This window comes from Eucyclogobius newberryi, unplaced genomic scaffold (genome assembly GCF_026437365.1).
Source record: "Eucyclogobius newberryi isolate DKJ021-1_F unplaced genomic scaffold, fEucNew1.0.hap1 SCAF_8, whole genome shotgun sequence".
NCBI classification, from domain to species: Eukaryota; Metazoa; Chordata; class Actinopteri; order Gobiiformes; family Gobiidae; genus Eucyclogobius; species Eucyclogobius newberryi.
In genome coordinates this window covers 26,312,609-26,384,697 of record NW_027316500.1, presented here as the reverse complement: position 1 = coordinate 26,384,697, position 72,089 = coordinate 26,312,609, and the positions used below count along the sequence as shown (strand labels likewise).

The 72,089-nt window shown below is 40.3% G+C and overlaps 1 protein-coding gene across 1 annotated transcript; it reads right to left on the bottom strand.

Moving 5' to 3' along the window:
* Positions 1-19,051: 19,051 nt before the first annotated feature.
* On the bottom strand, positions 19,052-48,913 carry fam204a (family with sequence similarity 204 member A). The gene is made up of 7 exons (XM_072436748.1): positions 48,548-48,913; positions 47,838-47,922; positions 47,077-47,113; positions 46,253-46,361; positions 43,653-43,742; positions 19,512-19,621; positions 19,052-19,270 (listed from the first exon to the last, which is right to left on the bottom strand). The coding sequence occupies exons 1-7, from the start codon at positions 48,764-48,766 to the stop codon at positions 19,219-19,221; spliced, it is 702 nt and encodes a 233-aa protein (XP_072292849.1). The 5' UTR covers positions 48,767-48,913; the 3' UTR covers positions 19,052-19,218.
* Positions 48,914-72,089: the final 23,176 nt, after the last annotated feature.

The window sequence follows — 72,089 nt, the reverse complement described above, 5'->3', positions numbered from 1 at the left end:
AAATATTGATTGGGAAAAACGTATCAATACCAAGATTCAACTGTGATACTTTCAAAGAACAAAAATGGATTATAAATTGCGGAGCTTTACAATTATTAACCTGCTGACTACAGAATACTTCTTCAATTCTATATGAAAAGCGAGTCCGGTCAAAACCCCCCGTCGCACCTCGAGCCAAACTCAAACAGAACCGTGCAATCAGAGTTGTTTATGTCTGTGATGCGTGTGAAAGGGCGGAGCTCAGTTACCGTCTGTCATTTAGAACAAAAATCAAACTTCCCTCAACTCAAATCAACCACGTTTCATGCGTCGCTCATCGATTCTGCAATGTTTTTCCCTTTTGTATACACACAATCACCACTTTGGTCGAGTTTTAAGTGATATTTATAAGAACACGTATTGTATCAGCCCTAAATTAGCAAGAAAAACCACAGCCGGATCAGAGAGGCCATCGAGATCCACAAGCGAAGGAGCAATACATCGAGACGAGGGAGCCTACACGTTGTCGCACATGTGGGATGCAGTGCTGGAAAAGTAATATCACAACATCACACGGCTACAGGAAGTAACCGAAACGTGTAAAGCAGGTAAACAAACGCTCTTGTATGACCGAAAGGAGTGTCACTTTATTGGTAACAGCATGTCTTATTAATAAAAGAGAACGTAATCTACTTTTATGTTTGAGTAATCCTGTATTGTCCTGCATTTGAGGCTCGAGTGCCCCCGCCCCCTTTCCCCCCTCGCAGCCCCCGCACTTACTCGTGGTAGACACTGTCCTCAATAAAGCCACATGGTACTTTGAAGTGCTTTCAGAAGGTGACATCTTGCAGATAACTAAAAAAAACCAACGCAGATTGTGTCCGCTCGCCGCGACACAGGTTAAATCTCTGTTTGTGTCACGTTTCTCTTTCATGTGGACTCTCTAGTCGGCTTCAAAGCTTTGGCCCCGGACACTCGCTGCAGGTGACGGAGGAAACAGTGATGCAACTCCTGAAATCCCCCCCCCCACCGCTTAAAAACACACACACACACACACCCGCACCACCCACCGTCGTCTATGTGGTCAAACATGCAGCCGCCATTCAAATTCACAACATTTTAAGTGCTGTTCCTGCGCGGCGATAAGAGCGGTCCCCTGGGTGAAACGCCTCCCCGGATACAGTAGAGGCACAATGCGCCGGCAGAGGATTAGGCGGTTAAACAGCCAGGAGCGGCGCGTCTATCATCAGAGGCCGGCCACCGTGGTCTATTGTGCTCCGTTATGCGTTTAACGGGTGTGCGTAAACTGCCCCGCGATGGATCCCTGCGAAAGGAAGTGGAATACGGCGATTTAAAGTTACAATAGACATGGTTATGATGTAAAATAGGCTAAGAGTAGACAATACTTGGGTCAGCAGTTAGCTAAATGTTTATCAAAAACCTACACCCAAAATGGCTACAGTTGAGCCAGAATTGACCAATCGCAATTGAGAAGCGCTAAAAAACATTATTTTAAATGCATTTAGTGATAAAGAATTAAGTAGAGCTAAGATAGAAGTGCTCATGAGGTCATGATTATTGTCCATACTGTATATACCGTATTTTCCGGACTATAAGTCACACCTTTTTTCATAGTTTTGGCCGGGGTGCGACTTATACTTATATTTATACTTATATACCTATACTCTGGAGCGAGTTATATGTGATATTATTTGTTATTTTCACACTTAAAGTGCAACTTAAATATGTTTTTTTCTTCTCTATTATGCATTTTTTTGGCTGATGCGACTTATACTCCGGAAAATACGGTGATGTCCAATATGGCTGTTTGTCTATTTGTATTCAATATATTATGTGCTGTATATTGGTGTACTGTATATACTTAAACAAATAGTAGTCATTCTAAAGGCTGGTACAGTTTCAATGTATTTTCGATGGGAGCGTTAGCGTTAGCCACCGAACTGCGCTAACGGTGAAAATCCTGGGTTGTTTTGGCAACAGACGAGCACTCGACCACACGAGAGTAACACGAGCCTCAGTAAAAGCGATGATTAAGTGTTTAGTCAGTGTGTATTGACGTAGAGCCAGTAAACAACCACATGATTAAGTATTCTAAAATATCACGTTGCACTGGATAATAACGCAATCAAAATGTAGCGTTCAACAATGACATTTTAGGTTTTATTTCAACAATCACCACAAATCCGACGTTAACAAATGAACAGTTGAAACTGGAGCTGGACGTTAGACTCTTATTATTTAAACATAATGAACGTATTCATTTGGCTGACCACAAAACAGTGAGTACGAGGCCCCACATTCGTCCCCCGGTCCATAATTTAAACACCGCTGGCATGGTCAAGTCAAAGTACTGCACTGTAACTACATGTATCCCTCTCCACGGAGACACCACTGGGCCAAGTTACGCGTAAGATCCGTGTGGAGGCGCGTTAACAGAAAGAGTGCATGTTTTTCTTAGATAACTTCGCCCATAACTACCATGGAATGCGTATGGAAATGAAAGGCGGCGATCCTGAGCTCAGATAGGCGTGCTTTTCGAGGTCAAGCGGCTCCCCAGCGTAATTACAGCGCCGCCAACACAAAGGGCATTGTTATTGAACATGTATAAAGCTGCATATTACCAGCGCAACACAGCTGTTTCTATCAGCCAACAGTGAAGACACAGGGCGGGCATCAATTTAGCCGACTTATCTAAAGTCTCTAATTACTTGGTTTATTTGATAAACAGAAGAAGGACAATCCTTAAACGATTCAGCCAGATCCAAAGGGGATTAATTTCTCACTCCTTGAAAAACAAATCGCTGGTAGAATCCCTTATTTCAGTCTTTAATCATGCATTAATTAGGAGCAATAGGGGCACCAGTTACACTTGGCATTTGCAGAGATTGGAGGAGAAAAAAGGGTTCGCATTAGCCTCTCTGGAGGAGGCAGAGACACAGCAGGCCGACACAAAGACGCCACAATCAGCAACAGCAGCAGGAGGAGACAGAGAGAGAGGGACCGGGGACAAGAGCACAAACACAACTAACAGTGAGCGCCATCAGACAGGCAGCATCGTGCTTTTACACAGGAAATATCGCCATTTTCAAGGTCATTAGCAGATATTTATTAAGGCATTCAAGGCGTCAAACTGCGAAAAGAGGAGATAATGAAGCTGACATTTGCTTTTGAACTATTGTATGTATTTAAAGTATTTATGTGATTGATGCACGTTTGAGTAATTTCCTGCAATTAAAAAGACACAGTTGCTCCAAAAATCCCTGTTTTCACTGACCCCCGATATAAGTCTTCTTTCATAGTTTGGCCGGGGTGTGATTTATACTCCGAAGCGACTTATATGTGATATTATTAACACGTTATTATATATTTTTGTTTGTTATTTTCACACTGGCAACCACAAGAGGGCGCTCTAGGCTCTAAGCGACGCAGAAGAAGAATCTGCACTTCCTCTACCTCTGGAGTTTGTGGAGTTGTTTAGAAGTGACACAGAGGAAGAAGAATTCAATGGATTTAGTGATTTGGGGTCAAACTGATGCTTTGGTAAACTTTGTTAGCATGTTCTTTATGCTATAGTTATCTGAATCTGACACTTTTTCTTCTTTATTATGCATTTTTTGGCTGGTGTGACTTCTACTCCGGAGCTGGTAAATGCACTTATAGCTCTATAGCGTCGGAATACTTTTGAATAGGCCTGGGAATCACAGAACCCCTCACGATTCGATGCGATACACGGCTCACAATACAATGAAAACACGATTTTGTGATACGTGCAATAATCAGTATATTGCTCATGATATTTTCCGATATATCACTAAAAATGTTTCTTTGTTAAACCGCGACCTGCACAAACTTCAATTGAAATACACCTGTTTTAATCACCAAAACAGTGAAAATGTCACATGTTTCCTTTCTTTAAACAAGTAAAGAAACTATAGTGCAATCACAAAACAAATCAGGAAATTATACCAAAAATGACTTGTGGCGATATCAATACAGCAGCCCACGATATCGATACTATAGCACTAAATTTAGTATCACGATATAGCGATATTTCGATATAGCCCTAGTTTTGAGCTTTATTTAGTATTCAGCATCCACCAAGCCCTTTATTTCACCTGATCTGATCCATTCACACGTGTTTTTGGATTCCATCGTGCGCATCATGTTCTTACACCACATCGAGCTCAAGAGACAGAACTGCCCGTGAAACCGAATGTGTTTGGAAACCCGTCTTCTCTCTTTCCAGCCCTGCGTTTCCTCCATCGCCGAGCTCCGAATAAAGAGGTAGCTTCTCAGGCAATCTTGGCCTTGTTTGTTTAAGGTAATTACAGCTTGTCCTCCCATCCAGCCGGCCCAGATGATGCATGAAAATTACCATTCGCCGACTTCAATCAGAGCAAAAAAAAGAAGAAGAAGCGAGGCCTGAGAGGAGCGCGGGGGGGGGGGGGGGGGGGAAGAGGAGGGGTACGTTGGGGGCATGACAAGAAAGGGCACAGTCTCTCGTTAATTAGCTGGAGTTGCTAATCAGTTTAATAAGGCTGAAGTTGATGGTAAGAGGTCCCCTTTGGCCTGAGCAGTGCTAAGCTTAGCTCCGTTCAGGGCCCCAGCTCCGCTCTCTCCACCAAGTAAACACGCAGAGTCTATGGGCTTATTGTTTCTTTGCCTTGTAAGGAGGCGATTTTACAAGCTTGGCCAGTCATCGCCATTCTTTTACTATTAGAATTAGTTCCCCTTAATTCCAGTTGTGTTTTCATTGACTTTCTTGGGTCACCTTAAAAAATATTTACTTTTTCAGGTATTTATTTGCAGACTATAGTTACATTTGAGCCCATTTTCTACAAGTATTCATTATAAGAATGTTGTTCTTTGGAGAAGGGTTTCAAATATGCTAAATAACGCTCACTATACTGCTGGTGAAGTGACTGAATGGTCCTAACAAAAAGAGTCTAAAAGTGACATTGACATTTGTATAACAATCAATAACGATTAATCAATACTTAGTATTTGTCTAATAAGACAAAGAAGCTGTACAAATATACATGTTACTGTGGGTATTGTGGAGTGTGTGATGTCTCTGATCAGCTCAGTTTGACAGATCTGACTAACAGCTACTGCCACCTTGTGGTGGCCTCTAAAAGAAGAGTCCCTGGTGTGGGACAATGGACAAGCTCCCTCGTCTCTGTTCATGGTGCAAGTGTCTGCTTCCTTCTCTTTCATAATATTGCCCTTTGAGGGCTAATGTTTCCTTTTTGCACTACTTTAGGCGTTCCCTTTTCTATACATACATAAATACATACTTAAACATATATACATCGTTTTCTGCTTTGCTCATGATCCCATGTCATTGAGTGTAAAGCAGAGGAGATTGCATATAATATTTACTAATTCCAACATATATGAGCTAATTAAATTTAGTTTTTTCCAGATCCGTTTAGTGTGAGGTGCTCAGAGGCCAAACGCACAAAGAGGCAATAATTCAGAGATTGAATACAGCTTTGATAGTATTCAGCCTTTTACCAGTGGAACTGCAGATGTCTGGGGTCTGTTTCACTCTTTTCTTCTTTAATGGCAAATCTCATTATGTGAGATATCTGGAGGAACAAAGGAGCACAACGCAGCACAGTGGAGGTATTTAGGACCTGTCTGTGCACAGGAGGTCACTAGGAAGTTTAATAGTTTTTTGAGCATTATGTTAATCAAAAGCAATAATTGAGGTAGAATCACATTATATCATGTAACGTATAAGGCAAGGCTTAGTTTAATAATTGATAATGTGAATGGTTCCAATGTGAGGCAGCCAAATCTCTGTATATTCATAAGTTTAGAACTGAACAATATTTTTGGGCCACATTATTTTTCGATGGTATATTTTATGGTGACTTGTTTGTTGAACAATAAGATTTGAGCTGTAGAGGGTCAAATAAGTAACTTTCTTTGTTTGACTTCCTGGTCAGTGAGTGATAAGCCCTGCCTCTTCATCGTGGCATTCCACTGAAACAAGCAGCGGATTGTCATTTACACGCTTTTCATTTGGCTACGTGACATTTTCAAATAATTACCACTGAGTACAGGGATGTGGGCGGGGATAGGGGATAGGGTGAAAACAGGACTTTTCTGAGCACTTGAGCCTCAGTCAAAATACTACTTTGAGTAAACTAATGATGAGGAAAGACCGTTGTAACAAGGTTAAAAGCTCATTAAAGCTCATTTTGCATTGTATCTCTCCTTTAACTGCATAAATGTTCCACAGTGCAGTATTTAGCCTCATATACTGCAGTTCAAACATGTACTTTTACTGTCGTCTATACACAAATCTGCCCTGTAACATGCAATGATCCTCCAGCAGAAATGTTACAGAGTGCTCCTTTAACTGGTGTGTAATGGCCACGATTCACTGGTTGCTTGGTGACCGTTTCCTGAGTTTGTTTGTCCATGGGTTTCACACATGAACTTTACTGCAGATGATCATTTACACACGTTTCAAAGTAAGACAAATGTTCACTGTCATTACATTTTCTGTCTTCATTGTTACTATGCAACCATTACCCTTATTACTGCTGTATATTTCTGACATATTTCGAAATGTATTGCTCATTGGAAGGACTAGTGGGCATTAAACGGGCAGCTAATGACGATCCTGATTAAACAATAAGAGTGATGAGGAATTAGGATCGTTGCCATGACGATTTACAAGTCAAAACTACATATTACATCTTTTGAATGGGGTAAAAGTCCTCAAAATGTTACTTACAACAAGAAGCTTGAACCCATTCACAGCGAGGCAGTTACAAAGTAATAGTAGACGCTAAGAAAACGTTAAACACGACTTTTACCAACACTGCAAAAAGTCCTTCCAACATGTTTACCAATCGTAACTGCGCCGTTCTTGCCCGTAAGTACGACGACTATTCCATTCTGTGAGAGTAAAACAAGTTGGTGCCTTTGGGGCCAGTAGTTTTCCATCTGGAGTTTACTCGGAGGAGAGAGCTGGCGATAAGGCCGCCCCACATCCCCGAACCGCTAATGATCGTCCGCCGTTACAACACAAAGACACAGGGACGCTGATAGAGACGAGCGACATAATTTAAGCCCGGTTAAGTGCCCCATTGTTATTCAAATGATAAATTATGCTTGGCACAGCTTTTAGAGTCACTTTTACAAAGCGTTGCTATTGTTTGTGCGGCGACGAGGGTTTAAGAGCTGCGAAAGTGGGAATTACTTTGGGAGGCTTCGGTGTTCCTGGGGGTCCGGACTCAAATTGGTTCGGTGCTCATCAAGGCCCTGCCCCGGGTCTCCAACACGGCGACATTACGACTTATTACAAAAGGACTAAAGCGCTTCCACAGCAGCGCGAGGAGAAAACAGCAGCTTAAAGGAACTAGTCAACAACGTGCTCGAGAAGTTCAAAGCAACTCCACTTCAACAACACTGAGGCTCAGTTCTGCTTTAGTGGGATTTATGGAAGGTCTGCAAAGTTAGAAGAGCGAGAAGTTTATAATAATGAGGAGAAACTGCTGCACATGTGTAACTTTTCTGGTGGAGTCTGCAACAAAAGGCAGCAGGAGTCTGGCACCAGCAGGAGGCCGGTCCATGTTTAGTCCTGACTCTGGCACCAGCAGGAGGCCGGTCCATGTTTAGTCCTGACTCTGGCACCAGCAGGAGGCCGGTCCATGTTTAGTCCTGACTCTGGCACCAGCAGGAGGCCGGTCCATGTTTAGTCCTGACTCTGGCACCAGCAGGAGGCCGGTCCATGTTTAGTCCTGACTCTGGCACCAGCAGGAGGCCGGTCCATGTTTAGTCCTGACTCTGGCACCAGCAGGAGGCCGGTCCATGTTTAGTCCTGACTCTGGCACCAGCAGGAGGCCGGTCCATGTTTAGTCCTGACTCTGGCACCAGCAGGAGGCCGGTCCATGTTTATTCCTGACTCTGGGCACCAGCAGGAGGCCGGTCCATATTTAGTCCTGACTCTGGCACCAGCAGGAGGCCGGTCCATGTTTAGTCCTGACTCTGGGCACCAGCAGGAGGCCGGTCCATGTTTAGTCCTGACTCTGGCACCAGCAGGAGGCCGGTCCATGTTTAGTCCTGACTCTGGCACCAGCAGGAGGCCGGTCCATGTTTAGTCCTGACTCTGGCACCAGCAGGAGACCGGTCCATGTTTAGTCCTGACTCTGGCACCAGCAGGAGGCCGGTTCATGTTTAGCCCTGACTCTGGGCACCAGCAGGAGGCCGGTCCATGTTTAGTCCTGACTCTGGCACCAGCAGGAGGCCGGTCCATGTTTAGTCCTGACTCTGGGCACCAGCAGGAGGCCGGTCCATGTTTAGTCCTGACTCTGGCACCAGCAGGAGGCCGGTCCATGTTTAGTCCTGACTCTGGCACCAGCAGGAGGCCGGTCCATGTTTAGTCCTGACTCTGGCACCAGCAGGAGGCCGGTCCATGTTTAGTCCTGACTCTGGGCACCAGCAGGAGGCCGGTCCATGTTTAGTCCTGACTCTGGCACCAGCAGGAGGCCGGTCCATGTTTAGTCCTGACTCTGGCACCAGCAGGAGACCGGTCCATGTTTAGTCCTGACTCTGGCACCAGCAGGAGGCCGGTTCATGTTTAGTCCTGACTCTGGGCACCAGCAGGAGGCCGGTCCATGTTTAGTCCTGACTCTGGCACCAGCAGGAGGCCGGTCCATGTTTAGTCCTGACTCTGGGCACCAGCAGGAGGCCGGTCCATGTTTAGTCCTGACTCTGGCACCAGCAGGAGGCCGGTCCATGTTTAGTCCTGACTCTGGCACCAGCAGGAGGCCGGTCCATGTTTAGTCCTGACTCTGGCACCAGCAGGAGGCCGGTCCATGTTTAGTCCTGACTCTGGCACCAGCAGGAGGCCGGTCCATGTTTATTCCTGACTCTGGGCACCAGCAGGAGGCCGGTCCATGTTTAGTCCTGACTCTGGCACCAGCAGGAGGCCGGTCCATGTTTAGTCCTGACTCTGGGCACCAGCAGGAGGCCGGTCCATGTTTAGTCCTGACTCTGGCACCAGCAGGAGGCCGGTCCATGTTTAGTCCTGACTCTGGCACCAGCAGGAGGCCGGTCCATGTTTAGTCCTGACTCTGGCACCAGCAGGAGACCGGTCCATGTTTAGTCCTGACTCTGGCACCAGCAGGAGGCCGGTTCATGTTTAGTCCTGACTCTGGGCACCAGCAGGAGGCCGGTCCATGTTTAGTCCTGACTCTGGCACCAGCAGGAGGCCGGTCCATGTTTAGTCCTGACTCTGGGCACCAGCAGGAGGCCGGTCCATGTTTAGTCCTGACTCTGGCACCAGCAGGAGGCCGGTCCATGTTTAGTCCTGACTCTGGCACCAGCAGGAGGCCAGTCCATGTTTAGTCCTGACTCTGGCACCAGCAGGAGGCCGGTCCATGTTTAGTCCTGACTCTGGGCACCAGCAGGAGGCCGGTCCATGTTTAGTCCTGACTCTGGCACCAGCAGGAGGCCGGTCCATGTTTAGTCCTGACTCTGGCACCAGCAGGAGACCGGTCCATGTTTAGTCCTGACTCTGGCACCAGCAGGAGGCCGGTTCATGTTTAGTCCTGACTCTGGGCACCAGCAGGAGGCCGGTCCATGTTTAGTCCTGACTCTGGCACCAGCAGGAGGCCGGTCCATGTTTAGTCCTGACTCTGGGCACCAGCAGGAGGCCGGTCCATGTTTAGTCCTGACTCTGGCACCAGCAGGAGGCCGGTCCATGTTTAGTCCTGACTCTGGCACCAGCAGGAGGCCGGTCCATGTTTAGTCCTGACTCTGGCACCAGCAGGAGGCCGGTCCATGTTTAGTCCTGACTCTGGCACCTGCAGGAGGCCGGTCCATGTTTAGTCCTGACTCTGGGCACCAGCAGGAGGCCGGTCCATGTTTAGTCCTGACTCTGGCACCAGCAGGAGGCCGGTCCATGTTTAGTCCTGACTCTGGCACCAGCAGGAGGCCGGTCCATGTTTAGTCCTGACTCTGGCACCAGCAGGAGGCCGGTCCATGTTTAGTCCTGACTCTGGCACCAGCAGGAGGCCGGTCCATGTTTAGTCCTGACTCTGGCACCAGCAGGAGGCCGGTCCATGTTTAGTCCTGACTCTGGCACCAGCAGGAGGCCGGTCCATGTTTAGTCCTGACTCTGGCACCAGCAGGAGGCCGGTCCATGTTTAGTCCTGACTCTGGCACCAGCAGGAGGCCGGTCCATGTTTAGTCCTGACTCTGGCACCAGCAGGAGGCCGGTCCATGTTTAGTCCTGACTCTGGCACCAGCAGGAGGCTGGTCCCTGAGGTCCTCAGAGTCCGAGATGGTTCATATGGCACTAACATGTCTGAGATGTACTTTGGTGCTAGGCCATGGAGAGACTTGTACACAAGCAGAGCTGCTTTAAAGTCTCTTCTCTGAGCCACAGGGGGCAGTGCAGAGACCTGAGAACAGGACTAATGTGATGGTACTTCCTGGTTCTAGTCAGGACCCGAGCAGCAGCGTTCTGGATTCTCGTACGTCACCCCAAGTTCAGAAATCTTAGCCGTTTTATAGATTCAATTTGATGTATTGAGGACTGACCTGAAATCATAACATTAGAAAAAAAGATAAAACATACATATTTTTCATAATTTATGAGGGTGAAATGCCACACACACACTTGTATTTACTTTAATTTCTTACTTATAATTTGTGAGTTCCAATCTAGTCTATTTACAGAATCCTTGTGTTTATGCAGCGTGTCTCCAGGAACCTTGACTATGAACTGTTCTTCATTCCAGTCACATGCGGCCCCTTCTTTGAGCTCTGACCACGTCCGAGCCGTATCTGGCCCAGGTGAGGCTCTGCTGAAGATGTCATTACCTCTGCAGGAGTGTTAAATGCTTCCTTAAAGAAACATGAAATATTCATTAAAGTAGTTAATAATTCATTCAGATAAAATGTGGTTTGCAGAGAGCGTATGAATGCATGATGGGTGCAGGCTCAGCACATTCCAGCTCAGAAATGTTTTTTAAAATTAATTTTATGCCCCTATAATCACAAAGATAGCAAAGGGAAAAAATTAATTGAAAGCTAATTTTCATTTTTGTTCTATATGTTATGCTAAATGATAAAATAGACACGTTCTAAGCACTTTTTGACCAAGAAACAATTAAAGAAAGTGCTGTGCTTCTCTTTGCTTTAATTATGATGAGTTTAGAGGTTTTTATCTAAATGTTGTGACCTATTTTACAGTTCAGAGTGTTTTTTGTGCCATAAATAAGAATCCAGGCCGAACAGAAAGTATAATTAATAAGTAGGGAAAGGTGTAAAATACTTATATTATTTTATGTTTGGCTACAGTGGCCCTGAGGAGTGAAGCTGGTCTTCTCTCTTTGGGGGAAAAGGATTAATACACGGGTCTTTACATTCAATGTTATCTTATGCACAAGTCTGACATCTGTTTTTTTTAGATATTAAAAAGATGCCACAGTATTTGCATCTGTAATCATCTTTAAATGATCATGGTCACTGCTCTTGTGACTTATTCTTTAGACTTTTAAACACAATTTAACATATATTTAAGCTTTTTTTTTTTTTTTTTTTTTTTACCAACTAAGAAGTAAATCTTATTCAGTTCAAAGGACATGCAGTACGTTTGTTGTTCCAGTATCCATGGACACCCTGCATGGACTTATGAAATGCTACGGAATTTTTAACATACTTTAAGACCTTCCAGAAGAAAAAAAACTGCATCTCAATCCGAAACAAGGAGAGCGGCACAAGATTGAGCCTTTGGAGAGCACTTTCCTGCGGGATTCTTTTGTCCTGAGGGCTTTTACACCCCTCAAACTGCCCTGACACATGACCTGCCGGCCCGCGCTGACCAGTCCTCCAACTTATTCCATTTATTGTTGTGTTTTGTCTGTTAAATGTGCTTCGTTTGTCACTCAGGGGAAAAAACACATCCATTGATTAACAACATTCTGAGGTTTGAACCAAGTGCAGCATCATTAATCCTGGGCCAGACTAATGTGGCTGCTATTCAGTCCTCACATGTCTCCGCGGCAACCATCCAAATAAAAACAGTACATCTCAGTCAGTCAACAACAAACAACAAACAACAACAAAAAATGTATAATAAAATAAAAATAATAAATACTCATAATAAAATACTACTACCAATAATAAAATAATAATAAAAATAATTATAATGAACAACTAGTTTATTAATAAAGAGTCAGGCTTAACTAACAAAGGAGTTAGAGTGTTAGTAGTTACAAAGCCTGAATCATTCTTAATGAACGATTTCCTTCTAAAGTCTTTGTTTCGTGCTTTAAGGCTTTTAAAAGTATATTTATTACAATGTGTTACAGAGCTGTCATGTCTGAGATGATGCATTACCGCACAAAAGTAATATTTATACACCAACGCCGACGTTACCGCATCTAAATGTCAAATGCAACTTGTCACACTCAAAACGTGAAACCGAGATCGCAATTAACTACGATCAAATTACCCGGCCTTTATTTTTATTACGAGTAAAGTGACGTGATGTTGTTTTGGCTTCGCTCAAAGACCCGTTTTATTCTGGCACGCCGCTGCCCTCTCCCCGACGTTCCGCAGTTTTAATGAGTCTAATCGCTGCTCTTCAAAAAGGCCACCGGGTTATTTAATGGCTCGTGTTTGTCAAGATGCACAAAATTATCAGACAAAAGACATGCCATTTACTCGGCGCGGCAGTCTCTCCCCCCCGATTAGGCCTGTCACAATTGATAATTAGCGGGAGAATTGATGCATCTTTTAGAGACAAAATGGATGTCAGCGCGGCGCCGGGGGAACGAGTTTGACAGTGTTTGGAGAGCGGCGAGAGGTGGGCGGCCGCTTAGCGATACGGGCGCGAATACAGGTAACGCGCCGCCGTCTCGCTCGCTCGAAACTCGCGGGGGGGGGGGTCTGGCCCAATGGCACAAGGAAACGGGACGCGCCAACTTTTCCGCCTGTTTGAGATTGTGTTGTGTCCTTGGGGAAAACACTGCGCACACTTTTAAACACATGAGCACCTTTTTCTATGGAATAATTTTAGGCTGAGTGAACGTATATGTATGAAATAGATCATAATACATTTAAATTTAACATAAAACAATGAAATCTGAAAAGGAAAAGGGCTAATTTGAATGTTTTTGGATGCGCTTCTGCCAGTGTGTTCCAGGGCAGCTGTGGCTCACGACGAAGCTTACCACCACCGACTGTAGAGAGAATAAATAATGACAGCGTGGCACGATGAGAATCGAGTAAAGTTTAAACAAAATACTCAAACCTTCAAGCAGCTGACATTATAGAAGCCATATTTTGCTTTTATTTGCTGTACTTATAAAATCCTTGAGGATCATTATTTCATATTTTGGACTTATAAATCGCAGCATTGATCCAATTGGACTAGAAACCAGTCCGCTGACCTCAGATTGAAAACTGCAGCGCTGACTTTGCGCCTTCACCTTAACGTCACCGTATCCAAACATCTCCCGGACCAGGCTGAGGGCCCTGTCCGTAAAGCGCAGCAGATCACACCACTGAGCAGCGGATTCTTCTCCATTTGTGCCAGAATGTACTTCACGACACCGCCGGATTCCACTCATATCACTATTTACAAATAATACATCGGCGCACGAAGTCCGAACAGACACGCGCCCCTTTAAAACGAGCACACAAATGACATTATACCCACATTATATCGGACTAATGTGACAATATGTTGACTAAACTGAACTAAATCATCCGTTCATCCGCCGAGGAGTTCAGGAAACGCCCGGGGTTAAAGGACGGACTAATTGTCAGCACATATTTCAGAACAATACTTTGTTTACGGTTCCGTTGTGTTACGCGGCGCTTATCTTTCGCTTTGCGCAGCTTCCGTTCTACTTAATCATAACTATAGGGCATGTCGTTGTTTGGAATTCGCTATGGCATCGTGTATTGACGCTTTCTAAGTATTTTATTAACAGCGGTTTACGGCGACGCGCACCTTAAAATGTGCACGCGTACGCCAAGCCCCCGCGATGCATATCTACCATCTGTTTAATACACACAGATGATCCCGTTTAAAGATGAATTTCCTTTATAAACTGTCCATAATGCGGCTCCGCCAACTCCTCCTCTGACCCTCGCGTTGCCTCCCTATAAATTGCGCCATAATCTGTTTTATCGTCGATTTCTCCGTTCGTTAATCCTCCGATCGCGCCGCACGATATCGCCCGTGTCCCTTTTTCGCCGACACGTGTTCGCCGTGCACACCGCTGCGGCGCCCTGTAAACCTTTAATGGGATTGTTGGTTGTTTTGTTCGTTTTTTTTCGCCCTCGATGCCGAACAACAAAAGCTCTCCTGCGACGCGGCGCCCGGAGGAAGTTTGTTCTTCGGGGTCGAGGCTAAGACTGGCCCGGAGTTTAAGAGGCGGCGGCGGGAACGGCTCCTCTTCGCGCGACGAGAGGATTTTCCCGAGCTCAGAAATGGTAATGGCGGCCGCTCGAGGCGCTATCCGGCGTTCAAAGAGATTAATAAAGTGAGATTATATTGATATGAAGCTCGTCGTGTGAGCGGATCTGAGGCTACGAGGCGGAGAGAAGCTCTGATAGGTTTATTGAGGAGGTAATTAGAGAAAAATGTGCATGTATATCAGGTATAAAGTGAAAATTAAAACCATTATTGGAACCGTTTCTTATATAATATGCATCTAATGGTGAGATAAAGTCCTAGTAAGTCTTTCTATAGTGTTGCAGAATTAATTTAAGTTTAATTTTGGCTTCAAACTGTTTTTATATATGTATACTTTTTACATGTACTGTACAATACTTGCGTTTTTATAATCTACATGACTTTTATGCTTCTTCTTCTTGTTATTACTGTTTATATTCAATTAATCTGTTGTTTAATTGGTTTGTATTGTATAACTTTATGTATTTTCAACATATTTGGGTCTTAGAAAAGAGGTCCAAACTAGACTGCACTGGAAACCCTTAAATACAAAAGATAAAATGCGAATGAAAGTGCTTGAATTAAGTATTTATCTGGTTTTGAGGAGGTTTTGAATGTCTTAAAATAAGATTTGCCAATGGAACAAGCATAAAATGTGTTTTTCTTATTTAAAGTAAAGCAAGACAAGCATTTTCCCACTTGAAATGAGAACTCTATAACTTTAAATAAGAGAAAAATACTTCCATTTGCAAATCTTATTTTAAGATAGTAAAAATATAGTGAATAAATACATAAATATGACTTAATTCACACAATATCCTTTAAGGTTGTCATTTTTTCCAGTGTGTGGGAAAGGATTCCATTTTATTGCATCTATAAAGTATTTACGGTCAGAATAACGCCTCAATTACCCAGAAAATAATTATTTATTCCATTACAAGCCTAATAACGTCTCATGTAGGACAGGGATGTTTGGGTCGCCATGGTATCCACAGATAAAACAAGGCGAGCTGGGAGAAAACAAGTTGGGACTCCAAGCGCTGACTGTGATTGGACAAACGAGGGACATTTTTCATGACACGTTTTACATAGAACGAGAGAACGACATTGAAGCGACGCCGTAAAACACGACAAACCTCAGCGCCCGTGAAAAAGTTGCAGAAGACTTCTCCATAACTTCAGAAAAGGCCCTAAAACCCATCGCCTTCGTCTCATTAACGCAGCATCCGTGTCCTCGCTCCTCGTCGAGATATACTTTTCACAAGCACCATCAAAGTGCGGAAATCCCACGCCGTCCGTTTGATGTGCGCGACGCCGTTTCGAGTCTTGCCTCATTATAGAGATAATTAATAGTTTAATTAGCGACGATTCTCAGCAAGTGACAGCCGGCGATGAGTTTGAACGATGAGCGAAAAACAAAAGGCGCCGGTCGTCGTAACTCGGCGTGCGTTTTTTCAAATCTGGCTTCTAACTCCGAACGTAACTGTTTTAAACTTTTAGTGCCGATCCTCGCGCGGGTTTGACCGACGACGGGTACAAATATGTGCAACGCAAACAACTTAGCGGGATTCGTTTTAATTCCCATTACCTCCGAGCTAAGCAATCATTTTTATAGCGCGGGGAAAATAAGTAAGGGTTATGAATAAAAGCAATTAACGCCGTGCGCTTTTTCTGCAACGTTCTTTTTTGTAATTAACGCGGAATCTGAACATTTCAAAGTGGAAATGAGTGGCAGAACGTGGCATTAGATTAAGAGAGATCCAAGCGGAAGAGGAAGCAACAAATGTACGCGCTACAGTGTATACAGTCGGCTCTGGAAGGATGAATGTGTGAAAGATGTTGATATCCAAGTCAGAAGGGCTGGATTTTAATTACCGTAAATGTGTTTCACAACGTAAAGTTTACAATGAAGAATATATTTTCATTCAATGGTCAATGGTTTAAGACTGGCATGTGTCGTTACATTGTAGGAAATAAAACGCTTAGGTCAATATTGTCTAAAATATCACTTTTGAGCATTAAAGCCGTATTTTCCGCACTATAAGGCGCACTTGGATTATAAGGCGCACTGTCACTGAATGGTCCATTTTTTGATCATTTTTCATATATAAGGCGCACCGGACTATAAGGCGCATTAAGCGAAACAAAACGTGTACTACAAAAAAGAAATCGCTTCAAGGTCAGTAAAGCACAATCAGAATTAATCCATGTATAAGGTGCACTGGATTATAAGGCGCACTGTCGTTTTTGAGAAAATGAAAGGCTTTTAAGTGAGCCTTATAATGCGGAAAATACGGTAAGTCATTTTCAAACTGTGGAATGAGAAAGTAGGCATTTAAATCTTTCTAAATGAGTTCAAGCTCAATCATTAGTATTGAGGCAAAAGTGAAGCAGGGTGAGCTCACTAAACAGCCAATCAGCTCTCATCCCAGAGCGTCATCTAGTGGCTCATGCGGCTCTTTCTTACAGCTGCGAAAAGATCAAATGTTTAATGGGACGGCGTGTTTTATCACAGAGTTCTGCTTTGATGAGACACTTTCTGGGGTGGAAAACGGCCTTTACAAACCGTTTTAAAAAGTTGTGTAATTCAGCTTTAAACCATGTTATAATTAGTCGTTATAATCGCTCATTTGTCCAGGAGTGAGCCATAGGTGGCGGTAATGTAACACTTGGATACCGACCGCCATAAAACACCAAAGAAGAAGAAGATTGTGGAAACGGTTTTAAAATACGGACGTTTCATCTGCCATTTGCCGTCGAAACGTCGTGATTCGTCCAGTCTTGGATACGTTTTCCACGACCATGTTATAATGTATAAATCAATATTTAGTCTTTACGCCCTCTTCTGGCATTTTATATCATTAACAATCACAGCCGAGTTAATTACACTCACGTATACATGACTTATTTATCATGAGTATTTGGGAGCACTGAACGGTAGAAAAGCTGCGCGCTCTTTCTGTGGGGTGCATTTTAATTTCCAACAGTAGAAAATTGGGGTGTGAATCGCTGTAGATCAAAGCAGATCAAAGTGGGAGAGAATACACTGGTTTAGAGGAGTTTAGAGGAGCTGAAGGAGCTCTTAGCACAATGGCAAACGAATGTAGGCTTCTAGTAAACAGCCGGTGCGTCTTGTTTGGGCTCGAGACAATGGTGCGTACACGCATGGGCCGGGGCCAGCAGCAAATCCCCCCCCCCATCCCTCCTTTTCAGCGTACGGACGCTCGCAAACACTTTACAGCCAAATTTCATTTTCCTCACAAATCCTATCGCACATTATCCTGTACATTGCATTAGGGACATAATCTTCCCTTTCTCTTCGTCGGCAGAAGAAAGAAGCGCCTTCGTGATTAACCCACTTTACAGCAATAAATAAACGCATCATCCAGTAATGTACACCAGATTTAATTTGAGGGGGGAAAACGCTCGAGTCACTGGAATTTAATGGAAAACAACACAATGCGGACGGCAATGGGCGCCTCAGGAATTAATTTGGATCTGTCAATTTCTCTCCTCCTCCTCCTCCTCCTCCTCCTCCTCCTCCTCCTCCTCCTCCTCCTCCTCCTCCTCCTCCTCCTCCTCCTCCTCCTCCTCCTCCTCCTCCTCCTCCTCCTCCTCCTCCTCCTCCTCCTCCTCCTCCTCCTCCTCCTCCTCCTCTTCTTCTTCTTCTTCTTCTTCTTCTTCTTCTTCTTCTTCTTCTTCTTCTTCTTCTTCTTCTTCTTCTTCTTCTTCTTCTTCTTCTTCTTCTTCTTCTTCTTCTTCTTCTTCTTCTTCTTCTTCTTCTTCTTCTTCTTCTTCTTCTTCTTCTTCTTCTTCTTCTTCTGAAGGCTTCCTGGTTTGGAGGCTTAGGATTTTTTCTTCAAAATGTACATGACGAATACAGTTGGTGGTCAAAAAAGCAACACCATTACTGCAATTGAAGCCCTTAAGAGACAGAAGAGAGCACAGCTAGAGCCCAGACCTGGACTAAAGGTGCACTGTGTAACTTTTCTGACAGGGGAGGTTGCCGCGTGAACCCGCAGTGTGACGCCGATCCTCTCTTTGGCGGCTCTTTTTTGGGGAGAGTTTTGTAGTATTGGAGCGCTCCTGAAGCATAGCCGTCGCCAAGACAACCACCGCATGACCCAGTATGGCATTAAACCACTCTATTTTCATGGAGACAAGAAGGTGACGCTACTAGGCTAAGTTACGCGTCAGATCTGTGGAGCGGCGTGACTGCTCAGAGTACAAATACAAGTCTTTCAGGGCATTTCTGAGCAATAAAAACACGTTTAACACATTTGAATAAATGCTGTAGATATGTTTAAGTCCAAGCAATAACATCTCCATGGAAACAAGCAAGCGGCAGACCTCTCACCAAACGGTCACACCTTTAAGGTCATCGTAGTTCAGTGTTAATTGCTCTGTCAATAAGCTCGTCTATCGGCATAATAATGATATCAATTATCTGGATCCCAATGATCTGAATCTAAGTTAAATAGATAAACTGTGGCTTGAGTTGATCTGTTGACGTAAGGATCTTTTTTCTTACAGTACAGATTGTGCCAGGTCGACGATATAAGTAAGAATTTGTCTTTTCAAGAAAAAGTTATAAAAAATAAGAAAAATGTGTAGATATATTGACCCCTGGTGGCTGGAAACTTGCTGGTTTGTACTCACAGAAAAGTGAAATACGTCTTCATTAACTTGCACTGCACTATTTGTATACTTGTACATTAAAAAAACAATACAACAATTATTTTATCCTCTAAACTGTGTAAAAGAACAGTCTTTAACAGTAGTCACATGAATCCCATGTTGCTCTTGGTTTCCCATCTTTGTTTGGCCTCAAACCTGCAAAAAAACAAAACAAAAAACACCAAAATGAGAATAATTAATGACATTATTTGGCGGTTGATGTCCCTCCCTCAGAATCACTTTTGTTGTAATTATGTCCTATTTTTTATCCAAACCCAACCATCAACAGACATTTCACCTTTACCCATCTCAATCTAACATTTAAATAGGATTAATGACTGTGGTGATGTCATCTGAAACGCCGCGTTATCATCTTTCGGACAGAGACGTCGCTTACCCCCAGGCGATCTCCCTCTTCCTCTTCTGCGAGGCCCTCAAATCATCCTCTTCCTGTTTGCGTTTGGCGTAGTCACGGCAATCAGCGGCTTGAGCGATTTGCACTGCCAGCTTTAGACACAGAGAGGCGAGACCATCAGCGGGGACGGCCACGTTACGGACCTGTCAGGGCGACTCCGCGTCAATCCGCCGCCTCTTTTATTAAGCTTTTTAAACGTTCGACGGAGCATTTGATCACCACCGACAGAAATAGCAAACATTAATTATAATTGTGGTATTAACGCACGTCAGATATGTTAGATGTACTTCAATTTCATCATTTCGGACAGCCTAATCTCACTGGCTGTTTTCTTTCTTTTTTTTTTTTCAAACCAGCAATTTACTCGTATAGTGTAATCGGTTTGTTTTAACTGCAACATTTTTGACGATCAGACAGTAGATTTCCATGACTTCTGGAGAGATTCACTTTATTCTTGGAAATAATGATTGTTAAGACATAAATTCTCCAAGTTTTGTGACAATAAGTGGACGGTTAATACCATGTAGACCTGTTGTTTTCAAGTGGTTCTTTGGTTCTTGAATTTAGAAAACATGTTACGCATTTGGCCTTTGTCCTCATTCAGAAATACAAATCATAAGTTTGTCTTATTTTAGATTTGGTTTGACCTGGTTTAGACCCAGATCTCCAACTCTCTCCAGACATCGGGTTTGTTTCTTCATTTTATATAATTTAAAACAAAATCAAACTTCTCTCACCTCCAAAAAACACAATACTTTCCACATTAATCCTCTGCACTATGTTTCTTTTCCTCGTAAGTCGCCATGTTTGTTTTGTAACTTCCATGAGCTTCTGTGATTGTTTAAAAGGACCGCACCTGTTTTTTTCATGTAATAAAGTAAAATGAGTACAGATGCGCTGTAAAGACAGCTCTAAGCTCGTCAAAATGAGACCTCAGTCCGCTGTCTGCGTCTAATAATAATAGAGCGTTTAAATGTTTGCAAACCAGGAAGTGCGCTGTTAGCATGCTAGTTGCTGTTAGCGTTACCGTGACAGCAAAACTCTGTGAAAGTTGTGAAAAGAACTTATTAACTGATCACTGTGAATAATTTGTATACTTGGGAGGTGGGGAATATGTTTGGAATTAAAATGATCTTTACATTTTAAAGAAAAACAAAACAAAACAAAAGGCACCTTTAACCCACCTGTCAATCACGCCCATCTGAACTCTGGGAGATAAAACTGAGGCCCAGATTACACACGTCTTTGTACATTAAAAGCGTGTAGCCTTGGCTGGCGGGGCAAATATACAGTAACTCGTTAGCCTATGCACATACTGTTATTGAATGTATTATTTATAAGTTAATTTGAGTAGTTTGTAGTTGCAGTTTAAAGTGCGACCGAGGCAAAGCCCAACTGTTCATAGTTCAGAGCTAATTTCCGACCTCTTAACGAAACAAAATACAACAAACAATACACAGGGACATACAGCGCATAACACAGAATATTTACAATAAAACACTCGTTCACATGTTTGGCTCCATTTAAGCCCTCGTTCAATTACATGATTTGCTTCTTAGTTCCTTGTTATGCGCTAGGAAGAATGTAGCGCTTTTTTTATAATGAAGTTTGTTTAAATTAATTTATGCACATTACAGCGTTTTAAAAAGTGCAGATATGTTTGTCTTGGAGGTTTACATTTCACAGCGACATTGTTTTATTCAAATGACCTCTTTGTCTTTTGTTTGAAGTCGTTTTCCACGCTTGCCTGTTAGCGTCACCTGACATTGTTTTTCCTTCACCATTACCTCCATTTCCCCCTTGTTTAAAGTGCAAATGAAACAACCACAATAAACAATAGTCTGCATTTATTACGCGGCTGCATTTTCTGCATTTTTCTTCGGTCGCTGGGGTAAAGCGCTCCGCCCCGGTTAGCGGAGTTCTTCAGGCAGTCCCCTCGAATCAAAAGTGAACCGAATGACCGTGACAGCGAGGAGCAAACATTGAAAATCCCTCTGACGACATGTGCACATTGTGAGGCGGAATAATCCCAATAACCCACATCACATCAGCGCGCGGGAAACAAAGGGAAAAATCCTGCCTCCTCCCCGCTCCCACTCTCGAGATGAGGTTTACTACTGAGGCAAACAAGAACTTCGATAAACAACTTGGAACTATTTCAGCCATCCATTTGGGTAATTCTGCGTAATATTCATGTGGCGCCGACCCAAGGGGGTTAGGGGGGGGCATGAAGGAATGTACCACCAGCAGCAGCAATAACATGAAAACAATTCCCTCTCGACAACACGTACGCCGCACAAGGCAATAGCAAACTGACTGTTGTACCACTTTGCCCCCACTAGATGGAGTCAAGGGCAAGTGAAGTCTGACGAGAAAGAGTATAGGTTTGAAAAGGCCCTTTGTATAGTGAAAAAAATAATAATGTTATTTAATTAGACGCAAAAAGCTAACTATACAAAGTTACATTGTGTTGCTTTGATTGGGCCCAACATCAGAACATTTATCTTTGTTCTTTTTATCACAATTAACAATGACTTGGTGAAGGAAACATTCACCATCGACTGCATTTGGAAAATATCGTGAGTGAATTATATTTGAGTAATCATTAAAGTGGCAGTACCTAATTTACCGTATTTTCCGGACTATAAGTCGCACCAGCCAAAAAATGCATAATAAGAGAAGAAAAAAACGTATAAGTTGCACTGGAGTATGAAATGCTGTCGCAAGTGTGAAAATAACAAATAATATCACATATAAGTTGCTCCGGAGTATATAAGTATAAGTATAAGTCGCACCCCGGCCAAAACTATGAAAAAAGGTGTGACTTATAGTCCGGAAAATACGGCATTTGTTATTTTTTGTGTGTGTAGTTGAGCTTTACCCGCTTTTTGTCGTTCGAGAACAAGGAAGTGTGCTGTTAGCATGCTAGTTGTTAGCGGTTAGTGTTACTTTCACAGCAAAACTCCACTCTGGCTTCTGAAAGTTGTGGAAAAAACGCTTAGAAACTCATTGCAGTGAGTAATTAGGGTTGAGATAGGAAAGTAAGGAATACATTTGACAGTTTAAAATGAACTACTTCTGTTCATCTCTCTTCACCTTTTTAAGATGGTAAAAAGCAGGTACAGCGCCTTTAATCTTTTACCTAGAACAGCCAGATGGGCGGGTTACCTCCCAGACACACGGCTAACTCATATTAGCATTCACTCTCCCGTTGACTCGCCCAAATTCGCGGAGAAATGAATCAATCTAATTTAAATCTCCACAGAGACTCCTTTCAATTCTGTCATCTAAAAAAGCTTGTCAGGGCGACTTTGGGCCTCGGACGGCGCACAAAAGCCCGCGCACGTACAGATGAATGGAAAACAAATTCGGCGCCGAACCATTGGGTAATTCTGTGTAATATTCAAAACGACACAATCGGGAGCGCGGGAGGGGGAGGCGAGGACGTCTTAAGGTAATGAAGAAATGTACCAGCGCCGTGCCACTCGGAAAGAAGAAAAAAAAGAGAAAGACCTGCTTGAAAAAAAAAAATGTTTCAATTATAATTAAGTGGGATAAACTTTATTAGAAAGGCTGAAACTAAAATATCTCCTAATGCATGCTGGGATTAAGCAGGTCAGAGCGAGCAGGCAGGAAAAATTAAACTCTAAAGGCTTTTTATCACCATATTTCAGGAACCAAGGGTGTAAAATGTTCTAATTTGGGATACATTAAAAGCTATAAAGGTCTTTGAAAAAGATTAATGGTACTTTGCTTGGATTTAAGATAAGGGCCGCGGCTGGCTGCTGGTGCCGCTGCTCTGGCCGGGCCCTCAGGCATTCATCTATACAGTCGCTGCAGATTTGTGAAAGCCTAGAGCGTACATACTGTCACAGCCCTCCGCGCCTCCTTCTCTCTCCTCTTCTACTCCTGCTGCTGCTACTTGTGCGTTTTTACGGCTCCTAAATCGCGTTTTGTGCGGCTAAAGAGTCGGACGCCTGATTGCGCTGACATTAGTGGTAGATTTATGGAGCGATGAATGGAAAAGATGGGAAAAATGGGGCGGCGGGGGATTTTTTTTTAGTTCTTCACTTTGCCGGGTGGTTCTGACAAGCTCCGAGGGACAAAGAGATGGGGATTAGAGATGGTTCAGGGTTCCGGTTTAGTCACGGCCAAGTCCGAGTACAGTGCTCTTCTCGACTTGGACGTTTGCATTCCGCTCGTCCGACTCGACCACGTACGAACTGATTTTGGCCGGACGTTTTCCCAACAAATCGGTCGTGTAATTATTGCTGGTTTGGGTTGAGTTTTAGCGCTTGACGTGTGGCATTGTAAAATCACAATATTCAATTCAATTTTAATCGAATCAAGAGCCAGTTGTTTTAAACCGTCAATTACAGTATATATTTTGTATTTATTTTTTAATGGAAAGGTCTACAGCCAATCATCCGTCTGCAAAAGTGCGTGGTTTGGAGCAGAGTTCAGACTAATGAGTATAAATTTGACTATATTTTGTATTAAATTATGGCACGGGTACAAAGTCTCTCTTCTATAATGTATGTTGTTGGAATTAAAAGAACATTTAAAGCAATTTCTAGTAGTTTTTGTACAGGAAAAATTTTACGGAATTTAAATTTATAATGATAAATACAAGGAAAAAATGTAGATCTATTTTTGATGTCCCTACTGTTCAACCCTAAGTAACAACGTATACAAATGTATTCAAAATGCAGCCAAAAATGTGATATTTTGAATGTTTTCATTCCAGTTTGGGCAGGAATGGTTTGTCGTTTTTATACACACTATAAACCTCACAAACCACAAATCACATTAATCACATTTTTTGACAGACTATTACACTGGACCGTTTTTTTAAGTTAAATGGCACTGGTTAAAAGTCTGTCTTGTTTATATTCAGGAAATTAATTGGTTTGATTAATTGAAATATACATATTTTTCTACATCGCCCAGCACTACTTTATACCATGTAGTCATTTTTACTTGATTTTTTACAACATTTTTCAACTACTTATTCGCTATTGCCGTTGCGCCATTTGTTTGAGCCGGGTTACCTAGGAGACCGAGCAGATTCTAGAGACAAAACGCTCCTTCAAAGTCTGATTAATCAAGCCTTGCAAACAGCTTATTTCCTTTAGCCGCATGCAAGTATGAAAATGAGATTGGGGCAGCAGTACATTGTGCAGATTTGTTCTTTCTTATCTGAACAAAGCCAGCGGCAGCTTATTTCATGGATCACTGGCACTGTCGGCTCCGCGGTGCCAAGCAGGTGACGCTCCCCTCTCCGCGCCCGAGAACGAAATTAGCAAAAAAGTCGGCACAAATTAGCCTCTCATATTTTCAGTAATATGACATTATTTTTCATTTACTTTTTTTTGATCCACTTTTCAGGATTTCGCGCAACCCTTCCCCGTGCGTGCCAAATCCTTTCACATCACAGACTGCGGGAAAAAATAGGAATAAGCGGCACGAGAAAGAAAGAAAGAAAGAAAGCCCGAGTAAACGCAGGAGACGGGGGAGACCTCTCTTTGTTTGTGGGTCTTCTCCTAACGGCAAATATTATGATGTAGACTTAGCAGAGGTCGATGAAAGCGCCACAAATACTGTCTAGAAATGCGAGTGTTTATCCTCATTACATTAGGCAACGCGCTAACTATTCACAATGAGTCACTTTTTAAAGCCGTTTGCTTTAGAGTTAATTGAAACACAAAGCATTACGTCAACATTGGCACTGAGTTTGTCTAAATGAATCAATACTACGTCCTGATTGATACTAACCCTAAAACCAGTATGGAAACTATACCGGTTTTAACAAGTATCAATACAATTAATGAGGTTTTAATCGAGATTCGTGCATGTCCAATCGTCAATAGGGATGTCACGAGATCACGTTTTAGAGTTACGATTATTGTGAGAAAAACGTCACGATTTAACGATTTTTAACGATTATTGAGACTTTGATCAGACAACGGAGAAATCTTGAATTTTCTTTTTTTTGTTCACATGGTCTAACATGTTATTATTCCTCAAGTTTGTGTGACCGGTTTTGTGAAATTTAACTTTCTGAAAGACAAAATAAAGTCAAATGTGACAAAAACAGACAGATAAAAAATAAGTTCTTTACCATTAAGTCTATTTTTGGGCTATACATACTGAACAAAAATACTTAAATTTGCCTCTAAAATTGTCATGATTATCATTTTTAGGTTCGTACGCTTATATTGTGACCTGAATAATCATGATTATTGATTAACCTAATAATCTTGACCCAACTGTCAATAAATATATTTGATGCTGCTGCTCCATCTGTTGCTGTTACTGCAGTACACGAGAACAGACCTGATGATCAAGTATTTTCCCTTAAGCCCGTTACACAATATGAAGTATTAAATATGTTGCTCTCTATAGATGCAAAAAAGTCCACTGGAGGTTACTTTTGTTATCAGCCCCAGTAATAGTGAATTGTTTAACTCATGTTAAAGGCGGTATGGACGATTTTTCGGCGATTTGAGAACGCAGGTGGAAGTGCGCATGAGCACTCCCCCGTGCGGACTGATACAACACACACGTGCGTTTGTTTATTAGCGCAACGGAGCGCATCGCTCGTCTCCCGTAGATTTCTGTCCACTTCTGCGTCAGCTCGAACTGTCTTTCTCCGTCTTCATTTTGCCCCGTACACTGAGGGAACTATATTATGATAGATCCATGCGCTTAGGCTCGCGGAAATGTGGGGACGAGCCTGACGCGGCTGCAGGTGAGCGATAGGTGCGTTTTATGATCGATACGTGGCAGGACTAATGATTTATCCACGCCACGAGGAAATATGATAAAAAATTTGCTGAAAAAAATTGTCCATACCACTTTTAATGTTAATCTCACAATTCACACTGAAAGTATAACATCACTATGGAAACCTGCTTTTGATCTTCCTTTGCACAAAGGAGGCCAGAAAAAAATATTCAAATAATATCTGTCCAATCTCTAAACTATCCTGCCTAGCAAAACTCTTGGAGAAGCTAAAAAGTAACCCGGTGCGTGCTTTCTTAACTAAATATTAAATTTTACATATCTACCAGTCTGGATTTAGACCAGGGCATAGTACTATCACAGCTGCTTCCAAAGTTACAAATTATATTGCTATTTCATTGGATAATCATGAAGAATGTGCTGCTGTTGTTGATTAGTCGAAGGCCTTTGATTCTGTAGATCACTGGATTCTCTTGGATTGTCTGGATGTGATTCGGTTCGATACAAATTTGAAAAAATGGTTTGCAGATTACCTCACGAATAGAGCTGCTGATGGCTTTCAATCTGAATTTTCTTGCCTCAATAAAAGGTGTTCCTCGAGGATCTGTCCTTGGACCACTGTTATTTATAATGTATATAAACTCATTTGGGCATACTCTTTAACACAGTAGCATCCAGTTGTGTGCAGATGATGCAATTCAGCTCAAGTGATTCAAAATATTCAAGAGGATTTTCACTCCATCAAACAAATATGTGTTAAATTAAAATGATTAATTAATGCAACAAAATGTATATTGCATTTTGTCTGATTTATTTATCAAGTTTATTGCACATTAGTTCAAGTATTCACCGCTTGAGGTCTCAGGACATTTTTATCTTACAATCCCATCATGTCAATACAGAGAAATAATGTTATGCCTTTTAATGATTTAAAAAAACTGGTCAAGGACTAGCCTTAGTGCCGATGCACGTGTTTTATATAATTGTATCTCATATTGTATGTATAAATGTATTTTTATGTATTGGTTAATTGCATTGTTTTATTTGTGTTTTAGTATCCTGTGTTTGTTTGTTTGTTGTTTATTGTGTTGTGTTTTAACAGGGTACACACCCATGAAAAGAGAACTTTTCTCATTGGGTTTTCCCTGTATAAATACATAAAATGAATGAAATAATAAGTAGTTTCCAGTGTCAGTAACGGCATGTGGTTTGGGGCAGATTTCAGAGTATGTATTGTTTGTATTCATGAAGTAAAGACTGAAAGGCATTTATATTGTGTTTTTAAAGAGAAAAATAAAGATCAATCAATACAAGACAAAAAAAGTTTTCAATCTATCAGAACTAATATAAGACACCATGTAAACACAGTGTATTCTAAAAAAAAGAGTTAATATTATCATAGAGGTATTGATATTGTGAGTATAGTGATAACACACACTGCAAACTGTTAATTGCATTGCTGTCAGTCTCAAAACTAGGCACTAACATTAAATGTTAAACGGTTGCTTGTCAGTGGCCAAAAACATATTGATAATAAAGATTTCACTAATGGAATAAGGTGAGTGTTGCTACATTAAAATCTCTGAATGATTCGGGGGAAAAACATCTAATTGTGCTTTTACTTAAACATGAATACACAAAAACTAATGAAAGCTAATGAATCAAGAGCATTTCAGAAAAGGTTTGCAGAGACATAATGATCCAAATAATTGCAGCCTTTGTGACATTCTATTGTGATTTCAGAAAAATACAGAAAATACGGTACTCTTGTCGTCTTAACCCTGAGTGCAGAAAAGTCAGACGTGACGTAAAATCCCATTGTGTCCAAAGTTACGCCGGTCCATCCTGCAGTTCATATGAGAGCACAATTAGCCAGCGTCTCCATACCTCATGTGTGGCCCGCAGACGGGGAGCGGTTAACACACGGTTTATTCACTGGGATTAATGCTCTGACCTTTGGAAGATCTGAAATATTCACAAGACACAAAGGAGAGAGGAGCAGCAGGAGGAGGAGGAGGAGGAGGAGGAGGAGGAGGAGGAGGCAGAAGAGGAGGAGACAGAGGTGCGAGGGCGCGGTGAGGGTTAAGTCAACACCAGAGTCTCCGTGCATTCAAGTCGTCCTGGAGACTCGCAAACCCCCAAAGCACGAGGCTATGAAAATTAAATAAGACCCCCGGCTGATCAGATTAGCGCTTTTTGGTGTAGTAGTTTGGTTGTAGTAATCAAAACCGCAGAGCAACAAGGAACGTACGGTTGACCACAAAAAAGGTGACGTTTCGGTTTCTCCTGCTCGTCTTCTTGCATGTTTCTTTCCGTTTCGGTGTTGATATTGTTAAAAAAAACACATTCTCCACAGATCCGACCTGTAACTTGGCCAAGAGAATTTAATTACATTTCTGTGGAACATTCTAGGCAACGCAATGACCTCATAAGGGTCAAACAGGCGGCGGACCCTCCTCCAGAAAACGTACGCGGTGCACTTTTAACTGAAAGATATTGTGAATGTGGAAGAGTGCCCTGTTGACACAATCTTGGTTTTATTTTCATGGGAACTAGGAAACATTAATATCTCGAAATGCACTGTAATTGCAGGAATAATCATAAGAAATAAATACAAGACACCTCAAAGATTAAATTATGTCTCAAATGTTATAATGTCAATATTTAAAGGCACTGCAGCTGATTTTGACCGTCTTAAAGCAGAAACTAACTAAGTAACATTTTACCTCATTGAGCGTCTTTTTAAGTCCCTGTGACGGTTAAATATGTATTTTCTGGGCGTTTGAAGTGTTCGTTGTCGCCACCTGCTGTCTCCGAGCAGAAAACCAGCCTTACAACATTTACTGACATTGACCTAAAGACAACTCTCCTGAGAAACCCTGACTCTTTTTTTTTATATTTGGCAAAGTAAAATGTTTTTGTATGTGATTATACTGTCTTATTATGATAAAGACACAAGCAGAGTTACTTAGTTCCGCTTGAAAAAACCTGGAAAAATCAATTAATTTTAAACTATTTGCAGCGCCCCAACAGTATATTGTATTCTGAGCATCCCAATTATTCACCCACAGTGAGTTTGTAAGTGCTTTTCACAATATTTTCCATCACATTCAAGCTAACGACAAAATGGCGTTTGGAAAACAGAGTGATCGTTAATTCTTTACGACAAATATGAGCAAAGAGGTGAATGAAACTACGGGAGCTCGACTGGGACAAAAAAAATATTTATAATATGATGCAGATAGCACACAGCGGTTTCATTTTGACCCTAAGAGATGCTTTTACAATATATGTGGTACTGGAGCTGCCCTCTACATGGAAACCAACTGGGTACAGCCTCTTTTGATGTCAGATAAAGCCAGGTTTCTTACACGAGTGAATTATGCCATTTAATATGTGAAAACTCCAACAGAAAAAAATAGTTTTGCTTTGAGAATACTTTGCTTCCGTCCGCTAATGACAGAAATCACTTCCAAACGCTCAATGCCACTGTAATTGCAGCGAGCGGTTAGCATAGCGCTACCTGTACAGTAGTGTTTAACCTTAAAACCACAGTGGCAATTAAACAGCAGGTGCATCAGAACAATGGTGGACTAAATGAGCAGGAAATGACTTGTCTGTGTGGATAAAGTGTTAAAGCTCCTATTAACAATATGAAATAAATGATGGCTTTAAGGAAGAAATGGTCTTAAAGCCATTCATGAAATCCCTATCCAGGACGCCTCTTCCAATTAAAACGTGTGAGAGGTGGATTAGCTGGGGCTATATGGCTTTGGCTCGCTAAATCACCTCCCCGAGCTGCTCCACTGCCTCCGACGTGTAAACGATTAATGAGTGGTCTAATTCCCTTATCACAGGACCTTAATGCCTAAATAATGTGCCCTTAGTCAACTCTGGGAAGCAGGGCCTTATAAAAAAGGAATGAATATCAGATTAGGGCAGCTCAAATGGTTTTTCAGCACATTTTTCTGAGGACTAGGGGCAGAAGAGAAAAGAGCAAAAAGAAAAACTTTGGATAGTTCGGGCGCGAATCTTTGCGAAGAAGGGCAAAGGTCACGGGGGTCGCGCGGATGCCACCCACGAAGCGCTGGACAGGAATGGACAGCAGGGAAGTTTTTAAGATCGTCCTTAATGGGAGTAATAGAGTCGAGACAAAGCGAAGGGTAATTTAAAAGGTCTTCCGCAGACAATGGAAGTGACACAGAAACAACAACAGATGTCTTTGTGCGTCCACGGCGGGATTAAGTCATGTGTGTTCAGGAGTGTCATCGGGGAACTTAGTCACAACCACAGAGACAGTGATGAGTAAACAGTGCGTTAGAGACCACCATCAAAGTTTGGACACGTCGACCGATTCACAACAAGTACAACATGAAGGTCTGCGATATCTGATCAAAGAGACAACAAAATAAGGTGTAACTGAACCTTTCTGAACCTTTTCTACAGTGTAATGTCGTTAAAAATAAAGCTGGACAGTTTGTTAAATATACTAAGAGAAAGAGAATATACAAAAAGGTTTATACAAATAATAAAATGCATAGAGAAAAGCTGTAAGACTACAAGACTATTATGTACAATAAGTCGTTATGAATATGTTTTCGTACAGTACTGCATATGGACAACTTGATGAAAATGTGATGTTGATATATTTTTACATGACAATCGATACTTGCAGTTCCAACACACCGTATTTTCCAAACTATAAGTCGCACTTTTTTTTTTTATAGTTTTGGCCAGGGTGCGATTTATACTCCAGAGCGATTTATATGTGATATTATTCGTTATTTTTGCACTGGCGACCACAAGAGGGCGCTCTAGGCTCTAAGCGAAACAGAAGAAGAATCTGCACTTCCTCTTCCTCTGGAGTTTGTGGAGTTGTTTAGAAGTGACACAGAGGAAGAAGAATTCAATGGATTTAGTGATTTGGGGTCAAACTGATGCTTTGGTAAACTTGTTAGCATGTTCTTTATGCTATAGTTATCTGAATAACTGTTCATATGTTACGTTAACATACCAGACACTTACCACAGTTCTGTCTGTGCCTCATGTAGCTGAAGGTGTTAGCGTTAGCATACGTACACATAATTATTCACCATGTTCTCTCATCTCTTATCATTTTAAACTGCCTTGAGATGAAATGTCTGTTCTTAGTCTTGGATTTTAGCAAATAAATTTCCCCCAAAAATGTGACTTATATATGTGTTTTTCTTCTCTATTATGCATTTTTTGGCTGGTGCGACTTAAAGTCCGGAAAAATACGGTACTCAAAGATCAGAATCTGAGTCAGAAAATGTTTATTACCATAAAAAAAATCCACAAACATTCGCAGTATTCATCGGTTTCTGCTTCTTGTCAATTGGCGATAGCTCAAGGACTTTTGCCCCATTCGAAAGACATCTCGAACCGACAATCGCTCGACTTTCCTCGCCCCGAAACCCGGCGACACCGTAACGACGCATCTACGATCTGTCCAGCTGTCACACGCGGGCGCGGTCGTCAATAAGCACGTTATCGGTTCTTCGCGGGGCAGCCTCACAATAGCTCCCCGTAATCCGTCGCCGCCCCGACAACACGGTATCACACGTGGAGCACAAAGCGGCGCCACTTCAGGGACGTCGTGCGTGTGCGGGACGAGGCCATTTTAATCTGATGCGAGATACGACGGAGCATGTCATCTTCAGGGAGTCAACCAAAAAGTTCTCCCGCGCTTTATTCAAGTCTCCATTATCTGGGCTCTTGTGAGGAGCTTATTAGCGAGCTTTGAACTTACAATCAACAGTTTTATAAGCTAATTAGAAAAATAACTGTTTAATTAATGAGTGAGTGGCACTAAAATGGCAGACATGAAAAAGGAAACCACGGGTGCTAAGCTTTCACTACCACCAATTAAGGACTAATTACAAACAAATTATATATGTGTTTTGCTGTGGGCTTCAATGTGGGGAGAGAAAGAAAAAAAGGCTTTAATTAAAAGAGAAAACATGCTAATTAATTAAACAGCACACAAATCTACATTGAAAAGTGCGCTTTGTCTATCAAGTAATTAATGGAATACAATAATCTAAATGAGATTCCCAGGCATTTGATAAAAGCTTATTTCAAAATCCATTTCAAAAATTAATGGAGTGAAATTTTAATGCGAGTCATGCGAGATACAATAAAAGTTCATTCGGTGATATGAATTGCTTGTGATGAAGGAGGGAGGAACAAAAGGGAGGGGAGTTTTGTTAAAAGTGCAGAGTGGAGGGCCCGCGGGGAGAGGAAGGGGGGGAGGTGGGAAGCGGCTAAAGTCCAAATCTGATCAAAACGTTCCTCGGAAAACAGAGTGATTGTTAATTCTTTACGACAAATATGAGCGAAGAGGTGAATGAAACTACGGGAGCTCGACTGGGACATATTACGGCAAGAAAACCAGGGGAAATTGGTCAGACATTTGATTCAAGAAGGCGTTTGTCTGTAGTTACTGTATAATCACCCGCAAATTATTATTTTATATATTTATTAATTCCCAATACTGATCTGAAACAGTAGGTGCTGCAGTGATTAATGAGCTAGTCAACTTTAGAAAAGAAGTATAAGCATATATATATATATTTTTTTTTAATAATAGTAATTGTCATCTGGAGACAATACAGACTAAAACAAAATTATAAAAGTTAAAATATCACAAAGACAGTGAGTGGCATTGTAAAAAAAAATATAATAATAAATCAGATATTAGTTTATTATTAATTTTATTAATAATGCATTTGATTTGTAAATAATATTCTACATCTAAAAGCCTTCAGTCACATTAGCTCAATCTTAATTTGGTTGATAATGTATTTATTTAGTCTCATGTGCAATAGAAATAACAGTTTGACTAGTAAACCAATCTAAAAAATGGGACTACTGATGAGACGACAACTAAAACAATCATGAGTTGCAGCACTTGCAGCACTGATTTCTGATTTTAGCAGTGGCAAAAACACACGAGTCATGAGTGAGTAATTACATTTTCTCCTGTAAGAGCACAAAACACAACAAAAATGTGAAAGAGTTGCTAGAGTCTGTCTAATACCGTATTTTCCGAACTATAAGTCGCACCTTTTTTCATAGTTTTGTCCAGGGTGCCACTTATACTTATATACTTATATTCCAGATCGACTTATATGTGATATTATTTGTTATTTTCACACTTTTTTTTTCTCTATTATGCATTTTTTGGGTGGTGCGACTTATACTCCCATGCGACTTATAGTCCGGAAAATACAGTAAGCCTAATACGTCTCCTTACACAGTGCAGACTTGAGACTAGAGGAGATGGTTCCGCCCCCTGCTTGTCTCCATGGAGATACTTCTATGAAAGTTCCATAGTATCCCATTAAGCTTATCAATCCAGCATTTCAATTAACTACAGGTGTTTTTAGTGTTTAAAGGCAGCTCAAAAAACATGCATTCTTATCGTCAGCTGTCACCACCACTCCACAGATCTGACCTGTAACTTGGCCTCATGGTCTGCGAATGGATAATCAAGTACCGGTAAAGCAAAAACACAGAGACTTCACCAAAATGTTTCATAGTTTCACTTTTAACTTATTTGTCGTCAATAAAGGAAGTATAATCTTTGAAATAAATAACTACTGTGAGTTAAACGTAGATTTGTGTAAATGTTTTGTTGGGAAATAAAAAAAATTGTGTTCACATTTGTCATTTGAAAGTTGTTAAGTCAAATAAATTCAACCCTCAAAGACACAGAATATCATTTTTCTCCATGAACAATATAAATACCGTATTTTCCGGACTACAAGTCGCACCTTTTTTCATAGTTTTGGCCGGGGTGCAACTTACACTTATATTTATACTTATATACTTATACTCCGGAGCGACTTATATGTGATATTATTTGTTATTTTCACACTTGCAACCGCATTTCATACTCCAGTGCGCCTAATATATGTTTTTTTCTTCTGTATTATGCATTTTTTGGCTGGTGCGCCTTATACTCCAGTGCGACTTATACTCCAGAAAATACAGTACTATGAACTGTTGCACTGTTGGGAAAAGCAGAAGAAAAAGTGTTGCGACTGTAAAAATGTAAAGAAAACCGTAACGTGCCGGTACAATAATGCCCTGACACGAATGAACAAATGCAAATGGTTATAATATAAAAGGTTGTTAGGTTTTATAACAAAAGCTGTTCACGCCGTGTTAGCGCCCACAGTGGCCCTCAGCTCTCATCACACCTATTAAGAGTGCATTACCACTTCAAAACACAACCTGCTCCGTCCGCCTCACCACGGGGTCCCTGTGCGCCCGAGACCTCCAGCAGCACACCACATGAAAGAGAAAAGTTATTCTGCTTCAGACCCGTTTAAATCAAAGTTTATTTTAAAAAAAAGACACTATGGAACATGCAGCACAAAAGCAGCCAGTCAGAGCTACTATTTTTCAGTGTCGTACGATGAATTAGTTCGGTCCACGTCCCTTCTATACGCCAAGAGGGCGAAATGAAGCGACTTTGAACTGATACATCTGGAATATACTGTATTTTCTGGACTATATGTTGCACCTTTTTTCATAGTTTTGTCCGGGGTGCGACTTATGCTTATATTTATACTATATACTTATACTTCGGTGCGACTTATATGTGATATTGTTTGTTATTTTCACACATATGTCTTTTTCTTCTCTATTATGCAGTTTTTGGCTGGTGCGACTTATACTCCGGTGCGACTTATAGTCCGGAAAATACGGTAGACAACTGGTTAAATTGTGAAGCGTCAAATGGAAATCGTCCTGGTTTGAGGTTTGTTTGTGGTGAAGAATAAAGCGTATTTATAAGATTTCTTTGAAGCAACATAAACGCAATCGTAGGAGGTTTACAGATTTTGGGAGAACTCGCTCTGCACAAATATGACGGTCTTTTTAAATAAGTTATGCCAAAACTAACAGCTGAATGGTCAATATTTAAATAGCTGAATATATTGTGGGGCTTGTATTATGGACAAAGCTTGTAGAAACCATGTGTCGATATGTCACTCATCCAAAAGGAACTGAAGAAGCTACTTGGCAAAACATATTCACTCTTTAAACAGATTTAATCCAGTTGACAGAAATCTTCTTTTGCTACAATTTAAAACAAAATATCCTTACAAATATGGAAAAGATAAGGACATATTGGATGATAGGGTTTTCAAAAACAAACAAATACTAATCCAGAATATAAATAAAATAAATAAAAATTAATAGAATAAATAAAATTAATAAATAAAATAATAATAATAATACAAATTTTAATTAAAAATAATAATAATTAAAAATATAGCCGCAAGCGGCAATGATCGGCCCTCGCCACACCGCCGCCACGCCGCAAGAGGAGGGGGCGCTAACGCGCCCCTATTGTCCTTTTATTACATCTACTGCTGAATCTGTGACGCTGTCACATCTTCTCCCCTTTGTTTTACCATCAAAAAGCAATTTTATTTTGAATTCTTGGAAAAATGTGCGGCTTTGCCGCACAGACACCGTGACTCTTTGAATAAAAATGTGGATAACTTTTGATGGTCCTGAAGATGAGTCTCACCAAATTTCAGGTTAATAGGGCTGACGCCCTGGGAGGAGTTTGTGAAAGTCTTAAGTGTAAACATGTTCTGGCGATTTCCCCATTGGAATAACATGGAAGGTTTCGGTCATCGTTACGGCAACACCATAACAATTATGACATGGGTCTCATTGACTTTTTTGATGGGGATTCTAAAATTGAGTTGTGTGTCAAATTTCATATAATTTCGCAAAACTAAACATTTAACCTCCATATAAAATCTGTAGGAGGCGCTGTGGCTCCAAATTAATTTATTTCACTTCAAGTAGGTTTAGGGCAAAGAGTTTAACAACTGATTCTAATTTGACGCAATTTGGACTTTATCTGCGCAAACGGCAGAAATGTAAAATTTGGGAGATTTCTGAAATTCTTGCTACAGTTTGCGGCTTCGCCGCACAGAGACCGTGAGAGGTATCAATGTAATTTGGATAACTTTTGATGTACCACTCCTCAGTAGCATTTTCACAAAATTTCAGCTTTTTAGGGCCAACGAGTTAGAGTTCGTAAAAGTTTGGAAAAACTCCGAAGTCATGTTTAGCCATTTTTGAAGCAATATGGCCGACATTTGGTTGGGCGGACGGCGTTGCCGTAATAATATTTTTTACTTCTCTTGTCACCATCTACCTCTGCGCCAAATTTCATGATTCTACGATCAGATTTTTTTGGGGTCATTTCCGATCTCTCAATGCATTTTTGGTACATTTGGGGGCGCTGACGCGCCATTTTTTTTTATTTTAGAAAAGGGAAATAGCCAGAATGTAGAGAGGCACGATTTTTAGAGTTGTGCAAATTTTTGTGACTTTTCGTCAATGTTCACTGGGTGAAAAATAGGGGGGTTGGTCCCGAGAAGAAGAAGAAGAAGAAAGAATAATATTCCGATGCGAAAACAATGTTTCCCATTTTTCAAATATCATAAACTATAAATTTTCGGAAAGCGCTCGCGCTTTCCTACCTCATGGTGTGGGTCCCTGGTCACTGACGGGTACTTTCGTTAATTTTGAGTGGGCTCCGCCCACTTTGTGTTTTTGGCCCTCTATACAGTAATAATGTTAAATTTTTGCATTACATGCTTATATGCACGGAACATGCAAGAGATGGGGAACGTATTCGTGAGCTACTTAGGGCAAATGAGTGCTTTATATGTAAATGTAAAGTGCTCGTTTAGTGCGCACTTTTGCACGGGCTTCGCCCGTTTACAACGGTAATGTTCCATTTTCCTACTATTAATTAGTATGCGCGGGGCGTGCGTGAGTGAAGGAGTGCGTTAGTGAGTGTTTGGAAGTGGGCGAGCGCTTCGCGCTCGATTTCGTGCGCACTACGTGCGCACTTTCGCAGCCGTGCTTCGCACGGCCTTACGAGATTAATAGGCCTCTCGCCAGCTTGTGGCGCTCGGGCCTAAATATATATATATGATGCTAATTTGTGTTGTATGAGTGCATGAGTATAAATATACTGTGTTGAAAATATTGTAATAAAAATAAATAATAGTACAAAATATAATATGGAGATGCTAAAGGAGCACATTTCACTATACAGTAAAAAATTATCTTTTGTACATTTTAAAAAGGGCGGGTTTTTCTTGGTTTTAGGATCAATATCAGTTTAAAATGTGAGTATCAGGACTATTAAATAACTAAGTACAGCAAAAAAACAAAAAAACAAACTTGGATGACTAGCTTACAAGCCATGGGAAGGTCATAGAAGGTGCCCGCTGTACTTTCGCCTGGTTTGACCCCAAACTTTGTGCCTCTGCTCATTTGTCCCATTGATATTTCCATCATTAAAGCCCATTAACTGTCTTTGTGACTGTGAATTATCAGCAGCTGCTCATTGTGTTTGGCGCATTTGAGCATGTGGCGAGTTATAATATGCCTCATTTTGTGCGGCTCAGATTTCAGAGAGTGCGGCTGAAAGGAAAGCCCCTCTGTCCTTGAAACAGACCCTTTGGAAACGCTGGAACAAAGGTGGAGCTGCCGCAGAGGAGACGCGCTTTAGCTCAAACAAAGACATATTAAAACCGTTTGATAATTTGAGGCTTTCCCGGCAAATTGTGCAATGCGTAAAAGACTAGAATACAGTGAAGCAGAGCCAACTGACAGTACAATTCTTATAGTATGGATCATGCAGCTGTAGAATTAGCATCAGAGGCAGGATTAAAATAGGTATGATTTTTGACAAGAATCTGTTTGGACTCATGTTTTCCAAATTTGGGTCTTGTTTATGCATTTTATATTATCCATATTCTATTAGCATGTTTGCCATCTATTAAAGGATAACTAGTATACATTTTTTGTATTATTATTAGCCTTTAAACATGTTCTTGAGTACCTTCAGTTTGTTCTACTGTTTCCCCCGGGCCTTACTGAATTTTGATGCCATCTAATGGCCGCTGAGGGAATTACACACAGTATAATTGAAACCGCATGTCAAGCTGGCCTCTCATTTCCTGATCTCAGAACACAGTTGCACTGATTGTGACGGGAGAAATTAAAAGAACAAGTCTGGACGGTATATATCAATTCCAGTATCGGTGATATCAGAGGGTTTTCCCACATATAAGCAACGGTACGATATGAATATTTTGTAAGTATTGGCACCATAATTTGTATTTTTTTGCCACGCTGCCCCAGTATGTGTCATTTTTCCTTGTCCTCAATGAATCAGATGTGTCTTTTTGAAGAGACTAATGAGTAAAAATGAAAATAGAAGAACAATTGGGCAATAATTAGTCTCTATATTTATACAGTCATGCCACAAATTCTTTTTAATCTTATAAATACATTTTGTTATTATTTCACAAAACTGAAACTTTACTAACAGCGTAACGCATATATATTTTTGAGTCTTGCTTTGTATTTTAAAATCTTAATATTGTCGATATATATGAGATATAATATCGGCAAATATTGGCTATTTTCATTGCAACCACGACAGCAAGACAAATATAAGATATCTGTATTGGAATTTTTTTTTTAAAGATCTATCCATGGGTCTCAGAATGATGAGAAATTTGGACCGTTGTCATAGCAATTAACAAATGTTCAAACTAAATATACTATATTTTAAAAACAGGAAGTGGAAACCCCTGAATATCGACCCATGACCAAACAGTCAAAAATATGTTATGATCCAAAAAACTTTTGTAAACAAATTTCATTTAATTAGCTTATTTACACCACATTTTTTACATAATTACATTCTCCTACCATCATTAAACACAAGCTGCTGAACTCTGCCACTGACAGACGCCATGTTGTTTCAGCCGTACATGTCACTCTCTCAACACAATGCTAATTACAGATTTAATTAGCTCGCGTGCAACTTGTTCAAAGTAAAATAATGTGCTGTAATCAAAGCCTGGCAGCCCCGTCCTGCTAATTGGAGGACATTAACCTTATAATCTGTGGAGCCATTTTACTTTGTAACATCCCTAAATAATCAATGGACTCCTGTAATTGCAGCATAGAAGACAAGTGAGTATTAGCAAGCATTAATTTGTGCTAAAGAAGTTGTCAATTGTGGCATAATCTTAATTCTTTTGCTAAAACCAGCAACTTTTATCTTCGCTTTCAGTAACTCTTCAAAAAAACATGAACAAAAACTCAACCTGCCGTATCCGTACAGTCTCAGAAGTTCGTTGCATGAAAGCGCCATTATCAGGAACTTTCAAAGACGGCTTCAAAACAGCCTTTTTTTTCCTTTCACCAAATTGTTTTTGAGCGTTTGTAGATTTTGAAGAGGAAAGTAGAGCACTGGAAATCATTAACTGATGTGTGGAACGCCGAAACAAACATTTCTGTCTCGAAATAAAAGCGTTTCTTAAATATTTTCCTTCAGCTCGCACTTGCTTCGTCGAGATAACGCGTTGGCGATTGGCCTCGAGAATGCGCTGGAATATTGTCGCCCCGGCGTTTAGCATAGATTTCTGTAACAAAACAATGCCTGGAGCAACAAACGGGCCTCTTTAGTTCTTCACAGCTGTCGGGACGCTTTTGCATTCTCGCGTCGGGAAAAACCTGGTTCCATTCTCTCGATGCCGCGGTCGAGTGTTGGTGTTATGACCGTAAACACATTAAAACATCTAAGCTCCACTCGGCTCCGCAAATGAGGCACTCAATTATAAGCTTGAAATTGATTCCGGCCACAACGGGGATTATCGATCTTCTAAATGTTTGTCACACGGCTACTTGTCAGAAAGTGAGGGCCGGGGCTGTAAACAAACGCGACAGCTTTTCGCCGATCTCGCATAATCCTTCAGAACCGACGCACGGTGATTCTTAAATCGCGTTGATATCACTGAAGTGTACCCGGAGCTGACACGACGGTTGGGGATGAAGTCGTACCATAATTACATAATCAGCGTGTTTAAATATAACTATGCAAATAGCGACACAATCGATTTCTTCTCTACTCGTCAGCGCGATTTGCAAATCAAGCGTCAAATCTCGACGTGGCTCCGAGCGAAAGTACTCATGGCGTCGGTCAGGTTTGGGCGAGGTGAAAATGTAAGATTCTGCTTTTACTAGTTGTGATCGATTACAGCTTTTGATTGTATGTTTGTTTTTCTTTCTAACATATAAAATGGCTTCCGTTGATTTATTTTTCCATTTTTCCAACATGAACAAGACTGAAACCAATGCCATTCAACAATCTGAACTCGACTTCTTTTCCTGATTTGCGTCGACTAAAGAAATACTTGGTTGACTAAAGACAACTAAGTAGACAGTCAATTAAAAAAGTACCATATTTTCCACACTATAAGGCGAACTGGATTATAAGTCTATGAATGGTCTATTTTAGATCATTTCTCATATATAAGGCGCACCGGACTATAAGGCTCATTAAGCGAAACAAAAAGTGTACCACACAAAATCGCTTCAAGGTCAGTGAGCACAACCAGAATTAATCCATATGGTGCACTGTCGTTTTTTGAGAAAAGTAAAGGCTTTTAAGTGCGCCTTATAGTGCGGAAAATACAGTAAAAGTGGACACAGAGCGGCACTGGCAAATTAATAGAGCAAAAACTGTATGTATATTGTAATGCATACAGAGAAGTACAATTAAAAAGGCAGACTAAACTGTTCGATCACAAACAAAAACGTCAGCTCGGTCGCTTCATGCTTTTCTCTGTCATTGTGCTTATAATTCATTTAAATTCTAATGCAATAATAATTAGTCGACTACGAATAAAATGTGGTCAACCGAGACACCATCAACCAAATAATCGACTACAGCCCTCTTGCAGACGTGTCCAAAAACGACAAATGACGAATGATTGTTCCCTTCACATGCTTTCAAATCACAGCTATTGGAACACATCATTGTGACACGTTATTTCACGTTCTTCTTTTTTCAACATGTGGATTACCGTATTTTCTGGACTATAAGTCGCACCTTTTTTCATAGTTTTGGCCGGGGTGCGACTTATACTTATATTTATATACTTATACTCCGGAGCGACTTATATGTGATATTATTTGTTTTTTTCTCACTTGCAACCGCATTTCATACTCCAGAGTAACTTTCTTCTTTATTATGCATTTTTTGGCTGGTGCGACTTATACTCCGGAACATACGGTACACTTTCAGTAGACTGTTGTTTAAAGATTAGTACTTTGTGACGTTGTGGTGCAGAAAGTTCTGGGTTCGATTCTGGGACCAAACAGTGTGTGCAAGTGTGGATGTTGCACGTTCTCTCCATGTGGCTCACGTTAAACCCAGAGAGGTGTAGCTGCAGCGGCTCCATCAGATTTACACCCTTTTGTTGCATGTGAAATGACCAATAAAGCACTTTACCTGAACAAAACCCTTTCCCGTTCATTTACCTTTCTGGGGTTTTTATTTTTTCCACCACTTTCCAAAATGTCCGACTTGCTGCTTCTGGTGCGAATGAAGTTATCAGTGCTAAACAAGGCCCGCGGGCTGCCAGACCGCTGTCACATCCCATCACAGTTTTGGCACCGAGCGCGGCAGGTGCCAGGAGCCGGGAACCGAGAACTAGGGACTGGGGAGAAAACCAATCCAGCGCCCTGTAAGAGGCTTTCTGAAGCGTAGCGCAGGTGCCACTCATGAGAGCTCCTGTTTAAGTCCCTTTATTTGACCAGTGGCTCGTGGCTAAGATGAGAAATGGTCCTGATGCTGTCGGCTGATGTCTATTAAACACAGAAGATGACAGGGCCAGGCGTGTAATGCCACTGCAGTGAACAGAACACGGGATTTCTCAATTTTTTTAACACCGAGCGATGTTTTAGGAGTCCAGCACAAAATGGTATTGCTTTGATCGGCAAGTTCAAGGTCTACGAGTGAAATATGGTTATGTTTGACCAGATGGAATACATCATGTTGAGAGAAAAATAACATTTCCATCGATAATAGTATTGTTTACCTTACCTTAACACAAAGAGTTTTTTTTTGTAGTTTTTCCTGGCCGAGAAGGAGAGTCTAAGGACAGAGGACCCTGGGACATCGTCCCTCGCCACCACAGACATTGTCTGACTTCAGCGCCACCACAGACTAATTCTAATTGATATTAAAACTATTATTGAAACTGTATACTCATTTGAACAAGTGTTGATACAAAAAAAAAGAAAATCACACAAACAGAACAAAATGTGACCCTTCCTGGACAGTTTTAGAATTATCTTGAGCTTTTTTTTTCTTATTTTTTTAGAACTAGTATAAGACTTTGACAGAAAATGTCATGTCATTGTAATGGTCTATCGTGTCTATTGTCTGAAACGATTTTAATAGTAATGCGGTATAAACATTGGTATTGAGTATTAGGCCTCTTCCCAAGTATTGAAATCGAGTTTTAAAGTTTAGTATTGTGACACTTTCTCCCTGTGGTTACAGTGACACCAGACCTTCCCAATAATAAACATTTATTCTTCACACACTAGTTTGTTTCAAGAAGCTGAAGTATCTGATGTCCAAAGTGTGAAAGAGAAAGTAGATATTTAAATCTGTCGGACAACTTCAAAGCTTTCACAAACCCTTTAGTATTCACATGCTTTTTAGAGCTCTTAATTCCATTGTATTCAAAATGGAAAACATTAGATTTGTTACATTATGTACCGGTAGATGAGTAAATACATATTATGATAAAAACTGGACACAACGGTCAAATGGACACGGCGCTGTAACGTTGGCCCTTCTTTCATGAGTGATTTTGACTTTGCCACTAGTTTAACATAAAACATTATAAAAGTGTATATTTTGGCTCTGGAGTGACACCCGAGAGCTTGTAAGAGGCATAAAAGTAAACTAGACGTTTGTCATTATAAAAGAGGCTTATGTGGCCTCAAAGCAGTATCCGTCATGAAACAAAGAAGTTTAACTTTGATGGCTGAAGAACAGTGAAGAAGTAACGCCGCCGCTGTGCGTCTTTTAAACCACAATTATGTGTGTGTGGGCTACATTTTATGCTAAATTAGTTTCAAACCACTTGATCCTTGATGCCTGCCAAGACGGTTCGTTACAAAACTTCAGGCGCTGCATTTAGGGACATGTGGACTTCAAAGGTACGAAACTCTTACCTGGAGAGTGATTTAACAGTTGGCTTGAAAGCAATGTACCCTTCATTAAAAAGCAGAGCCAAAAGTCCTTTAGACAGTGCCGCACTTCAAAACTAAGGGGAGGGCTTTCCATTAACTCAATGGAAAAGGGCTGCAGGACTGAATGGCGGGAGTCTGCGTGTGCGTTTTTGTTCCTCAATGTCTTTGCGGCGGGGAATGGCCACGGATCCATTAGCCTGATTTGTCACAGCGGGAGCACCCCAAAGATCTGTTATCACGTACCTCTCGAGTGGCGAGGCTGTCGCTCATCTCCTCCGCCTTTGCAACGTCCCCTTCAGCGATGGCCCTCTCTATGCTCTTTTCTAGGCCGGACTGCAGAAGACGGAGAGGAAATTTCTATTTTTTTTTTTTATATATATGTAGGGAGAGAGAGAAAATCAAAGAGTAACTTCACAAGTCCCCGGGGCCTTATTTTTAATATGATTCCCATTACCACAAATATGTAGATTTTGCTTCACAAATGAAAACCTTTCTGATTGGATATTAGCGGGAAAATCTTAGAAATGCTACAGGAGATTACCAAACATAAATGTGCTTCTTTAATTATACATTTCCATTACGGGCCGGTGCCGAGTTGGGGGGGGGTTTCAGAGCGGCGGCCCTCGGATACTGATGGCGGCGCGCTTTTCGAGTGATGCGCCAATTTGAGGAACCGGGGACGTCTCATCGCTAAACAGACGGGACTCGGATTAGGAAGCGCTCTGATGCAGTTGAAATAAATCCAAAAGCACAGCGCCATTAAGCTCGAAAACGCCAAATATGCAACAATATAAACGGCCCGGATTGGATTTTGCTTCATTATTTCCCGTGTATACCGAGGCCGACACCGATACAGTGGAGTTTGAAGTCTCAATTATCACGTATTGTGCTCAAACTTGACAGATCATCACGTTTACGTACGTTTAAGGTCAGAGAATATGCGCTGTCAGCAGATGAAATAATAACACTGCAGTGCTTTGACAGCTTTTTACTTTCCCTCCGAGTATGAAATGGAGTCGTATATTAATTACAAGAAAAGTGCATTTGAGGAACGGAGGCAGTCCTCATTATGTCGACGTGACGAGTTCTTTCTCTCTCGGCTCGTTAATCGTTTCCTCATCCTCTCGCGGTCGGGCCCATTCAAAACCAGGCTACAATCGGCAAAAACTCAATTTTATGGTTTTCCCAGATAAATTAAGAAGAAAATACTCAAATAATCATTAAAGGGATTTCAAATTGAAATGAAAAGACTTTCTATTCAGCGGGTCAGCTAAATGTTCATCAGGCATTTTGCTTCAATGGCAATTGACATGCTCTTTTTACATTAACAGTCCAATTATCCTTTAGAGGAGAAAATGTTTGAATTAGTCGTCTACGGACACGTATCACGACTCGTTTCACACAGTTTCAGTTTTAATATATATCTGCTTTCCCATCATTATATATTTAGTCATTTCCTTCTAGTGTCTGAATCACAGTATTTTACCAGTTAGCTGCTCTGCCCCTTTCAAATAAATAATCACATACATACCGTATTTTCCGGACTACAAGTCGCATAGTTTTGGCCGGGGTGCGACTTATACTTATATTTATACTTATATACTTATACTCCGGAGCGACTTATATGTGATATTATTTGTTATTTTCATACTCCAGTGCAACTTATATATGTTTTTTTCTTCAGTATTATGCATTTTTTGGCTGGTGCGATTTATACAGTATATTTGATTTAAAACATTTGTGAATTTATGGTTATACAGTTCAAAAGTTAGACAACTTTGAGTCTTTGTAGTTTTCATTTTGCTATGTGAGCCAAAGTCACTCAAATCTCTTACCAAATAAATTTTGTGCAATTGTGTTATTGTTATCCTTCTATCGGCAGTGGTGATGGGATTTACATGATCATTGTATGTAGACATGTAGGACAAGAAATGTTGCTTTAGTAAGTTATCTATCCAATATGCTAAAGTCTATCAGCCTTAAAAATCCAGCAGAGGCACATTTTTATGACCAACTGCTGCCTAAAAACCTAAAAACATACATAAAGCTTTGTCTGAGCACGTTACTGCACTTGGTGTGACACTGCGTGCGCAACCAGTTTGTAGTAAAACAGGTTTGTGTAGTTTGTAGTAAATTAAGATGATATAATTTGGGAAAAATAAGCTAAACTTGCACATATCGGCAGAGTTTATCAGCCATCGGTTTCTCTGGATTCAAAATAATTGGTATCGGCCATGAAAAAAGCATTATTGGTCGATCTCTAGTGAGAAAATGTTCTGTCCTTAATGTCTGATTGGATGTGACAGCTGAAGCATGAAAGGGGGAGAGAGTGAGTAGTGACATCGGACAAACTGTCGAGGTCGGGAAGCAAACCCATGACCACAGAGGCAGGACCAATCCGGGCGAGTGCATCTTTAACAGGCTTCTAACTCGACATCGAATGAGCAAAATGTCTCCAATCAGAAGTTATGTGATCGTTTCGTGGTCTTTTTTTAATCTTTCAGCTCTTAAAAAGTAGACGCACAGTATCCTAACCCGCTCTTATTCCGTCAGGCAACATTTAGGTCTGTAGCGGGATTCACACAGAGAGAAAAACCTACATCGCATTTTAATCTCTGCCATGCGAGAATCCTGTGTAATCTTATCACTAAATGTAGCTGAGCATAATCCGTAATATTCTTCTCAGTGTCAGGTCGAGTTGCCATAGCGATTTCCCTAATCCGAGCGCCGCATCACGTGAAACAATGGGCGGAAGCACAAAGGACGTGAAGGTGTACTAACAGCTCCCGACGCGCGGTGTTAGAGTAGAACAGATAAGTTGGGGAGACAGCAGCCATTGTTACCTTGGGAGGGGGCTTGAAGCACGAGGGGGGCTGAAAACGATCATTTGAACCGAAATACTGCTTAAGCTCATCCCAGTGCCTCTCTCGCTCCTTCTTCTTCTGCTCTGCTCTGCTGGAAAGAGAAATGTGTGTTAATGTTCCCACTCGCGGCGTGTACAAGGCGTTTAGTGCGATCTTGGCGCTCGGTGATACTTGCAGCTGGCAGCGCGCTGACATTAGTGCCAGTCGGATTTAAGCTTTCATCTGCCTTTTCTAGATTTGAATTTGCCCATTAGGAATAAGAGTTTAACGTGACGGACAACATATATAGCACTGCCTGAGTTTTACATTTTGTGTCTTTATTATTTGTTTTCCGTTTGTCTAACTACGACTGTTTTGTTCAGCCAGGGTTTACTTATGCCGTGAGTTGTCACAATAAAACACATACTTTTCATTTTAACTGTCTTGTAACTGGTTAATTCTACAACAACTTATTTCCAGAAATAGTTCCAATCCATAAAATGTAATTTGATAAAATGTTAAAAGATTTGAAGCATTTTCTGTTGACCTAAAAATAAACTAAGTTGCATTGATACAAAAGTATTCTGAAACTTTAAACTATAGTGTAGTAAAAGACCCAGCATCTTATGAGATTGTTTAATTTTGCTAATGTATTTCTATGAATATTTTCTATATGTGGCCACAAATGTTTGTTTTATTAAGTCCAATTCTGAGCTCTATAAAAGAATATGAAAAATTCACATAATTGAATGTAGCTTATGATATTACGGATCCTTATTCCTAAAGGTCATGAATTCATTTATTTCATTTTAATACTGTAATACCTGTCGTCTTCAGGCTGATCACGCTTACTCACTGTTCCTGTTGAACAAGAAGAAGAGAAGCCAAAGATAAAGATGTCAAAATATGGTACAAAATGTTTCAAAGACTGTCATCTGGACACTGTTTTTGAACTCAAGACGTTTCGACTGCTCTCCACAGGTCAATTTCAATCTCAATATCCAAAAACAGTGTCCAGGTGTCTCATTTATAAAGCACGTACAAAAATGTTGGACATGACTTTCCAAGTTAAGTTTGAGAATGATAAAACGACAAATGTACATAATGTGTGGTCCGGTCCACAGAGAGGCTGTTTCTGTTTTTCCCATACGTATTTTAGTTTTATGACACCCCAGCTGACCCCATGCACCACTCCTGGACGAATGTGGGATTACATCAACACAAGGTAACACAGTTACACAGACTGCAAGATTACAAATTGAATGGTCTCAATTAGAAGTAAGTAAGTAAGCAACATAATTTCCTCTATAAACAACTAAATATTATATTTAATGATGTCTTAAACCAACTAAACCTGTAGTTTAGAGTTTAACAAACGTGTTCTGAACTGAATGGAATTATTGGATTAGTTTAGCAGTTCATATTTCAGTCTTCACCCAAATGTTAATTCACCAAAAACCTATAATTAAAATATAAATTGCAATCGCAATGATAATGTCAGAAAAATCACAATCACACATTTACATAAACCTCGATACTATAAGATGAAAGTAGACAGAAAGTAAGTACAGAAGCTTTCTGTCACCTTTCTTTTTCCGTCTTTTTCTTCTTCTTCTGGGGACTTCTATTATTTTTGCCTCTTCCTTTTTCTTCTGTAGAACTTTGAATTTCTTCAAACAAAACAAGCATCAGGCAACAGCAGGCATTCATTAGTTAGTGACCAGTTTATAACAATAATGTATTACTATGTAAAACTATGATCACTAGAAAGTCACAGACACATTCATGAATCATTGCACTATGTCCTCTCTCAATAAAGGACTTTTAACTGAAGGTTTTGACATGTTTTGTCTACATCACCTTCAATGTTGTTAGTGTAGTTAAATACATTTAAGTTTCGGTCAAATCCACAGGTATATTTGGACATTATTCTAAAAACAGTGACACTTGAGACGCAGAAAGACCAACAGGATGTGGAAAAAGGACCAATGCTTAGGCTTAACAGGCAAACTCTTTACACTTTAACGTCATAATATACGAATGGAACCATTCGGGAATCCGCAGAAAGCAAAAAATAACAGATGTAAAAGTACGATATTGTCACAAATACTCGGAATTAAAGTATTTGAATCATGAATTAGCATGTTTGCCGTCATAATATAAGAGTGGAACCATTCGTAATACGTAGAACGCAAATAATAACAGATGCAACAGTACAATATTGTCACAAATACGCAGAATGAATATATTTGAATCATGAATTAGCATGTTTGTTTGTTTTTATACTGCACATACTTGCCACATTTCCTGAGATATACCAGGCAGACTGCTTTGTGCATCACTGCTAGCATCACACGCACTGACACTATCCACAGAGGATGATACTGATGCTGATGCTGCTGATGCCGCTTTGCTTTGCTCTTTGGAGATCAACTTTCGGGGCTCTTCTTCCTCCTCCTCGTCGGGACTAAGCTCTTCCTCCGTCAAACCTTCCGGCAAGAGTCCGCTGTACATGGCGACGACACTATTCACGGCGGTGGTACTGAAAACGGCGAGGCGAATGTCTTTAAAACGGGCAGAATCGGTGATAAAATAGCATGTTTAGCATTAGCATCGGCTGCGGCGGCACACACTTCTGGGTAAACATGTGACGTAATAGAAAGGGCGGCGGCTGATTGGCTGAGCGCGTTTCCGGAACAATGCCATAAACCAATGAAATAAACGTACACAAAAATGGTAGAAGCGCTAAGGTTAACGTAGTGTTTTTGTGTTATTTTGCTGCGCAGTAGTCTAAAAGTGATCTTGTATTTTAAATCTAGTATTTTAAAGTCATTTTGAAAGCACATTTGAAAGTTAACGCGTCTTTTTAGAGAGGTAAGTATGTAAAATATTCATAAAGAAACCAGATCAATACTGTTTTTATTACGAGGTTTAATACTTTCTTCATTCCTATCTACCCAAAAGGAAAAAAGTTTGCTCTAAAAAAATTAAAGACTTGTCTTTACCATTGTGTATATTATTTTCTGAAGAGAGACGAGCACATCCAGAGTCCAAGCAGCCTGCAAGACAAGAAAGTAAGAAAATAGTCAAAGATTGAAGTCTGAACAGCTAAATTTTATCCCAAATGTATCATTATAACCTGGCGCTCTGCCCGCCCACTTTTTCCTCTTTTTGCCACGTTTGTTTTGTTTTTTTCCTCCAGCACTTCCGTTGGAATAGCACTTCTGGTCTAGCAGGAACTCCATTGGTTTAAATGGAAAACGTGGGAAAAGGCTACAACATGCTATAAAGTAGAGTGATTTGTGTAAAATATCCAATGTTCATGTGACCAAAAAGCCAACAATGCACCAATTCCCTGGGTGGCCCGAAAACGGCTTTTTAGTCTGTGTAGAACTTATTTTCTTGGAGATTGGCAGCTCTGTGTTCACTGATACAACCAGAATTAGCATTACGTTAGATGGCGGTGCCCAAACGGGCCTTTGTTCTGGAATAAGGTGAATAAATTAATTGCATATCACGTTCTATTAATAATATTTACAAAAATCAGCGCCAGATGTGTTTGGCCTTTATGTCTGATGAAGGTCTGATGCCTGAAACGTCACTCACTTATGGTGCACAGTAATACGTTTAGGAGCTCATTTAGCTGTGCAGACTTCATTCTTTTACTGTATGTAAGATAAGATAACCTCTATTTTTCCCACAATGGGGAAATTCCAAGGTTGCAACACAGATTAGGAACAGAAACAGATTAGGCACTGAAGTATAAACATAAAAAACAGATGTTGCTTTAAATAAATACAGGCTTCTATTAGCAAATTTGCTTTACTAGAATTAAATACTTTGGCGAAATACAATACATTTATTTTTGCTCATTAGTCCTATTGTAAAAAGAACATATAATAATACATTAATAATACATTGTTTTTCTTTCACATAGATGGGTGCTGAACTGGTCTCTGCATTAAAACCGCAAAACAACATTTAATATCTAAGACTTTTTTTTCCATTTGCTGATATTACATTGGATCCATCAAACATCTTATTCATGTTTCTTTACGGCCTCGCAATGGGAGACGGTTATTAATCTAACAACTGAAAGCCCAAAATCACCTACTTAATACTGATCATTCGGGCAATGTTTGTCGCCGTGTTTACTTATTAGCAAAGAGCACCGATGTGGCCCGCGTGTGGCAGAGGTGAGCCCGGATACTGACAGGTCCGTGAATTACCAGGAATCATTCAAATGTTAACCTATATTTTTGTCATGCTCGCAGTGAGATAAGCCTCCCTCGATGACCAGTGGTTTGCAATTTGCTCAAAGTGCTGTGGGCATTACATTATTATTAGAATGATTAGCATGCAAATCTTGTACAGCCCCTGGCACTGGCACAGGCAAATCTACCCTTAAATTGCTCTTTCACACTCATTCACATTAAGCTTTCTTTGGGTTGCATCTTATTGCAAAGCCAATAGTCTGCATAAATTATGGCCCATATTTAAAGTGCCATATGAATGCACAATAAAGACACTCGGGGACCTATCAGTATTGGACAGTTCACAGTGTTAGACCTAATAGAGTGCCGGACTCTTCAGCGACTGTCCAGTCTATTAGCTACATAAAGTATGTGTTGAGCGGCTGGGACGTTATTTTATAATAATAGTTGGGTTTGAGTGTAAATATATTGAGATCGTTTTATAAATATTCCGAAAATGTCCTAAAAATATACGTCTACAATCGTGAAATTGGACTAGGTTAATTTAATTGTTAAGTATGGGTTGTACATGCCATTTATTTTTGCACTAGACCCGTAGCACTTATTATTGGCTTTTTATATTGATTATTGATTCAAATAGACTGTTGTTTAGGATTAGGTTGCCATATTTAATAAGACAGAAACACACATGGTACCGTATTTCCCGGACTATAAGTCACACCTTTTGTCATAGTTTTGGCCCAGGTGCAACTTGTACTTATATATTTATACTTATATACTTATACTTACACTCCGGAGCGACTTATATATGATATTATTTGTTATTTTCACACTTGCAACCTTATTTCATACTCCAGTGCAACTTATATATGTTTTTTTCTTCTCTATTTTTTGGCTGGTGCGACTTATTGTCCGTAAAATACGGTACGGTGGTTCCCTACCTTTTTAGTCTGGTGTATCCCCTAAGCATTATCTACATCTGGAATATACTGTATTTTCTGGACTATATGTTGCACCTTTTTTCATAGTTTTGTCCGGGGTGCAACTTATGCTTATATTTATTCGTATATACTTATACTTATATGTGATATTATTTGTTATTTTCACACTTGGAACCTTATTTCATACTCCAGTGCAACTTATATATGTTTTTTTCTTCTTTATTATGCATTTTTTGGCTGGTGTGACTTATACTCCGATGCATCTTATAGTACGGAAAATATGGTAACTGACTTTACTCACATGTAAATATAACAATTGTCTCTTCTTGTTCTTTATTGGCGTTTGTCATCACCTGAACTATGATTACTTGCTTACCACTTTTCACACTTTTTGCACATTTTACCCATTATAAGTCAATGTTACAAAAACCATCCCTGTAACATTAATATATCATTTGTCATCGCACGGCCGCTCGCTCCTGTGCCGCAGCCGTTTGAAGTGGACCTGGAGACCTTCCCTTCTCCTTGACCCACGTGTAACTTTAGAAGGCGGTCGCGGCGGAGGGCTTTGCAAAAAAATGCGGCTTCGAGTATTAAACCGGCCTTGATGAGGCTCTCGAACGTATCGAATGTCATCTCCGACATGTCAAATCTCCATCTCATCCCCCCGAAATATGCGACTATTAACCGCTATCACTCATTCGGCATTACCCGGCCATTTAATTACGTGTGTGACAAGTCCATAATCCTTGCATCTTTTGAAGGTGAACCCCTAAAATCGCCGAGTTTGAGCTAATTTGGCAACGCACAAGTCACTTACTCTTGATTGCTAGACTTTTTTTTTTAATTCTATTTCACAGCCGAATTATTGTCTTCTGTTCAACCCGCTCTCTCCCTCTCTTCTTGGCATGTCCCGCAGTTCATTATTTCCGTCATTTCTTGGTAATTTGGAGTTTGGCTGCGTAAAACTTAGAGCCTCTTATTAAGTTTTGGCCACGGCGGATAAGAGCCGGGCCTGTAAGTGCACGGAGATAAACTAATCATCTTAAAACCCTAATTATTAGTATCTTACTGTGACAGGCTGTTTTCCTTTTTTCCCTTTCCCCTTTTTTTTGCCAGCCCGCCAAATTGAGCTTCAAATGGGGGGAAAAGCCGTATCTTCTGTGTGCATTGGTAATAATTTTAAGTCATTGCCGTCGCTCTCGGTGTGGCAGAATTCATTAGCGGAGATTAGCGCTGTGTGTACAAAGTAAATGAGATATCTAATGGCAAACGCGGAGGTCCGGGGCTCCTGATTTCCTGCCCAATGTGAAGTGGACGATGTTAAGAGGCGATTATTATAGCGTGTGTTTTAACGGCCGCGTCGCTGGACTTAACCGGGGCCAAGCGGTAAATAGTTGACCCGCGATTACACTCTCGAGTTTGGTTGGAAGAGAAAGGCGATAAAATGGAAGGGAAAGCACATCAGATCGCGCCGGCCCCTCACAGAACCCAGCAGATTTCTCCGGTGAGGATACAAGGCGAGTTAATTACCTGTGTAAGGAGAAGGTTGGGGGGAAAATAATAAGATTACAAAGAATAATTTGCTGATATAATTACAGCAAAATTGGGTACACACAATCGTAAAATACATGTATTGCTTGACCCGGGTTAGCCAGTGAAATAAATCCTCCTTCTATAGCCTTTGTTAATTTGTTTTTATCATCTCCAAGTGGTGTTTGTGCAGGCGGTCCAATTTGCATGTGTAATTCCACTGTGCAAATTGACAACAAGGAGATAATTCGAGAAAATAGGCCGGTTTGCAGGCCCCCGCTATCTTCCCGAGCCTATTCATTTTGAGGAAGCGCTGAGGCATGAAACTCATACATCAACTATTTCCTGACAACGCTTAGGCTTATTGTCCCCTAAAATGTCATTACAGCCATTATTTATGAAGCTAATTCATTTAATAAACCATATTTACTCTGACTGAATTTGTCACATTCTATCCGTATCCCGAGCGCCGCTTTTGAACAAACGAACAAAGGCGCCGGGGGCGGGTTTGTGAAAAGTTTCCGGAGACTATTTGTCGTTCATAATAGTTTGAATGTTCGGGAGAAATTGTATTGACTTTATTCATGGGAAGTTTTTTTGTGCCGGATTGTTGGAACTCGCACGAGGTGTTTTAACAATGACGCTATTGATACGGGCCGGCGACAGATCGGATTCCGCGCTTTAATAACAGACCGATCAAGCGTTTCGTGAAATGATAATCTCAGTACCTTTTTTTCCTATAACAAGTGCAGAATTATCACGTTAGTATATGAACATTAGCGCGTTATTCCCATGCTACGGCTTTACATGTGTCGCTTGTGTTGTCTGGATCAACCGTCGTGCTCCGGCTGTCGACCAGTGTACAAAAGCCTATAGAACTGGTCACGGTTGATTGATCCAATTAATTTTTATCAATGATTGAACTCCAGTGACATTTTCTTTTTAGCGTTTTAGGTAATCATCTAACCTCTCTCTCTATATATATATATATGTGTGCATCTTGTTGAAATGCAGTACATGTAATGAATCGGCGATAAAATAAAGGTGCTGTAATTACCAGACATGACATACTATACATGGGGTAATAATATGCACTATAGGGAGTTCTTGGGCAATTAAGCCTGTGCATGTTCTGATCATTTTAATGTATTACTGACTCTTTTTTTCTAAATTGTTGATTCATTCCACTATTCTTCTGTGTATTTGTGTTGAGATATGTATGGCAGGTTTTTAGGATTTTCTAATTTTGACTTTATTTGGTGTATTCGTACCTGTTGTACATATTCATTATAGTTTTACGACAATCAAGTAGGTATTTGCGGAGAAAACATTGAAAAATCTGCAGAAAATGACAGGAAGTGACATCACACCAGTGACACTCATTTCAGTTTATGAATAATTTACACAAAGAAACAACTTTTTGGACTCTCTAAACATTCATTCAACAAAATAAAGTAACTCTCATATATTTTTATTTGACAAAAAAATTAATAAATGTGACTTTAGATGAGTTTTTCCCAGTGTTTGCTGGGTAATTGCTGAGTGTGATGTCATCAATTACAAACAGGAAGTGAATTTTTAAAATATTTTTTAGGAAATGTTAAAATATTATCAGCATTTTAGTTCAATGAGTGGTTCATCCTGTCAGAGGCACTTTAAACATAGGTCATAACAGGAGTTCACTTCGTCGTCGTGCACCTCCACACTTACAAATAAGGAATTATTTATTTTTAGTTTTAACCGTTTTACAGAAAATATTCATAATCTCAGAAAAAAAGGTAGCCTACATTTAGAATTATATTAGAATATATGAAATAGCAACATATAAGGTATCACTTAATGGTAACAACACTTTAATAAACCATGAACAAAGACTTAATTCTTTACTTATGAGTAACTACGTAATTTAAAGGTTAGAGTTAGGGACTTAATTAAAGGCTAATAAACATGTAACCATTTGTTTTTGTTGCCAAATATGTTTGTGGAAGCTTTTGAAATAAGATGTAAAGAAAAGGGACAAACAAATGACCTGCTTGTGCCACAATGGCTCTTGTGGACGATGATTTCTTGCTTTTACCCATTGTGCTTACCTAAACACAGCAATCAAATAAAATAAAAACAGAGATATCAAATGAAAACCTACTAGATTATCATTTGAGAAAGTATCAATATAAAAAAATCAGATACAAATTGGACACATGGAGCTTTTCTGAATAGTTTTAGAATTGTCTTGATATAGCAGAACTAATACCGTATTTTCCAGACTATAAGTCGCACCAGCCAAAAAATGCATAACAGAGAAGAAAAAAAACATGTGAAATGGGGTTGCAAGTGTGAAAATAACAAATAATATCACATATAAGTCGCTCTGGAGTATAAGTATATAAGTATAAGTATGTAAGTATAAATATAAGTATAAGTCGCACCCCGGCCAAAACTATGGAAAAAGGTGCGACTTATAATCCGGAAAATACTGGTATAAGACCACGTGCTAATTTAATAAAACAAAACAACCAATTTGTTGCACAAGTTGCGGTATCCAAACTGCTAAGAAAATGTTAAAAAATTGAGTTTGAAACTCAAGTTACTACCGTGTCAACACAAGTCCTTAAAACTCCATAAAAACCCTCTCAAACTCATCGTGGACGTCAATAACATCCATAATAGTGCGATTCCCGCCTCGTTCATCATCTTAGCTCATAACCCGTCTGCGTTAACCCCACCTTAATCAGATGAACCGCCGCTATTTCTGAATCCACACTGGATAAACCCTCCTCCGACAGCTTCCCTCCCAAACGCACGTGCATTAGTCACTTTTAAAGCTAAATACGGCGGGTTCCCTCTCTCCTCTCGCCTGTTGCTGCTGACTTACACATCTGTCAGTTTAGCGCCGCGCACTCTCTCCGACACTGTGAATAATTTGCAATTGTGGGCGATGAAGTAACGCGTCCGTTGGGGGGTGGGGGGGGTCGTACGTGTTAATGTTACGTGCGCTGCCCCCGGGTGTACAAATGTCACCGTGCGTTTCACCCGCCGCTCCTTCCCGTAGACTTTTACCTGTCACCGAAAAGCAGCGGTGACAGCGGCAGTTAGCGGTTGTGTGTTTGAACCGTATTGATTTGGAGCCGTGACATTTTAATTAATACGGGCGGTTAGCTGTCGCGCACGGAGCTCGTCGTGGGGAACAGGAGACAGGCGTGGATTTGAGGTGGGGCCAGTGGAGATAAGGAGAAAGTACTTACTGTAGAAAGGATTGGAAAATGGGATCAATGCCGGAGTAAGAAGAAACGGGAATATCTCTGGAGCGCTGTAACTCTAAGTCCAGGTCTATCCCGTTACTCGCAATAGGTGTTTTGCCGCCGTAGGGGCCTTTTTTGCAGTTCCGGGTACGTTTTTAGTTTTTTTTAGGTCCTGCTCAGGGGGAAAGTACTTTCTAGTCTGACCAGGAACTGCTTTTGTTGGAAAATATATTTGAATTTGATTGTCAGACTTAGACAAACTGCACTGACCCTCAACAGAAGGGTCTTTCTTCTAGGTTTTTCTCCAAAAAAGAAGGAAAAAGTAACTAAAATCTTGAATTACTGTGCAGGTTTTGTTTTGTAACCCGCTTAATTCAATATTTAAATGCTCCACAATATACAGAATACGAATATTGAAGCCAGTTAAAGCCACTTTCAGCCACTGTTGCTGTGTGAACGCAAACAAGGGGGACCAAGTGGTTCCTCTGACTAAATATGGACTGGGAAATGTAGGGTTCTGGGTTCATTCATGAGAACAAAACATGAAAACATGCCTTGCTTCCACAGGTTGTATTCTATGTGGCATAGACTTGCTTTTAGTTAGAGTTAATGACAAAACTAAGGTTAAGTTAATATTAGCAGTGTAGTGGTAGTATTAGTATGTCTTGGTGTACTTCATTCAATGTTGTGAAGTAACTAAATACTAAACACAGAAAACCAATTGTATTCTGGTACACAGTTACTTTTTCATTTGTTGAATACGGGATACAGTTACTTTCCTAAAATCAAAGGAGTACATTGTGGTATTTGTTCGGCTTCAAACAGTTGTGAGAAGAAATTGAAAACGATTATGTTTCCTTCTACTTTCTGTCATAAATGAATGTGTAACAAACGGTGAAACAAACACAAAACTGTTTAAGTACATGTTGTGTTTTTAAACTAGGATATAACACAATGTGAAAGTACTTTAAATATTCAGAATATAGCGCTCTGATTGGACCATGTAAAAGAAAGAGTTTCATAATACATTCTAAATACATTTTCACAGTATTCTTTACATCACTGACTCTATATATTTGGACAAGCTGATATTAAGTACCGTATTTTCCGAAGTAAAAGTCGCACAGCCAAAAAATGCATAATAGAGAAGAAAAAAACATATAAAAGTTGCACTGAAGGATGAAATGCGGTTGAAAGTGTGAAAATAACAAATAAAATCACATTAGTATATGTATATAAGTATAAATATAAGTTTAAGTATAAGTCCCACCCCGGCCAAAACTATGAAAAAGGATGCGACTTATAGTCCAGAAAATACGGTACATACGGGTAGATGCGTCCGTAGTTTTTCGTAGTATCAAAATAAAGTTGTAAATGTTTATGACAACATTATTATCAGTCGTAATATTTTGTTAGCCAGCTTTTGCGATCGATGTGCCAGGTGGTATAGAAGTACCGTATTTTCTGGACTATAAGTTGCACCTTTTTTCATAGTTTTGGCCGGGGTGCGACTTATGCTTCTATTTATACTTATATACTTATACTCCGGAGCGACTTATATGTGATATTATTTGTTATTTTCACACTTGCAACCGCATTTCATACTCCAGTGCGACTTACATATGTTTATTTCTTCTCTATTATGCATTTTTTGGCTGATGCGACTTATACTCCGGAAAATACGGTAGTAGTAGTGATTGTAGACGTAATAGTTTTAACACTATTTAATTGGTCCGATCCAGAGCTTTGTTTTCCGTCAGAAATGATGAAGAGGGCGAACAGCAGTAGCGGTTGTAGTAGTTGAAGTAATAGTAGTCGCAGTAATCGTAGATGTAGCAGTGGCACTATTTTATTACAATAAGCCGGCTTGCTGTGAGAGACGACCAGAGGGGAAATTAGGTAACTTTGCAGCACTCCATTGAACAGCAATAAGCTTTGAGGGGCTTAGCAGCATAAACACATTACGGTGATGAGATCCATCAGCGGTGGCGTGTCAAATCTACGGGCCCCAGCTCAGGCCGACCTCCGCTGGGCCCCTGAACCACGCTGCAGCACTCGCAACACAAACAGCTAAAAGGTGCCGAATGTGAAGCAATTAGCTCGCAAATCCCAAAGTAATGCATTAGCCTAGCCATGCTACGCTGAATATTAATTAAAGTTTCAAAACGGTTTGCTGACTATTTAGCGCTTATAACTGGCTCTATTAGTACTAGGTGGCATAGACCTAAATTAATATCACCAATTATTGAACATTTGACCACCATTACAGTTAATCAATGCTGTTTTATCCCCTCTTTGTCTCCCACTGAATTCATGATATTCGCATTTATTTAGGTTGGATTCATTGTCTTTTTAGTTCAGTGTGATACAATTTCAATGTGATTATTGACTTTAAAGAACTATCTGGGAAACTGCAAAGGAAACGGCTGTGTAAATGTGATTTTTGTTTCTTTTCTCATCTTTTTTGTAATTCTAACAGACTTGACAAGATTGACAAGAAGAGTAACAAACAGTTTTGTGTCTGAAGGCTGATCTCCCCGTCCTCCAGCAGACGCCCGTCCTCCAGCAGACGCCCGTCCTCCAGCAGACGCCCGTCCTCCAGCAGGCGCCCGTCCTCCAGCAGACGCCCGTCCTCCAGCAGACGCCCGTCCTCCAGCAGACGCCCGTCCTCCATCCTCCAGCAGACCCCCGTCCTCCAGCAGACGCCCGTCCTCCAGCAGACGCCCGTCCTCCAGCAGGCGCCCGTCCTCCAGCAGACGCCCGTCCTCCAGCAGACGCCCGTCCTCCAGCAGACGCCCGTCCTCCGTCCTCCAGCAGACCCCCGTCCTCCAGCAGACCCCCGTCCTCCAGCAGACGCCCGTCCTCCAGCAGACGCCCGTCCTCCGTCCTCCAGCAGACCCCCGTCCTCCAGCAGACGCCCGTCCTCCGTCCTCCAGCAGACCCCCGTCCTCCAGCAGACGCCCGTCCTCAAGCAGACGCCCGTCCTCCAGCAGACCCCCAGCAGACGCCCGTCCTCCAGCAGACGCCCGTCCTCCAGCAGACGCCCGTCCTCCAGCAGACCCCCAGCAGACGCCCGTCCTCCAGCAAACCCCCGTCCTCCAGCAGACCCTCGTCCTCCAGCAGACTTTGTAAATACACAAAATGCAAGCTGCTACAAACCTGAATCCTTATGTCATCCATATGAATCATCGGTGGTTCTACTAGTGCTATTAAAGGTGCACTAACTATTATAACTGTTCCACAGTTTGGCAAAGCACTTTGAGCATTTGAACTTACATGTTTCACTGTATCGGATGGTGGTGTTGTACTTTTGGGCTATTGTGACATTATGTGTGGTTTTATTGCTAAAAATATAATACATGGCTTGGTGGCGTCACCTTCTAATATGTTTAATGCCATACTGTGTGACATTCTCTAGGCAAAGCATGTAGTACACCTTTAATGTAGAGGTAAGAGATATATATGTTTTGTTTAATCTTTCATTTCGTGTTCATAGAATGCATTTAATTAAATAAATGCTCTTAGTCATTTTATTATATTAAACAATGAGTGTATTTCTTTATTATTATTATTTTGTTTGTATAATTGTTTGGCCCGAAGGCTTTATTAGACAGGACAGTTCATAAATTGAGACGAGAAAAGGCAGAACATGCAGCAAACTGTCGGAGCTGTGGCCGGCTGCACATGGACCCTGGCACATGTGCTGTTGCCTTAACCACTCTGCCACCAGGAAGCACGACGCAATGAGAGCACTTCAATCGTTTTTTTCATTTTGCGCCTGGGTTACAATGTTCATTTTCACAATTTCTCTTTAATGACAGTATGACAGTCAACATAAATCCAAATGTCAAACACAAAACTTACAGCACCATTTGTACGCTTAAAATACTGACTATACAAATACAAATACAAATACTGACAAAAAATAGGTTCAAAAGGGAGTGGGTAGAAGTAGAACCTTTTTCACTCTCACTCCTGGTTCATTAGATCTTATGTGGTTGTGGTTTATATAATTAATATCACCGTTGTAAGTATTATTTTCTAAACTAATTAATTTATGAATAATTATATGCCGTTTGCACATATGTTTGCACACTTAACTAGACAATAGACATAAATAGACATAAATAAGATACATCTCTTGGTCCATCTTCAGTCCTTTGCGTTTGGCCTGGATCACACTGAGACCTGCAGCAGATCTGGCCGTGTTCGTTTGCTCTTCATTCCCTTTATTTGATGTTTAATTGGTGTAATGTCTGCGCTTTTCCCCTGATCAACTGATACATTTAAATTGAAACATTTCTCCTCAAAGGTAACACTCACCATTTATCTGTTGTCTCTTCTTCTTTCTTTTTCCCCCATAATATTACATTCTCTTTCCTTTTCGGATACGTTCACAGATGGGTGTGAAATTAGCCGGTTTTGAACTTGGACTTGGGCCAATCAGATGAGGGCTGATGTTATCTGGACCCGCCTCCCCCGCACCGCAGCCCCGACCCCAAAGGTGAAACTGTGCACTACATAATCATATATTCACTTGCATGGTTCATTAACACAACATAGATCCAAGGTACTGCTCCTCTCTTTGTAGCAAATAGGATTAAATGATAAATTAAAACCCACTTTAGCCTACACGTATATTATTATATTATATTATATATAAACACCATCAACTCTCCAAATGTTGGAGATTTATTTTGGCTATTAACAAATGCAACGCCACTAGCCATTTGGCCAGAGGAAATGTATGTGACGTATGATGTGGGGGTCACACCTGGACTAAACCACATTCAAATTAGGACTAAACCCAGAATATACATGGCAAAGGCCAGGGCTAAACCGGGACTAAACCAGGGCTAAACCAGGTCCAAACCAGGGCTAAACCGGGGCTAAACCAGGGCTAAACCAGGAATAAACCAGGACTAAACCAGGTCTAAACCAGGACTGATCCAGGACTAAACCAGTACTAATTCAAGACTGAACCAGGACTAAACCAGGACTAAACCAGGAGATGGGCTCAAACTGGGACCAAACAAGTGTGAACGCACCCTAAACTAGGACTAAATGTGGGACTAATTTTGGACTGGATCAGAACTAAACCAGAACTAGAACAAACCAAGTCTACATCAGGACTAAACTATGTTCAAACACAGTAGAAATAATAATATTTTTTAAAATACAAATAGTAATAATAATAATGATAATGATAATGATAATGATGATAGAAAATAATAATGAGAAGAAATATGAAATGAATAACGCATTTGTCTTATATAGTCCTTTTCTAGCCTCAAAGTCGCTTTACAATTTTAAATATATAATTCTATAGTGTAAGCCACTTTATGTTTTGATTCATGTCCAGACATGAAATCTATTTCAAATTGTTGTATAGCTGATGACAGAAGTATGTATTTTATTTCCAATTGCAACAAAAATATTACCACTAGCATACTTGTTACTATTAAAACTCCAATTGGCTATAAATACTGTGGTCAACCCCTAAGCAAATATGCATTTAACCAAATACTTTCCTGAAATATATTTTCTGAATACACTACACGAGTACCTCCCCCCATATTGTGTACCAGTATTTCTTTAGTAATAATACATTTGTTTACTAGTAGATAACACGTTGTGACTATTATATCTCCTTGTTTTAATGATATTTACATGTGAAATTTACTACAACGAACATGTTCTATTCAAAAACTATTAAATTCCACCTTTCTGAATTCTTTCTTAAATGCCATCATAAATTACATACAGACATTACAAAAACTTTCAACCCAACTCATTTGCATTAAATAAGAACACAGAAAGAAAATGAGACGATAAAATACAAAATTCCTTGGTAATAACAATAAAATGCTTGAGTTTTCTGAGAACGTTGAGAGCCATTTTGCAGCACTGTATTATTATAGAGTTACACGTAACGCCGTGAAGCCAAAGCCATTTTCTCATTATTTTTTGCCATTATTTTATTTGAATGTCAGAAGTGATTGTTTCCTGCAATAGTTCATCATCCTTAATTGACTTATTGCTCAAAACGCCAATTTGGCAAGAGGCAATTACTTCCCTCGTTTGACTGATAACACACGGTTCATTTTACTGAATCAAAACGCAGATACTCAGTTCATCATTGCAGTCCCGACTTTTATTATGTCCACCAGGCGCTGCAGCTAATAACGTCACATAAACATAACACAGAATATGTTCACGGATGCTCAGGGAAAAAAAAAGTGTTGCTATTTTAGCCCAACACTGTGTAGTGAAGCATACATATACATATAGAATTAAAAATATAGTAAATGGACACATGTTGTTACCGTATGTCCCACTATTATGCTTTTATTTTCAACAGCTCACCCTAAACAAATGCTTCTTACAGTTATTTGCCTAAAGACATGAATATATAGGTTATACATACATTTTCTTACCGTACAGGAGCCATTATGTTCTGTGTTGGTTAAAAGGGATTCAAATGGATAAATTCATCCATCCATGAATTTCTGAAGAAGGTGGTGGTATAAAAAAACATTTAAATCACAAAATAGTCTTTAAAAATAAATAGGCATCAAGTCTTGCTCCAACATGTCAAGTAAAAGTGAACCACTTTTGTTCCATTATTAGTTTCTTGCCGGTGCCACACAGTAATTGCTGTTGTACTATAAAGAAACCGCTTATTTCATCCCATTAAAGGACACATATGCTAAATTGACTTTTCGACGCTTTTAACCATGTTTTAAATGGTCAAAAACCTACCTGAATTAGCATTTAGCATCATTCAAGTCCTCTCCCCTCCTGATAAACTCTGTTCTGAATCTCCTCCATAACTGACGTTTCCTCCGAGAATCTTCTCTTCTGGGGATTTCTGCCACATATTCCCGATCATTACAACTGCGCACTTAAACTAGGAAGTCTGAGGCTTGATGAAACTTTCATTTTAAACTGTGTGTAATTAGTAGAAAGCTACTCTGGTGTCTCCCAAGGCTGTGACAAACTAAATGTTTTAGTTCTAGAACATGAAATGACAAAGTAAAAGTACTCAAGAACATGTTTAAAGGCAAATAAAATACAAATAATTGAATCATTTGTCAATCAAAACTATGATTAATCATCTGTACACAAAACAGAACAAACAAACTCAGGAGGACAAAATGTACTTAGTCAAGAACCCAAATTAGATCTTTAGATCTATAAAGCTTATTTCTTATCCTTTTTATTCATTTGCAGCGAACTCTAGGAGCATTCAGCACAAATCTCTTTTTCATAAATATCCCCCTGGGTTTTTTAATACCTGTCTGTTTTATCTATTTAGAGCTTTTACTGACTGAAATCTCCGTCACAAAGAGCCTGTCTGCTAATGAAGCTTACGAGCAGCTCCAGTCAGTTCACAGGTAAGCTCTCCTCCATCACCGCGCCAGGCTAAAAAAGACCTTATTTTGTGCAAACCTGATTCCCCCTCAGAGGCAGAGAGAGGCAGAGAGAGGGGAAAGAGAAGGAGAGAGAGAGAGCCTTCCTCATTACACTCCTGTCATTTACTCCTCATCCCCCATACTCTTTAGTGGCATTAAGACTGGATGTAAATTTGACAGTTAACGCGCTGTTAGAAAATGGCTAGTTCAAGAAGGGCAGGAATTAGAGATGGGCATTAGCCTGCGATAAGCTCCTTCCCCCTGCCGCAGCGCCTGCTTAAGATTCATGGGAAAGTCATCATCAAACAACGTTATCACTGCTCTGTTGACGGTTGAGGAACACCATCACTATGATAATTTTTTTTATAGCTGTGAGCCAAAAAAGCGCCCTTTTATTTCAGCCGTTTGTTAATGAGATAGGAGCTTGTTGGTATGGGCGAATGCAAACTCTCCACTCGGCGCGTTTGTTTGAGGCCCCCGACGCTGTTTAATGTTGCCGGCAGGAGGGGGAGACGAGGGAGCGAGAGGAGGGGGGTGAGTGGTGCTAGGTTTTTCATGCACTTCTCTCCAAGTGCTGTGTGTACATTGCTGAAGGAGGGCCCTTTATGTATGTGTACCTTTGCAGATCAGTCTCTCAAAGAGGGGGAAAACAGGGCTATATCAACAAACATTCTGCTAACAGGGCTGTAGCTGGCACCTGTCACTCACCTGGGGTTTAGCCATAGATCTGAACGCTGCAGAGCAACGGAGGCCCATTGAAGAGCCAGAATCCTGCCGGCAACGCCAAGTGATCAAGTCTCTTAATGATGAAACAGCTACTTTACTATGAGAGGCTGGCTTTGTAAATGAGGTCTATATGTTTCTCACTCTATAGTGCTTTATAGCTGGAGTGGAGCTGCTGCCTGTTTGTACTGAGAATGTATTGTGATTGCCACAGTAAAAGCACAATAAATATCCAAACATATCGAAATAATGTATAAAATCACACTAATGTATGTAATCTGGGCATGGATCCACACTTTTTATTATGGTCCTCGCTGTTTCATATGGCTACTAATTAGGCCTGTCTCAATAAGGGGTAATAATAAGAGTCAATAATTATTATTATTGACAAAATGAACAATAATTTTTAGGGGCCAAAATTAATCATAAGAAAATTGTTTGCACTGGCAGGTAATTCTTTCACATATTTTTTTATCATTTGAATGAAGTGTTTTTTAATATTACTGGTTATTATGGTATTTTATGAATTTACTCATAACCTAACCCATTTACAACAATATTTTTGCAATCCATCAGAATTGTGTTCAAATATGTCTGTATTAGTTGATATTGTCTGAAGTGTCAGACAAACGTGAAAGGACAGTAAAACTATTTAAAAAGTGAAAAATATCCTTTTTTAATCAGCCTTTTTGCTAGCCTTTTGACAATTTTGATCATATACAATATACCGGATCAAATCGTATCAAATCTTGCATCTCTTCAACACAACTTTAACATAATTAACGATAATTCAATTGCTCACATTTTTATTAATAGCTGTTGCTTCTTATGGGTTCTCCTCACATTTTACAGCCCAGTAAGTGTTAGCTGCCAAGGCTAAGCTGCTTTCTTATGGACAGGGACAAACCACAGTGTGATTTTGGCTTGATACGCTTTGAGTTTATGGAAGGGGCAGAGATTGGTTTAATCTGTGGAAATCCCAACCACAGGAGAACAAATTATCTCAAATTCACTCTGATTACTTTGACAACTTTTAGTCTGTTTAATAAGTTGAAATGCATGACCAATGGAGAACTCAAGCATTTTGTTGGTCATATTTCAGTTTCAGAACATATATGACTGGCTCTCATGTTTGTTTTTTATTATTGTGCCTTTATTTGGTGGATATAACCTATGGTAAATATCAGACAAGTTGCAGTATGTGAAGAAAAAATAAAAGTTGAAAATAGAATACCTCTAAATCACCGATAAGCGACATTACAACAAAAATGCAGGGACCATTTACAAGCAACTGGCACATTTTTCTCACAATTTAAACAATCATTTAACAAAATAAAGGTGTTATCAGGTATATTATTGGTCAAATCATAGCTATTGTGTAATGTATGTGTATTTTGGCCCTTGTTAACGGCACGGTTGCTATGTAACAGTGGTGGAATGACCTCTACCTACTATGTCACATCTGCGGATCATGTCAAACCAGGAAGTACAAAAAAACTCCACCAAAATGATCAAACTGTGGTAAATACAATCATGGTCACTACCTTTTAGTGAAATGTGTAGTCTGAGCTGACATGTGCACTTTAAGTACCTTTTTGCAGTTGTGTATTGGCAATAATGTCATTTAGCGCATTTACAGTAAAACAGCGCCATAGCAAAAAGATAAATAACATTTAAAAGATGCATATTAACACAACGTTTTTAACAATGAGTGTAAAATAGACCTGTTTATTATATTGCTCCAGAAAATCTTTTGATGGTTGATGATATTTAAGACCACTTTATAGCCCTGACACAATAACACTAATTAAAGTATCATAATCCCAGTAAATCTTATTCTAAATCAGCTCCAAATGTATTGTACTTCAAAAACAAAGAGAGCAACAAAAATATGTCTTATTTAAAGTTTTCAACGATAAATATTGAAAAAATATGTTCCGTCTCTCCAATATTGAGGTCAATATTTAGATTTTTGTGACAGGCCTCGTCTAAATGACATAATGAATCATAAATAATGCTCAATTCTTCAAAAGCGGTTCTATTTCGCACATGTTGGTCGAGATTATTCCAACGCTGATTTCCTCTTCCCTTTAGAAATCAAGTCTTGAATTGCCAACATTATTTACCACGTCAAATTGTGAGAAAAAAAAACCTGACGCGCCGTAACATCCCATAACTCTCTTTTTATGCCGCACTAAAACATTTTCCATAGGCGTCTCAAGTTCATTCACTTCTGCCATGTTGATTACAAGGATTCCGACAGTCGCTGCTGGGCTGTACCTGGGTTTAACGTGTTCACGCTGCGTGCCACTACCATCTTTATGCCTCCACGTCACCGCAGAGTCTTAATAATGTGAGCAAAGCGTTCAAAGACACTGACAGAGCGGCGAGACGGGCAACAGGGAGTCGCGACAAGTTACTACATTAGACGTTTCCGAAATGCTGACATCGCTGTTTAAATGTTTAATGGCTTTATTTCACTCCGTATCCAGATGTCGCTCGGGCTAAACGGTTTTAAGGCCGTTTAATTCACTGTCGTCTTTCCGGTGTTCTGTAGGGAAACATTGGCTCTGTTTAGGCCTGGTTTAGGCGTGATTAGCAAATAGCAGCTACCGTATTTTTTGGACTATAAGGCGCACTTAAGTCAAAAAATGACAGTGCACTTTATATATTGATTAAACAAAATAACAAAAGATTACTAAGAAATTTGGTGGCCACTTTCTGTTCATACTGCATTAATAAAGTTCAACTGGCTGACTTGTCGGACTGTTTTGTTTCGCTTAATGCGCCTTATTGTCCGGTGCGCTTTATATATGAGAAAGTATAAAAAATAGACCATTCATTGACAGTGCGGTTTATAATCCAGTGCGCCTTATAGTGCGGAAAATACGGTAGTTTACTTCAATTCCTGGTCTACAGAACTGGTTTAATCCTGGTTTAGAATAGGTTAGTCGCAGTTCACAACATGTTTACAAGGTTTATAGAGAGAGCATACATACAAAGACACAGAATTATATAAGTTTTGTAGAAAAATGTATTGATGCCTCTTGTGCGTTGAGAAGAAAGATTATTATTATTATTATTATTTAACGAATTCACTTCTGACTGTAAGTTCTGTGAAAATAGCTGTTTTTTACTGTGCTCTTGATATTGTGTTCCATCTTGTTGTTTGCTGTAAATGAGCTATTCTTTTTTTTTCCGTGTTGATGTTCCGTGAACCCTTTTGGTCATCGTTTCATGGTAAATGATTTGTATTAAGCCCTGTTAAGTTAATTATTGAAGAAAATTAAGCACTACTAAATACAATGGAAGTTTGAACTACTTTCATGTACTCGTCTAAGTGAGTTCTGGTTTAGACCTGGTTAAGTTCTACCTTAGTCCTGTGTTGGTATCATTAGTAGTAGTTTTGGTTGCAGCTCTTGCAGAATACCTATTTAAACGTAAATGTATTTTGTTGTCACCGTAAACACTATCATTACTCCGCTCTGTGATAAGACCTACCTTTTAACATATAAAACATATACTGTATTTTCTGGACTATAAGTCGCACCAGCCAAAATATGCAAAATAGAGAAGAAAAAAACATAAACAAGTCGCACTGGAGTATGAAATGTGGTTGCAAGTGTGAAAATAACAAATAGTATCACATATAAGTCGCTCCAGAGTATAAGTATAGAAGTATAAAACTCTGAAAAAACGTATAGTCCTGAAAATACGGTAATTGAATATACAGTAACAGTTGTGCGTGTTTGGAGTGTCCTTTAGAAAACCGTTGGCATGATTCACAAATGAAACGCAGATGTGGTGCGGCCCCGGAGGACGCTTCCACTCGTGGCATTATCTGCACACCACTCCGGTCTGTGAGCTCTTTGTCCCATCGTCCTCTTCGGCGTAAACGTCCTCGTCTCCGTGTGGGGCTCTGTTATTTAGTGCCACCTTTAGAGAAAACTGCAGACAACACAGACAGACTCATCCGGAGCTCGGCTGCGGGTCCCAAACTCAACTCTGACTGCAGTTAATCATCTTATTAGTCTGGATGGAAGGACTTAAACGGAGCGATTCAGGGTTTCTCAATAGTCATTTGTTCACTTCGTTCTGATGCCAAGTTTAGTACGAAGCCAAACTCGCTGTAAAAGTACTAGTCAGTGGGTAAATGTATACGGCCAGATAAAAACAGATAATGCATTGATTAGATCTGATTTGGTGTGTGTTTATCGCATTTTCCTGGCTATAAGGCGCACCTTTTTTCATAGTTTTGGCTGGAGTGCGACTTATACTTATACTTATATTTATACTTATACTCCGGAGCGACTTATATGTGATATTATTTGTCATTTTCACACTTGTAACTGCATTTCATACTCCAGTGCGACTTATATATGTTTTTTTCTTCTCTATTATGCATTTTTTGGCTGATGCGACTTATAGTCCAGTGCGACTTATAGTCCGGAAAATACGGTACTTTGTCATTACAAATCTGATCGTCAAAAACACTTGGTGACATGTGTCAGTCAATTAGTGGATTTTTAGCGTAACCGTTGAGACAAAGTACAAGAGATTTTGAAATAATTCTCTTTCTTCTCTTTCATTTTGGCCTTTGCCACATTAGTTTGGCCTTTTTTTGCCCTTTTTTGTGCATTTATTCTATGTCAACACCTGCATCAGATTACTCACATCAGATGTAACTGTTGGCGTGACATTTCAATAATCTGATAACTCCAGAAATCTGATAACAATCGGATGTTTGGGCCGCATGTAAACATAGCCAGTGTCACAATTTGTACATGGTATAAGATGATTTACAAGACATGATAATTGGATTTTTTTTATTCTTATTGCACATTTTATTTTGCTAATGTCACCTGCGGGGCTCCGTAGGTATCATATTTTTCGGATGCGTTATTGTTGCTATTCCATTGCCTGTAATTGTGCATGTTTATAGCTCGAGCAAGTTATTTTTGAGCAATAAAACACCCAAAATCAAACAAATCCACACTAGATAAGTTAAATAAATACTGCGAGACATTCCAGGCATCTCCCTTTCCTCTAAATAAATCTAGTATTTGCCTATTGCGGCCGCTCAAACTGCAAATTCGACACGTTTGTACCTGGAATATGACGGTATCTCGACCCACATTGGAGTGTCTTGTTCCACTCTTTTAGCGCTCGTTGTTCTCGCTCCACCACTTTCCTAAACCCCTTAAAACCAGCAGCTCCAGTTCCCGAGTTTATGCAAATATAATGTAATTTTGCCCTTTATTGACACACAGGGCTCTCATACACAAGTGAATTTATTCTGTGTTTACCAAAGCCGCACATTACTTAATCACGTTGACAAAATCCCCATTCCCTTTCATCAGTGACACACTCAGCTTTATATTTGTGATCCTTTTTGCCCTCGTCCTCTGTATTTCCTGCTTTTCTCTCCTGTTCATTTCCATTGCGCGCCACATGGCTGTTTATTCTGTTGTGGATGACTGGATTACCCACACTGAAATAGCTGTTACTGAGATTTTAGGTCATCTACCAAATCCATTAGGGGGAAATGTACAAATAAGCCCATTTTCCTCTGCCATCGACCCTGGTCTATTGCCTTACATTGTGTAGTAGCTCCAAAGGCTTACAGTGCTATTAATAGAGGCTAATCTGTGGCCACTTTGGGCACTAATAATCTTTGTCATCATTGTGCCTTGGAAATAAAGGTGAATTGATCAGACATTTAACTGTGTGATATAGACAGATTTGTTTTGAAAGCAGAAACTATTATACAAGCCAAACTATTACATCTGTTACGTCCTTTCTTTTTTTAGACCTGCTTTGCCCGTTGGCCACGACGCTGCGGCCTGGCATATGTGTGCTGTGCCTTAACCACTCCACCACCAGACAGCACAAATCTACGGTACTTTCAGAACATCTTTCTTGATAAAAGGTAGTACATACATTTGAAATAATTCTGGAATAATACAGTGTTTAAGTTTGGGGACATTAAAAGGTTTGGTCTAGTCCTGCACCACGAGGATGTAAAAGTGACAAAAGTGAGTTGACTGCTGTGTAAAACTGTGTAAGCATTAAAATTGCACTACTGAGTGTTGATAATTGTGTTGGAAATAGCAAGCTTTATTAGGCTTCATTTTGCACGTTTAAAGCCGCAATGTTTGTTAAATTGTAAATTGCATTTGTCTTGTTATTCACATTATATGCAGAGATAGCTTGTTTAATAGGGTATTACTAGCAGCTTTGGCTGGACACAGAACAAAATAATGCCTCATTATTGCAGCATTGTCAATAATAGAAGCTGGCGCTGGAGCGGCTGTAATAATTCCTAATAATTCATTTATAATTAGCAGGTTTAATGAAAGCAATACTGCCGTATTAGTATGAGGTGTACAGTGTGAACAGAAACACGTTCACTCCCAGTCAGAGTGGCCACATGAAAGACACAGCAGCACAGAGCACTGCAGCTAACCAAGTGCATTACACACTTATTAAAGTCATTTTCTCTTTGCCTCCGAGACCTGGCCCAAAACACTTTCAAATTGTCATTGTGCGGCGAGGTAGACGCTCCGCTTTCCCCTTGTTAACTTTGAAGTAAGAGCAGGAACGTATAGGTAGACAGGGGTGGCATCACATAATCAGCAACTTCAAAAAGCACGCTGCCACTTAGCACTCCTAAAGCTAATGTCCCGGAGACATTCAGGATGGAAATTATTCAAACTCATTTAGTGGCAGCAAATTGGTCTAAGTTCAATCAGAAAACAGACTGACACTGAACAAGAAGTGCAGCCTAATTATTCTTGTTTGTCAAATGAAAATTTCATTTGGGCCGAAATGAAACCTCCGAGCTACTTCTTTTAAGGTGAGCTGCTAGTTGTATTATCAGCTAAATGCAGTAAAATCCATAATCATACGATGATAATGGAAATGGTGCCAATGTTAACATTCAGGCCTCCACCGCCCCGAGCCGTCCACGATAAAAATTAAGTACCATAGTCCTCTGCCAGCGCCTGACACCCGGCCGCTCTTTAGCCTCTTAGATGCGTTTTTGCATTTTAAAAACTTTATCAAAGCACTGTTGCAATGTGGAAAATGTCAACGTGAAATGCACTGAAGGCAAATTGGAATTTCATTAATAGTAAAATTATTGCTTTTGACTGATGTATTGCTATGCTTGTTAGCAGGCGGCGGGTGGAAAGCAGCCTGTCTGCTCGCTCTGTGTCCCGCGCCATTTGCACAAAGTTACACATCTGGGACTTTTCAATATTGCATTTTGTACCGAGTGAGGCTCTTTTTAACCGCACAAAATGAAAGCCGCAAAAAACAAAACCCTTTACTAGTTTTTAGACCAACGACATCAAACAGAACCACACACCGATATAAGAATAGATGCAGCTTAACTTGATTGTCAGTGGTAAGAATTACATGTGTATTAATCGTTTTAATTTGCCACATGCATTTATATTTTCTGTCTTTTTTTCCACTTATTTTAATTAATACATTTATTTTGTAACTTATAAAAAGACACCATCAGTGAGATACAGGTACGCATAATAAAACATGAATGAAATAGAGGAAATAAAGCAATCTTACATTATCTTACACCCCTTTTTCAGCTTGTACTTTTTCCATGCTCAAACAAAACCACATTATAGTTATTTAATTTACAGTTTTATTGAGGGACAGTTGTACATACAGTTCACACAGAATTAGAGTTAGTGCATTCATGAACGCACTTTTAATTGCGTCACAGAGAGAGAAAATAGCCCTCGTCGTCA

Coding starts and splice junctions, on each gene's coding strand:
- fam204a (XM_072436748.1), bottom strand. CDS start 48,766: ATGTACAGCGGACTCTTGCCGGAAGGTTTGACGGAGGAAGAGCTTAGT. Junction 47,114..47,837: donor AAAAAGACGGAAAAAGAAAG/GTGACAGAAAGC, acceptor CTTGTTCAACAG/GAACAGTGAGTAAGCGTGAT. Junction 19,271..19,511: donor AAGAGGGAGATCGCCTGGGG/GTAAGCGACGTC, acceptor GTTTTTTTGCAG/GTTTGAGGCCAAACAAAGAT.